Here is a 72,089-nt window from a genome sequence, read left to right as displayed (position 1 = left end):
TTTAAAATGAAAATAAATTCTACAATTTTTTTTGGACAGAGTTGAACCGAATTAGACAGTATAAAATGCACACAAATTCATATAAATTTACAAATTGATGCCTAGCCGAGCTAGCTCGCGAACTGACGAGCGAGCTAGGCCCCAGCTTGAACTCATTAATTCTTAATTGAACTAGTGACAAGCAAGCTAAACCCCAACTCGATCTAGTAACGAGTGAGTCGGCTGCGAGTCACGATCGAGCCACAAGCCACGAACTTTTTTTTACCAGCCCTACCTGGAGGGATTGATCAATATTATACAAATACAATTGGCATATAAACTTTACTATAAACCCGGTAAGTCTTTAGCATAGATAGGATGGAATGTCCGAATTTTTTTTTTCTGTTCCATCTAAGTTCCAAAACAATTTCACCATAATATATTTGTTTTCAATAGTTTGACAATATTATGTTTATTTCTCGAACTCATGTGCTCATAAGTAATTCTAAGTTTATTATTCAGACAAATTAATTTTTTTTTTAAATATCAAAATAAATAGACTGAACGCATGACAATTAATAAATGCTTTAAGAATAAACTGCAAATATATGCATTCTCAACTCAATCTGAATTCATATGAACACGTGTTCAGGCTGAATTGTGAAAGCATGTATTCGATCAGCTATTTTGGCATTTTTGTTTTTTGAATTAGTATTTTTAGTTGTATGATCACGTGTTCAATATAATATATGAACATATGCATTTATAAAATACACACAACATTGTGAAGCTTTTCAAAAGAAGAATATTAATGCTAAATATTTTGAATATAAGGATACACAAAAAAAAAAAAAAAAAAAATGCTATGCGATACAGATATAGTTGATAACCAACCACTTAGTTTTACACGCATTTAATGATGAAAGGAGTGCTGGTAAAAGCATAATAAATGATACGAGACCTTGTCGTTCCGTTCCGTTCCGGAACCAGCACAGAGACCGGATCGAGCGTTCAAATTTCAGAAACAGTGTCAGAATTCCATTCTTTCTTCTTCTTTTTTTGAGTTGAAACCGTAGGTGAATTATATTAGAAACTCTAAAACCATTACAATATCGTAGAATTGAAAAAGCTAAGAAAATAAAAGTGCTATCTAATCATTAATATTCTAAAAATAAACTTACAAAACAATAAAGCTCCGCTGCTACTCATTCCTTCACAAATGTGAAATGTTCAAAGCTGGAGGGTCTCTTGGTAACTTTCCACCATATTTCCTGACAACCGCTCCTTTTTATCAGAATATCTGATCTCTTCTCCAATTTCCACCCTTCAATTCCTTACACTAGGAAACGAATTAAAACTTAGCAATGTACCAAAAGTAAATTCAAGTGTTTCTAACTGCCGCTCTCTCCTTGTGAAAAAAGTGAAAGGCTGAGGGTTTTTTTGCAAAAATTACCACTCCCCTCGTCTGACGAGCTGCTACCGAAATACCAGTATGGTCCAATCGCCAATTTCTCTCAAATTTTGAAGCTGATTTCGTGCCCGTAACCCGCAGTGACCCTCTATTCGAAAGAAATTACCCTCCGTGCCCTTCTATTTGAAAGATTCGTTGCAGTCTGCCAGTTTATGTCTCCTTGTCCCCTGGGAAGGGGGTCCCACTGCTCAGTTTGTGCCTCCTTTGCAGTGTTAACAGGTAAAACTGGATTTCTTTTTCTTGTCATTTCTCCAGAATAAACACACAAATCCATTCAGGTACAAAAATCCACTACTTTTCTTACATATTCTTTAAATACGTTCCAGATCAATAAGATAAATCTTAATTCATGACTGTAAGTTCTTTTTACTATAAAATATTATAATAATTAGACAATTACTAGATTAAAATAAGTATTGATCAGTATCTAAAATTTCTTAATTAACTATTTAATAAATTATAATTAAAATTACGAACGAAGCATGCTCATTGCTCAACCATTTTAACCCCCACTATAGCTGAAAGAAGATCTATCAGTTCTTTCAATCTCTCTTGCTTTTCATCCTTCATCTACAAACAACAATAAATTAATTAATAAATGACTTATTTTTTTTATTATTTCTTTCTTCTTTTCTTTAATTTTTTTTTTCTTCTATGGTATTATGTTGATTGTTAAAAGAAAAGTAAATAAAAGATTAACAACAGACCTCCACACAGAACACAGCCTCTGAGTAATCAAACAGAGATACCATGGTTGTATTTATTACAGCTGCATTGAATGTATTCAATGCTTCAACTATTCTTGTAAATATACCAAACTTGTTCTCATAGACCATCGTTAGCTGCAACTTGCATGAACCCATAGATGCAAATGTCACCTGTGCCTATTGCATTAAAAATTAAATCAGACAATAATTTTTTTTCAGCAACTAAATTTATGTCTCTCATGGTTAATATAAGAAACAGATTAAAGTTAAAAGTCCAATATAATTATAAAACAATGTTATGTGAAAACAGTACCAGATTATAATGATTTTTCTAAATTAAAATTAAAGTTAGTGTCTGTAGTTACCTTAAAAGCAATGCTTTCGGGTTTGAGAAATTTCCCAGAGATTGAACTTGTGCTTCCTTTCTTCTCCAACTTTGGATCAGGCAGTTTTGAAAGCTCAGTATGTAAATCGCATACTTGCTTTTGGAGTTCCTGAATATGATCGATTGCATCTAGGAGTGTTGATTCCTTGCTCATCTAAAATACAAAAAAAAATTGCAACAATAAATATACCAAAATAGCATAATACAAAAAAAAAATACTTGCTTTAACAGGAATTTTAGGGACAAAAACAAAACAACATAGCAGCTGGTGCAAGAAATAGTGGAAATGCACAAGATGAGTGGAAGGATACATGGAAGAAACAACACAAACCATGGATGAAATAACTCTAGGCTAGAATAAAGCTATACAAAAAATAGCAATTATATATCTCATACTCATTCTGTTTTTTATTTTCTCTACTTTTTACTTTTCTTTTTTAATTCCCTGTAACAGCAGAACCCTTGAGGTCTCTGTCTGTTCAGTTTTTCTTTACATTTTTTGCACAAGGCTCTCAATCTGAGAACCTCACACCTATAATCGATATTGGTTAATATAAAGTGGGGCTTGACCCCTCTTGTTTCCTCAAAAAAAAAAAATTATATGATTATTAATTCTCATATAAACTGATGGTATTAATTTCTAGGAGTTGCTATCAATTTTTCTTTTAAGAAAAGCTGTTGGTATTAATATTTAATAATCAATTTGAAAATGAAAATGGTTTACCTTAGTAATTTTAGGTACCAGTGACCTAAGAATCAAGAGTTTGCTATTGAGCTTCCCTCTTCTCCTCCTTTCAGCATCTAAATTTTTTGATTTAAATCTGATTTCTCCCACATCGGCAGTCTCGCTGCACTGGTCTATGCTGCTCATGTCAAACGTTAACACCGTCTCCATAAACTCCATTTCATCATTGTCCAGCAGAATACAATCTCTCTGCTCCACTGCAGCCATTCGTTAAATAATTTTGGGAAATTTCGATTGCTATTATTTTGCAACTTATTTGAGGAACTTGTATGGATTGAGAGATTGTGTGTTAAAATGGAGAGTTATATGGATTGAGAAGAAGAGAATATCATGTGAAAAGCAGAAAAGACCGTACAAGCGGTTCTTTTTTTGTTCTCTGGTTCCCTCGCCACAAATTTGTTTTTCTTTAACTGTTTCTGTGCTAAGTTGCTGTCATACTGGTTTGTGTAGCAAGTTACTGTCATACTAATACGTTGTACTAATTTGGCATATTGATCTGTTCATATAACCCGCTATATATTTCGCTACAGAGGAATGGATACAGAGAAAAGAAAGAGAGATATTATTGTGTGCAAAGGATCTCATGGACAGTTAAAAGTCTGTTACTTGACTAAACTGTACCCTGGAGGCTGTACTTGATATTCCCTTGCCATCATTGAAAACTGGATATATCCATTTTGGGCCCAATTTAAAAGGCTCATGTTTGACAGGCCCATAATACACGCTTTTGTTTTTGCTAGTAAATACAATTTTACCAAAATAGATGTTCATTTGATCAGTTTGAGAAGATCATTCTTCCCTTGTAGTTTTTATTAAAAAAAAAAAGTTGCTCACAGCTCATGTTACCAATGTTTGATCAACACAAAATAGAATATTTTTCACTGTTGAAAATACAATTTACATTCTCAATTTTCTGAATTATTCTAATAACAGGTAATTCTTTTCCTAGTTTTAAAACAATTCAATATCTTGCTTATTCTGCAACTTTGGTTTAAACAATTCAATCTAATAAAAAAATTACACACGCAAATTCTCGTGAACATGATATTTTTTTTTCCTGAAATCTGTAAATAGCAATTTATTTTGGTTTCTCTATGTTTCAAAAATATATATAATTGATGTCCGTATGATTTAGGAGTGAATCTATTGTTTTTCTTTTGGAAAAAGAATTAATATGTTTTTTCTCATTCAACCGTTCAATTTTTTTCATGAAAAAACAAGTTCCTGGTTTTCCAAAAGGAAAACAACAAATTTCATTCCATGATTTAATGAACCCCAATTCACTAGAACATCATATACTATAGCATGAAAAAATATAGAACAAATTAGATATTACATGACTCAATTTCAGGACTATTTTCCCAATTTTTCTTCTTTGGAGGCTCACCAATCTGTGAAATTGAAAAACCAATGCAAAAGTTTGTAGTCATTATTCAAAATTTTACGTTTCAACATCTATACACCAACAATTATGATTGTTAGAGAGATAAAATAGTTTAAAAAGATCAATGTACAAATAAATTTTAGTGAAACTCGTTTGAATAAATACCACATATTTGTAATATAAAAAATAACAGAAGGGAGTAAAGCATACATCACTCATGTTTTATAATACTCCTTCACATGATTCGGTTTTGATTCGGTACTGTTGGATTAAATTAAAATAAATATGTGAAAATAACATTTTTGAAAATGGATTTTATCTTGATCTTCTATAAGATATGAACCGATGCTCTTTGAAAAAACGTAAAATCAGACCTAATTAATGTGTAAAATATGACTAAAAATAAGAACCACAGAAACATAACAGGGAAGTACCTGGAAGCATCCTTCCAGGTTGTACCGGGTCCGAATAACCACTCATGTTTGGATGCTAGTGGATCAGAGAGCGTAGACGAAACGGGTCATGTTCTGAATTCACGTGGTGATCAGTGGGGTTATGGTCCTAACTGTTTTGTACACAATTTTCTGTCAGTATGTACGTTTAACCTATAAATAAGTTTGTTGGACTCAAAAAAAGAAGAATGATTCATATATATTTTATGTTATTAGAGAGATTCTTGTCTGTTAGAAATTTAGCTTGTGTTTTTTTACAAATTAAATTTTAATTTTTTGTTTCAAAAGCATAAGTCCACATATTGAGAAACTTGAGACGTTTGACGTTTAGATTGAAAATTGGTAGAGAAATATGCTCAACAATCCGTATACACAACAAGAATAAGACACTTTTCGCGAGAATAAAAAAGTGATTTTTTGCAACGGACTACTCTTATTGTTCAGCTTTTTCTTTTTGCGACGGACGACCGTCATAAAAGCGTTTTTTCCCTCGCAAAAAGTGTCTACTTTGTTATAGTGATAGTTTATCCCTAGACGACGAGGAGAGGCGCATGCACATCGAATCAGTGGACTTGAAGGTTCAACAAATATAAAAGCAGCCGCTTAATTTGATTCAAAAGACTTACTTACCTTGATTCGAATCAACCAACCGGTAGCAACTACTGGGAATAACTTTGATTTCTAAAAGAAAAAGAAAAAAAAAAAAAAACCCTAGCGTAATTAACTATTATACCGTTCCGTCAAATTAAGACAGAAATGTAAACAGGTGATCGTTAATCTCATTTATCATTATCAATTCATGACTAATCAATTAAGTTAAAAAAAAAAACAATTCAATATGAGCTTTATGTTAGACGGTTGGATTTTAATAAATAATAAAAAAAAAGTTTAAAAAAATAATAAATTATAATTAGAAAATGCAAAGAAAAATTTAAAATACTCTAGCTAACAATAACTTAGAAAAATTATTATAAAATTGGAATAAAAAATATCCACATTATTTCTATAATGATATTTATTATTATAGTTATATCTAAACAATTTTTCTTAAAAAAATAAGGACTTTGACCAAATTCGATCTAACCTCTTCTCAGAATTTTTTTATTTTACAAAATTCGAATCTAAAATTTATTTATATGCATTAATTAAATTTCAAATCAATAATTTTTCAGATTGAATATGTTTAATTAGTGGATTACACTCAAATCCTGTATCCCCTTTGATCATTGGCACAGGTGTTTTGATCCCCGAATGAAAAAAGAGAAATATTTTATTTCATTCTACATACCAAAATTAATTATATATACTTATTATAAATCTCTTTATATTTAAATATACAATGTATTCACTACTTTTGTGAATGATTATATTAAAAAAAAATTAAACACTTAGTTAAATAAGTAAAAAATACAACTTTTAAATTGTTTCTCTCTACGACATAATGCAAAAAAAAAAAAAAAAAACGTTAATTATAACATTTTTTTTTTAAACATAAATAAATTAAAGACATTTATGATGCAAGCAAATATATAAGAGGAGCAATTATAAGTTTATAACTCATAGGCCCAGGGCCCTCTATGTTTCATCTAGTATTATTCAGCAATGCTTGAAAACCCTAAGTCCCTGCTTATGCATATATAACACATACAGCACCATATCATTTTCTCTTTTCCCAAAAATTTGTTAAGCATCATTAATTTGAAGAAATTTGAAGAATTAGTAATAAAAAAAAATCCAGATGCTAGTCCCTTGCAAGGGGCTCTTAATTAGGAGAGTCCAATAACAAAATAATTAACCTCCCTTTCTTTTCAAGCTCTTAATTCTCCTTTAAACATAATCAAAGTATTTTAACCAGCTATTTGTGTATAAAAAAAAATTATATAAACTATCGGGATTAATAATGATCCCTTGATAGTATCTTATTTGAATAATTTTGACAGTAAATTTTCAAATCATGATGTCAAAAGAAATCAAAAACAGAAAAAGGTCATAGATATACTATTTTGCTATTAATTTGGTTATGTACTAATTTGCGTACATATTTTTTAATTATTTAATATTTCATCAAATGCGTTAAATATGGACCATTGTAAATTTACATGTCATTTGATTCGGCCATTTTTATTAATATCCCTTAAAAAAAAATTAATTTTAAAAATAACCCTATGTGCCATTTTTTTTATTTCTGCCCTGACCGCCTGGGCTTCGGGCGGCCCAAAATATCAAATGAGGCGCCAGAGGGACGGGCGGCCCATATATTACATGAAGCGCCCCAGGGTGTGGCGGCCCGAGTGCTAGGTGTAGCGCCCCAGGGACGGGCGCCCCACTACCCACCATAATAAACCCGTGAACAGCCCTTTCATCCCCCTCTCTGCCTTCGTCCAAACCCGAAAAAAACTGAAAAAAAAAGAAGAAGAAGCTCTGCCTCCGCCCTAGATCTGCCGACCGTCCCGTCTTTGCCTCGCACCACGCTCGTCACTGCCTCGCGCCTCGATTCGCTTCTCTCTCGATCGAACAAGTGAGTTTTCTTTTTTTTGATTCGATTAGGGTTTAGGGTTTGGGTTAAATGTGATTCGGTTTGATTCGATTCGATGTTTAGGGTTAAATGTGAGTAATTAGTTGAATTGATTGAATTGGTCGAATTGGTCGAATTTCACGAATTGTGAGAATTGCGGGTTATTTATAAATGCTATTAAATTGTGGGAATTGTGGGATTATAAATTGTGGGAATTGCAGGATTAAATTGTGGAAAATGCTAGACATGCAATGACATGCTTGAATTGGATACTTGAATTAGATGGTTGAATTGCTTGATTGCTTGAATTGGATGCTTGAATTGCTTGAATTGGTTCAATTGCTCGAATTTAGGATTATGATTTATGGTAAAATTGCTTGAATGTGATATGGTTCAATTTAGGATTTATGGTTGTGAATTGCTTTATAAAATTTAGGGTTTATAGTTACATTTAATACTCACAACTATAAACCCTAAATTTTATAAAACAATTCACAACCATAAACCCTAAATTGAACCATATCACAATTCACAATTCACAATTGACAACCACATTTAACCGCCATTTAACCGCATTTAACCGCCAGTGGTCTGGGCGCCCCACTTTTATTATGGCCCGCCCCCCTCTCGGGCGCCCCATTAGCTTCTATGGGCCGCCTCTGTTAAGGGCGCTTCATTGGGAATTTGGGCCGCCTGTAAATCTGGCGGTCAGGGCAAAAATAAAATAAAAATACAAAATAGGATTATTTTTAAAATTTAATTTTTTGAAGGGGATATTAATAAAAATGGCCGCATTTGATTCAACGGCTTGCACTTTCATCATTTCTTGTATAAATAAATAATGTGTATAAAGTATAGGTTATATTTTAGTAGTCTGATTTCAAAATTATAAGTTATTTTTTATATATGTAATAGTTTTATTAATGTTATATTTTTAAGTTTCATAATTTTTCATCATTTCTTGTATAAATAAATAATGTGTATAAAGTATAGGTTATATTTTAGTAGTCTGATTTCAAAATTATAAGTTATTTTTTATATATGTAATAGTTTTATTAATGTTATATTTTAAGTTTCATAATTTTTGTTATTAATCATTTAAAAGGGTGAGGTATGAAAGACATTTGAATTTTATTGTATTATTTTATTCATTAATTATGATTACTCACACTATATTTATTTCCTTCCATGCATTTCGTTGCTTTAGAAATGGCACATCGGACCATGCAAGCCATATGAATAAAATGAAGTTTGTGTGATTAACTTTATCTCTATAATGCATTAATACTAAGAAGACACTTTTTTTTTCAATTTTCTTTGTCTAATACAAATTTGGATGGCGATTATAAGACAAGTTACACATTACAACTTAATTTTTTAATTTCAGATATTAGAAAAAACTAAATAATTATAAAGATAATTGTATTATTTCTTATAAGTGAAAAAATAAAAAAAAATTGTCAAAGTTATTAAACCACTGTTATAAAAAAAGTCAAACTCAATTGATTGGTTGCACCCTAAAAAAACAGGTCCATTACCAAATTATATTTGATTTCTTTTAACATATGTATACCAAGGCACTTAAACTGGGATTTAACTATGAATTCGAGAAAGGATATTTTTGACAATAAAACACTAAATTTTGTACGCACAATAGATGTCACTGATTCACTACTTATCCCAATAAAAGCTGAGAAATTAATATTTGAGATAGGTTTCATTGCAAAAAAATTTTCAGAAGATCTAAAAGAATAAGATAAATTAAGGCAAAAGATAGACAAGTTGGAGATGTTGAATGAGATGGCGCATATTTACATCAAATTTGGTATAAAGTCTTGCAATCTTCTAAATGAAAGAATTCAAAAACAAAGAATTCTTAGTCTTGATTATCTTGATGTGTATAAGAAAGAATGCAAAATTAATAATGTTCCAATAAATAGTTTATGTTATTAAATTAATTAACAACAGGGCGACTTGTATTAAAAAACACTGAACTCATATTATTTATAACTTAGTTCAAAATACTTTTATTTAATTTTCATATTTCATAAATTAATTTAAAATATTTAATTTCTTTTTTTTCACTTGTAAAGATATAAATAAAATTTATTGACAATCTGATTTTTATTTAATCTTCTCTCTATTGTCAAATTGACTCTATCTTTAAATATATTTGAAATTTTTTTTGCGTATTTCACCGTGGTTGTGGCTCAATCCCATTTCCAAAGCTTAGATTGAAACGAATTAATCATATAAAAAAAAAACTATCAAAATCAAGTACTGAATTTAATCTCATTTAATCACTAAAATAGAATTTGTAATACACATCAAAGACTAAAAGTTTTGAATTAGATTGTATTGAATATGTTTCTGCATGCGTTTATGATATTTAATGAAATACACAAATCAAAGTTAAAAGTTGATTTATATCGAATCCTGAAACAGTTGATATTCATTTTTGCATATATAGCAAAGAAATATAAGAAGATTGTTAATTGACAAAGAATTGTGATTAGTTTAAGATTATCATAAGTTATTATCATAACTTACCACGGTTACTTATCCTACACACGAAAAGTATTCATGGTTTCAAATAAGTATGGCAATCTATGCTAATTAAACAATGTTTTTTTTCTTTTTTTGCTGTTAATGTTTTAAATAAAAATTAAAAAGGCAGTATGAGATGAACATCATGCAAAAGTACTAATATAGTTAGCCCCATAATTCGCTATTTTAGTTATCTAATTTATATGTATAATTATAATTAAAAATGCAAATAAAAATATAATATACTAACTAAAAAATAATTTAGAAAAAAAAATAAAAATTGAAATTCACAATACCCACATTAATTCTATAATGTAATTAGTATAGTTAATTAGTTATATATAAACAATTTATTATTATAAAAAATAATGTACAACGATTGGATTGGCCTTTACTCAACCTTTTTTTTTTTAGAAAACCAGAATCACAAGAAAACTTTCGCACTAAGTAATATTTAATCCATGAGTAAGGCTATGGTGCTATATATGGGTTGCATAGAGGGTTACGATGCTACAGCTCGATATTCGAGTTTTCAAAATCCTAATGGTCAATCCAAACCGTTCATCTTGTTCTCCATATTAATATGTATTTGGAGACCAAATTTTACATTTTTTGGAAATTGTTTACTATTTTTTAGATAGGTTGAAAATCAAATATCTGAATGGTGCATAATTTTTTAGATCAAGTGATTTTCTATCTATCTAAAAAAATAGCAAAAATTTTTCAAAAAATGTAAAATTTGGTCTCCAAACACATATTAATATGGAGAACAAGATGAATGGTTCGGATCAACCATTAGAATTTTAAAAACTCAAATATTGAACCGTAGCACCATAGCCCTTTATGCAACCCATAGCACTGTAGGCTTACTCTTAATCCATACCTAATAAATTAAATTCAAAATCTATAAATTTATAATTCTTCAGATCGGTTCAATTAGGTGTCCATTTTTTTATATTAAAACCCGTTAGGCAGAAGTAGGTGTCAATTCATGAAGCAAGTACATTTATAGTTATGTTGCTAGAATTCGTATCCTCTGCGTTAAATCAAAAAAGAATATTTTGAGTTAATATATTTGGACCGTCCGATCAGCTTTAAGATTCGTACAGACTAGATCCACATTAATATTAAAGAGTTCCTGAATTGTAGACTATAACTAGATTAGCTCCGTTTAAAATTAGACGGCCAAGATGCGTTTTTGAGTTGATGCAAACGATGCGCACTCATATTGCTACTACTGGTGCTCATAGGCTACAGGTGAAGTATTCACTCCCAAGTCCCAACAGTTATACCCTGTAACAAAGCTATGCAATATAAAATGCGGGCATCGACCCAAATTTTCTTCAGAAAAAAAGACATCCCAAAACGGATAAAATTGTGGTGCTCTTATATAAAAAGTTATAAACTGGAGCAGCAACAAGGGCAGTAATTAAGGGTACTTTCTTTTTTCGTTTGGTCAAGTTGGTCATTCTGTGGTTTGATATTTGGTGTTTGCTTAGATACAGTTTGTGTACGTTTATTCAAATGGGCCCTAATAAAAATACATTTCTTTGTATTTTTCTTAAACATTAAACATTTGATTGAAGTATGATTTTTTGTTTGGTAAAAGAGAGTGTTTTGTGTGAATTATTTGGATACTTGGACACTATGTTGCATGCATATTCTTTCCATGCTTTGTCAAAATTCATGTAATAATTATTTAAAATTATTCCCTTCGTGTATTAATACAACAATACAGTTTCCAAATAACAGTATACAAAAATATAGCAATATACAATACAATGTTCATCCATCACATTAACAAATCCAACTAAACAATAATAGTTTAAGCCATGACTTAAAAGTAACAAACTCCAACCAAACAAAAATAACTTAAGTCATTTAATTTGAACTATGCAACTTAATCCTCCTTGACTTTAAGCAACAATCAAACAAGCTTTGATCGAGAGACGCATATAGAACTTCACAGCAATTTTCTTCGGAGAATTATCCTGAATTGTTCAGATTTTTTTCTGGAATATTTCGGTGCTGGAGTTGATTAGCAAAGGTTGATAAAAAACAATAATCAGTTTCGTTAATTTTCTGAATGAAATTTTCCTCGCAGAATCATTGCAAAGTGATCCATGATTAAGAGCTTATTTTCTTTGTACATTCATTACTTGCTGTTAGTTAGATCCGGCTGGAACATATTACATTGATCTCTTCTGTTATTACTTTTGACTTAGATTTTTGGGCCCAACATAAGGCCCAAAAGGTAAGGCCCAATTTCTTTCTTTTATCGCAGAAGTAAAGGCTTCCACTTTCTAAACCCGCATTTGAGGTTTTACAAGCTTCACTAATGGCGATTAGATGCCTTCTCCGATCAAACCTCAGGAGGTTTATTTCCTCTCCAACAAAATTCACAACAAATTCCCATAACGTAACTCAATTTTCTCCCCATTCCCTCTCCAATTTGAACTTGTTATGCGGATTTCACGATGGGAGGCCAAGGGGGCCTCTGTGGCGAGGCAAGAAAATGATTGGAAAGGAGGCGCTTTTTGTAATTATGGGATTGAAGAGGTTTAAAGGAGATAAAGAAAAGATGCAAGCTTTTGTTAAGAAGCATGTTATGAGACTTCTCAAATCAGACAAAATTGCTGTGCTCAATGAACTGGAGAGGCAGGAAGAGGTCGATTTGGCACTGAAGGTATTATCTTCTCTTTTAATCAAACTAGGGTTTGTTTAATTTAATTTTTGGTCCTAGTAAAATGCCTCTTTTGTGTTTAATTTAAACTTTGAACTTTGCATTGGTCTTTGATTAGTGAAAAGGGAGGGTTTTGTGTGAATATATATGTCAGCTTTTGTAAACCTTAATTTTGGTAAAATATAAAAAAAAAAAAAAAAATTACATGAGTTGTGAGGTTTGGTACATTATCATACCTGTACCAATATTACCATAGCACTACTGTTTAGAATTTATATAAGCTAAAGTAACACAAATTTTGAGTATTGATCCGGACCATCAGATCTGCTTTGACACGAAAATATGAATTAGCCTGAGGGATCCCACACATTCCACCTCGGGCTGGATTAGCCCGGATTATGATCAGGCGGTCCGGATCTAAACACAAAATTTGAGTTACTTCAGTAGATCCGGACTCCTACAGTTTATGTATATCACTATATTACACTGGAATCAATTAGTACCTTACTCAATCCATGACAGTTATCTCTGCTTAAGAGTATTAATTTATTTGAGTCTTTTTTTCATGTATTTTTAAGATATTTAAAATCATTCAAAAGGATGACTGGTACAAACCAGATGTGTTCCTGTACAAGGACCTGATTATTGCCTTGGCGAAATCGAAAAAAATGGAGGCAGTAATGGAAATATGGAATAGCATGCGAAACGATAACTTATTTCCCGATGGTCAGACTTACGGTGAAGTCATTCGCGGATTTTTAAGATATGGGTCTCCGGCTGATGCCATGAACATATATGAAGATATGAAACAATCACCCGACCCGCCTGAGGCATTACCATTCAGGATTTTACTGAAGGGGTTGTTACCGCACCCATTATTGCGAAATAGGGTTAAACAGGACTTTGAGGAGCTCTTCCCGCAGAAGCATATTTACGATCCACCCGAAGAAATTTTCGGTATGCATTAGAAATAGAAAAAAAAAAAAAATTCCCTTTGTTTGGGGGTCTCTGTGTTAAAAACATGTTTTGTATTAGTTGGTAATGTTCCATTAGAGCAATTTTATAATTTACTTATGATGAAGGTAGTACTTGAACTTTTTTTTTTTTTTTGGTACCTGGAAAAAACATTACCATTAGTTTGCCGACGATATTACTAGTTCTCATATTACACAACTGTAATAGTTGTTCTCTTTTATTATTACATGTCGAATAATCTTACTTCTGTTAAAAACTGTATCCGGCAATGTTAAATGTGAAGCATCATTTCATGATATTTACATCCAGCAAAATTAGGGTGTGTTATGCTCACCAATAGCAAAAATGTTGTTTGGATACACATTGTTATTTGGAATAGCCTCTATTCCAGAATAGTCCTCTATTCTAGTTATTCTCATTTCATTCAAACATACCCAAAGGGTTTGATGAACGTAACTTCAAAATCTATCATATTAATTTCAAACGAGATGGATTCAAACTGTTGAAACCGATATATTTTACAAGTGATGGGTGTAGAATTGTAAATGTAAAATTTTTAAAATTTTGAATTATTTATTCTAAAGCCAAGCGGTAAAAAATATGATTTATTTATTATAAAGCTAAAAATATAATTTTGTACATGCAAAAATAATAAAGTTTACGAGTTATTTTTATGCATTTATTTTTCATTCATTTTTTACTGCTTAACTTTTTCTTTTTGTGAGAAAGGAACGACGGTCCAGCCCTCCTTCCATTGACAGAAGATGCAGTTACATAAGAAATGCAAGTACAATGCTTAAAACAAAAACAATCTAACTCAAACATACTTTAGTAAATAAGAAATGCAAGTACAATGCTTAAAACAAAAACAATCTAACTCAAACATACTTGAGTAAATAAGAAAAGAAAACACAAAAGTTTACTGGTAAGAAACCAGTAAACTGAAAATATATATATAAAAAAAAAGGGTACACCAGTAGGGAGTATTTGTTGTTGTTGTTTTGTGCCGCTTCACCCTTGTGTTACTTTCCTCCCTTCTGTAATGCCACTGTTGTCAGACTTGTTTCAATAATTCTTGAGTTGAGCATTCCTTGTCTAGAAATATTTCGTGTACATCTTTCTCGCCACAAAACAAACTGTGTAATGAGCCAGATGGATATTTCATTGGCTGTACCTCTGCCTTGTAGCAACATCCTTGCTGATTCTGTACCAACCCTTAGCCGGTACTTTGTACTAAATGAATTTAAAAAAATTTAAATTTTGTATGTACATGCATTACTCGTGAAATAGATTGGTTTCAACGATTTGGATTCGTCTCATTTGAAGATAATCCAATAAATTTTATAGTTATACTCACCAAACTCTTTAGTGAGCACCACACACTCTATTTTTGCTCGATCTACAGACTACATCTGTACCATACTAGTTATAGGCAAGAAATTATTTACAAACAATTAACATTAAGTTTTATATCAGGAGATATTTTTGTTCTATTTACTGGATATTGATTACCTTGGTTGTACAGCAGCAACAACAACAACGAAAAAAAAAAAAGGATTGCCACATTTTACATGTTACATACTTCATTTCATAATTGAAACTAAATTGAACCGCATTTGAAATCCTAAACACACCAAATCAGACTGGCCATTTCGAGGAATCCACTGTGGTTAATTAGCATAACCCTTTAGGAAAGTTCTTTCTATCAAAAGATGCTTATCTTCTATACAAACAATTTTTTTTAATTTTATCATTTGTATGTGCTTAGATCTATTTGCAATAATATATCAAGATAAATTAAATATTATGCATCAAAATTTGATAGATTGCATTAACTGTGTATTGTATGCATGATAGGCCTAAATTATATACATATTCGATCTGATTTTTATCACGAAATAATATCAAATATCTTGTATTTTGAATATAAAGTGAATATAATACACCTAGAATCAAGTTACTGTGTTTGCTTGATTTTAACTTGCAGGAAATGAAGAAAAATGAAGAAAACCGAAGAAAAATGCTCAGTACCGACACACGGTTTGCGATATGGCCGCACTAAGTACTTAGATGGATTTCTGGACGCGCGCCAATTTTAAAAAGGTATAATAAGCTATTCGTCAAAATTCGTGCGGATGCACAGATATTGATGCGGACGCACGGATCTTGATGCAGCCGCACTCTGGTTGCAATGGAAAAGTCCGAGCCTCGTGCGGATCTCGATACAGCCGCAGTGCGGGTGGTGCAGACGCAGTGCGGATGGTACTGTAGCAGTGCGGACGCACTGTAGCAGAACGCATAACTGGAGGCTGAACTTAAAACGGCCATAACTTTTGACTCGTAACTCCGATTAAGGCTTGTGATCACTTTTTGGAAAGCTAGAGAGAAGATCTACAACATGAAAAATCAAATTTCTCCCAGTGCGGATGATATCACCCGCAGTGCGGCCCGGAGCACCTGCACTGGACCCGCAGAAAGCCAAAAATACACATTTTCAACATGGTTTCTATTTTTGGCGCAATCTGGACACGTTTTTACAGCTAAACTTGGACAATGCATCCTGGGGAAACAATCCAAATATAGCACCCACTAACTCCACTTCCTAGGCTCTTAATTGGGCATGATCCTTGGCTATAAAAGAGGGGGTTTATTCTCCATTCGGGGCATCTCTCACATCATCCCTTCCTCTTTCATTCTCTCTCTATATACACAATACTTAGCGATAAATTCTGAAGAAAAAGGAAAGCTTTCAAGTAAGGAGAAGAAGGGTTTCCTGAGCAAGAAGTCAGCAAGATAGAGGTTTTTGATTTGTCAAAGGGTGTAATTACTTCCTTTATTTCATTTCTTCTTACTTTGCCAATTTTTGTAATGGATCTCTCCATGAGGGAGTAGTTCTCTCTCTAGGGGTTTAGGTCAATGCATGAACTTGTTTAATTGTATCTTATTCGGTTATTTGTCTTTGTTATGATTGTTTTATGGGATTTTATGTTAATTTCTGTGATTTATCATTTGTGTTAATTACATAATTAGTACTTAAAATCACAGTAGTCCCGCTTTGGTATCTCTTTGTCAAATGATCCAAAGAAGTTAGGACGAGAGGAGAGTACCAAATTATGAATGCAAATACCCTAGGTTTAGATTAGGATTGTAACCAATTTGTAATCTAAGCCGGAACTACAGAAATTAAGGTTAGGAATTTGGTGAAGGACCTAACCGTGAAGGCAAACCCTAATTAGGACATCTCAAATCGAATCGGGTATTGGTATGAAGGACTTAATCATGAAGTATCAATATTTGAGGAGATGAGAGACTAACAAGAGCTCAATGGGTCTAGGTAACTAGGGTGGGGGACTTCATCGAGAATTTCGAGTTACCTAGGCATGTTATTAATTCACGAAAGTGACCCTTAATGACATATTAGGTTAGAAACCTCATCAAATCATACATGAACTTAAACAAATACCGAATAGATATAGTTAGCAAGGAAATGTAGACCAAAGACCCCTAGATCTCTAAATCTTGAAAACAAATCAATTCCTTTCTTTTTCATTCATTTACTCTTATTGTTTTAAAAACTCTCTATTCGGGTATTGAACCCAAATTTAGGAATTGTTAGAACAAACCCCCCCAATTTACTTTTATTGCACTTTACTTTATTTTATTTTCTGAAATTTATTACTAAAGTTTAAACTAAGTTTTTATCGTACTCCTTGTGTTTCGATACCTCAAATACTACTTTGATAGAATTGTGCACTTGCAATTTAACTCAAACGTGTGTTAAAGGTTTAAAAAGTACATCTTTGTACTGAAACTTTGTGCATACGCTTTTGCGCGCATCAATGCATTGATTAATATTTCAAAAAGTAATTGATAATCTCGAAATATATTACATATTAGAATAAGAACATATGTGCCATCATTTTTGAAAGATATATCAATTCACTTTCAAAACCAACTAATATACGTTCAAACGCTTATGGTTATATTAATCACCAAAACCAACCAATATACATTCTATTATATAATAAATGTGTGCACAAATTTATTTGGCGAAATCAAAATACACCAACTTAATTAATGCAAACAAGTATACATGTTGGAAAAAATTTATAGCACATTGTATAAGTTTATTCATGTTTATAATTAATTTTAAATAATTATTTAATACATTCACTCCAGTACTCTCAAATTCCCGCACCCCATTTAGAAAAATTATATACTATAGTTCTCACTAATTATTTTCTAAAAAGATATTATATGATTTCCCTTTTCGAGTCCTCGCACTCGAACCTGTGTCAACCTTCATAGATATAAATACTTGAAAGATAAGATATTAACACTTAAAAAATAAGATATTAATACTTTGATACGTAACTTATTATGATCATCCATTTTTCAGTCCCCCAATCGTTCCCGCGTCAACCTACCTCTCATGAAGTAGTTGTGACCCTGTATGACTGCATCAACCTTCTCCAATTGTCTCTGCGCTAATCTTTCTCTAACAAAAATAGTTGACCACATAGGTATAAATACTTGCAGCACTTAATATTAATACTTTCATACGTCATTCGGTGTAATATGTAATATATACTTGCATATATAAATATAAATATAAATATTTGCACGACGATGTATAAATACTTAAGTGACAACGAACCTAAAAGTACTTCATCGTGGATCTCATTTGAAAGAGTTAATTGCGTAGAAGACATTCATGGTTTTAGATTCACAAAATTCTTCACAGATCGTCAGAAATATGGATAAGAATGAACGGAGAAAAAAAATACCCACCTCTAAAAACGTATGGTCTCCCCATATAGTTTGAGTGGTCTCCACTAGGCATTTATGGTGCGGTTAGAGAGATTTGGTTAGAAGACAATTATTTACGTAAAAATTATTCACCTCATAAGTATAAATATTTTTGTGCATAAGTATAAATGTTTTCTTGCATAAGTATTAATGTTTCCTTGCATAAGTATTAATACTTTATGAAAAAATTTCAGTGCCGGAGTTTTGCGGTTTTCCAAATAGTTATCAACTTCCTTTAATTTTGTGCTGCATTTTTAATCTTAAAATAACCAAAATGATAGGTATGTAGCTAGAAATGTCTGCACAACTTAAATGTTACTAAAAATTTAAATGATCGATGCATTAGAAATATAACAAGTTTCCTAGCTACTTACTAAGATATATAGTACGAATGTGTTGTACTCCGTCTCCATGTATATATGAGATCTACTAGAGAATGCCAGACTGTTACAATTTCAAGTGTTAATTTATTTATGCTCAGGATCCGTAAGTGCATAAAAGTACATTTGACATTGAAATAAACACGAATATTACTTTGCTACTTGCAATAAATATTCGTGTAATTGCACGAGGGACGAAGTGCGTAAGACCAATTGCATCCGTGTGTCAGGAAGTTTCTAATAACAATTAATAATGATAGATCATGAAAGTGATTTGAACAAATCATGAATAATATATTTGTCAATTTACATGGTTACTGCTTAGCCAGCACATGCTAGTGCAACTAAAGAGAGAATCTTAATTAGTGTCTGTTAAACCAATGACAGCAATTAACCAAATTTTTTTTTTTTTTTTGAAAAAAAAGAAGAAAAACATAAAAGTACTAATTCACTTAGCTTTGTCTGTGGATCTCCTTACAAATAATTTTAGAATACTGTTGATAACCACTATAACATATTAAGATATCACATGATTACAATTATGAACATGTGATATGTTCCAGTAGTTGTACTTGATACGAGGGAAGAGAGAGAGAGATAACATTACATATCATTAAATTCTTCTAATTAACTTCTATCATAAGAAAGCCATGTTGGGAATCATAAAGGCCAAACAATTACGTCTTATCTAGAGATCAAACAATTACATCTCATCTAGGGATCAAATACTTACACCCCGGAAAAGAAGAAACAATCCCCACACCCTAAGACCGTCCTATGCCAAAGAGACCCAAAAACATAATCTTTAGTGCAGAATACAATACCTTATTCCATGTCGTTTGCCATGGAATATCAAATCCTGGGTTGGAGAAGCAACCGTCTCCGTGAGCGCGAGACAAGACTCTTGCAAGCTTTTCCTTTCACGCCCTTTTGGTTGGATCTTAGATTAGGTCTTCCAAAGCAACAAAATCGCCCTTGAGAAATCTTTTCCAAATTTCTAATGGATTTCTCCTCTCAGTTCTTTGATGGTGGAAGAAGGGAGAAGGCTCTCAAAATTCTATCTAAGAATAACCTCTTTTAAGAATTCTGAGTTGAGTTAGTTATCTTGTGCTTTGGGGACCCATTTATACATAGTTTTACACTTCTGGCGACACGAGTGCATCCGCACTCTAGTCCAGTGCGGGTGACCCACCCGCACTGGGTCGAAAGGAGCGTCCTGATAACCGCCTTACTTAGCCCCGAAAATAGCAGTGCGTCCGCACTCTGGTTCAGTGCAGGTGAGCCACCCGCACTGGGCTCAAAACAGAACTTCCAGAAAATTGACTAAGTCCTCAGTGCAGGTGAACCCCACCCGCACTGGAGCTCAGTGCGTCCGCAGTACGCTCGGACTTTTTCCTGCGTTGTTCTAAAGTTCCCAAAAATTGGCTAAGTACTGAGTGCGGGTGCACTCAGGTCCAGTGCGGGTGGGCTCACCCGCACTGGGCTCCCAAAAGCCTCCCAAAAATTGGCTACGTCCTGAGTGCGGGTGCACTCAGGTCCAGTGCGGGTGGGCTCACCAACACTGGGCTCCGAAAAGGCTCCCATAATTTGGCTAAGTTCTGAGTGCGGGTGCACTCAGATCCAGTGCGGGTGGGCCACCCGCACTAGATTCCAAAAAGGCAGTTTTCTTAATTGCAAATCTCAGAATCAATCCATCAATGATTTAATCTTTGTCAAAATTGTTCTACACACTTATGGACCACATCCTATTGAATACATAGATTGTCTAATATCTTAATTTCATATTAGATAACTTTAATTGTGACAATCATATATGACAGTAAACAATTCATAATTATATCACATATATGCTCAACGTTGGATTAAGATCCAACAAGCCACATATATATACTCAAAGATTAACTAATTAGTTCTATGAAGAAGATTAGTAGAAAATAAATATATCACAACTTGCATCAGGGCCAGCTACATTGAGGATAATAATATATCACAACTTGTAACCTGAGAGGAGATTCAGAAAAAAGGTAGCTAATTAGAGATCAGTAGATCAAATATCTGATGAACACATAAAAATATAATAACCTAAACTTTGCACAAGAATAGAATCATTTTCATTTCATAACCTAGTCGTTGTCTCTCTCTCTGTTTTTGTAGGGTAGGGTGCTCTCGAAACCAGAACATAGTCCGGCTACAAAATCCAAGAAAGACAAATAGGTGACACGTGTCGCTTTATTTTAGCCAAATCGGGTGTTAATCATTTCCCCGGTAACCACCTTCCCACCAGCTGTCTCTTTATGGGTTTCGGTTCTCAAGTTTGAACCAAATATATACCCAAACCCATTTACTTTAAATTATATTAAAAATTATGCACAAATTCTTTTGAAAATGAATAAAGACAAATTGAGCCTCAAATATTAAATGTGCATTCTTCTCCATTCTAACCATGTATATTAGAAAACTTATCAGAATCAATTATTTACCGCTCTAAAATACAAGTATGAATTCTTTGAGGTAACAAAATATTTGATTTTATATCTGATCCGTTCAATTAGAATATGAATTAATCTAGTTTGAAGTAGAATTCGTCACAGAGCTTCTTTAATATTCGTGCCAAAAGATTGAATAGTCTGGATCTATACTCAAAATTTATGTTACCTCTGTTGATTTGAATTCATAAAATACTGTTGCACGGGATATTAGCGAATAATTTATCTATTCTTAACGGGTTTGGATTTTGATTTCAACCCGAACAAATTGGGAACTTTAGAAAGTGTTTTATTGTCCCTCTACTAAAATTAATCATTTCAACCAACCAACAGGAATTAATTTTGACATAAACAATGCCAACCCATGATCCGCACCCAAATAAAAAACGAAATATTTTTTTCCTTTAAAAGACCATTAAAGCTTTCTCTCTCACACAAACTGTCAAACATCTAAAACCTCATTTCTCTCTCTAAAATCCTTCCTCTTTATTTCTGAAGCAAATAAATGGCTTGCTTCTTTCTTTGTGTTCTGATGGCATCTAGTTGTTTCATAAATTTTGCAATGTGTAGACCTCTAAGCTCTCCTTTCACAACCAATGACTTGCAAATGATGGTGCTTAAGCCTGGTTTTTTTGCATATGCACCCCTGAAGAGCATTTCATTGACAACCATGGAAAACAATTTTGCAAAATCACCCTCTGTTTCTGCCCATTCTCGACATAAACCCTTCGACAAAGCGTTTGCTGGAGGGAAGATAATTGTTTGTGGGCTCGCGCTTTCGATTTTTGTTGCGGTTTTTTTTTACATTCGGATTACACGGCGGAGAAGCTTAGAAGTAAAATCTTAGACTTACTTTTAAATTTTTATTATTTGTTCTTTTCTTTGTTGTTTAGTTTCTTGATATAGAGACTTGGTAGTTGTTATTTAGGAAATGTAATGCGAGCTCTGTTGTAAAAAAAAGATGTTGAACAAGTTGTTTTATCTTTTGCTTCTTCTTTTTTAGTTTGCAAATAATTTTATGAAAAGATTTTTCCTCTACATAACATTTATAAGTTCATTGAAAAGAAGTTGTCTGACTGAAATCAAATGATCTAAATTCAAGATTATTTTTGTGAGAAACTTTTGATCTAATTTGAACCATTTTTTATTTGACATATCCGCTACAATATTTTGACAGCAACGTTAGATTCTATTATTTTTACGAAAACCTAAATACTTAGGTGTGTTCGGTAGAGCGGCTTAGAGTACTGCAGCTTAACAATTTAAGCTGTGTTAAGGAATGACTATTCGGCACATGACTCTAGGGAAGTGTGTAGGTCGGAGTGGGAGAGAGGTGACAGAAAATATAAATAAATGAACAGAGGGTTTAAGCTGGGCGCTAAGGAGGCGCTGAGAAAGTGAATTCCTTAAGGAGAGAGGAAAGCCAGCTTAATTTTTTGTTCCAAGGAACCTAAAGCTGAAAGCCTTAAGCCCATCTAAGTCTCACCTGTTCGGCCCGCTTAAGGCCTTAAGGAAGACAAAGGAGGCTAAAGCCAGTCTGCCGAACACGTACTATGGTACTTAAATAAAGCTTATTAGTATGTGTATGACTATTGAGTCTTTGTTTCGTAGAGCAAATCGTATACAAAACCGTATATGGAAATGAAAAAAAAAAAAGTCAAAGCTCTTCGCACCAATGAATTAAAGTGAGATTTAATAAGCCTCAACTTGCAACTATTTTTTCCCCTAGAGGGGATGAGTAATAAAAGACTACATTGAGAATGCAAATAAAGTTTTGTGCATGGTTCACGCTTAATACATATATCGAGCGTGAATTATACGATCGAGCTTTTGGAACAATTAATGTACAAAGTTGTTCTTTCAAATGTGAGATTACGCGAATTTAAGTAATTAATGATCTTGTGCAAATTTCACACGTAACATATATAACATATTTTGTACATGGTTCATGCTTGATATATCAAACTTTTTTAAAATTTATAATACAAAATTATATATGATAATTTTTAACAATTCATTTGTTAATAATTACGACGAGATTGATTTATGTACTATTCTGTATAATTTTCTTTAATTAGTAATTTATCTATTGGAAATAATGATATCGATTGATATCTAGTCTCTTTTATTTTTGTTATATTATGTACATTTCGTGTTTATAGTAGTACATATACTTATTCGTTTTGGCTAGATTACTTAAATTATTAATTTATTTGGGGCGTAAGATCATAGATTGCTTTAATTATTAATTTGTACTAGATTACGATCTCTTTTTGGGCTTGAACCAAAAATGGGCTGGGCCTAATTAGTTATATTTAAGTATGAGCTACCGAATAAATAAATAAAAGATTGGCGATTCATGTACACTATTGATTTTTCTCTTAATTATTTTTCCTCTTTTTCTTTTCTTTTCATAATGTATGTCTGCAGTAATTTCCATAATTCGGTTGAATATAAATAAAAAAGGAGCATCAGGCATTAAAATTATTAACGAATTGAAATAATAGCCGTTTCTAATTGACCTTTTTTCTCATTTAATCTTTTCTTCTTGTTTAAAATCCAATTATACGAAAATTCAAACAAAGTCTGTTTCACTTCATGGAAATCACAGATTAAGCGTAAGCAACATGACTATAATTATTTGAATTTTTGTGGCCAAAATGCATGTATTTAAATCTAAAACCTTGAAATTATTGAACATTTTTTAAGTGTTTATTTACCATTATCATCTTGTATTGTTATAAATAAATTCTAAATATAAATTCAGAGTACAAGTTTAATACATAATAATTTTTCCTCTATTATAATACGTTTTAATTTCTTATTTATAAAAATGAAAACACAAAATAATTATTTAAAACGGGCAAAACCAACTAGAGATGCTTCCGATGGAATGCATCATGAATTCAAAATTGCACATGTTTCTGTTTTATTTTTCTTAAAGGTTCTAAAATTTATAATTTATCTATGATTGCTTGCTACTGATATAATAGTTTACAAAATAATTAAATTTATTAAAATTATATTTAATTATAAAATATATAATTACAATATAAGTAATTAATGATGAGAATGATTCAAATACATCCATTTTTTGTGCTTTTATCATTGTATTTACTTTTTAATTTTCTAATAATAAAAATTCTAAAATTTATATTTCAAAATAAATTCATTAGATGTGATGTGTATTTTCTACGCTACATGCACATAAAAAATTATCACTTTTTTATTTTTATTTTTATTTTTTATGAATCTAAGATAGAAAATCAACGTGATTGAAATGTCATAATATTTTATTTGTGCATAGAGAAAATAATGTAGATCATTTTTGAATTTTGATTGTTTTATTTTGATATTAAAATTTAAAATTTTAAGTTTTTTTAATTTTAAGCTAAAGCGTTATAAAAATAAAAAAGCATTTAAACCCTCCTAAAATAAATAAAATTATGTCATGATGGTTTGCTACTGATATAATAGTTTAGAAAATAATTAACTCTGTAGAATTATATTTAAAATTTTAATTATAAAATATAAAAATAAAATAAAATGTTTCCTTAATTTTAGTTGGTCATGGTGCAAAGGCGCGAAGCTTCACGCCACCTTTTCTGTTCTTTTTCTCAATCAAAACCAAAACCAAAACCCAACTTCAAATCACAAATCACCCTATCTTGTACACCAGAGCACAAAAACCTAGCACAAATCTCTAATTAATCGATCGAATTCCAACCTTGGAGAACTGTAGTAATGGCGACGGAGCAGGGTGCCATGGCGGTGTTGAGGGCATCGCATACCATGGCGGTGTTGAGGGCATCACGACCAACCTTTCGTAACGCGCACGACAAGGTCGCTTTTGCGGTGCATTCCTCCTTTCTAGCTGCTGGTTGATAAGCATAAATTATATACACATTTGATCTAGATTTTATCATAAAACAACCTCAAATATCTTGTATTTTTAATATAAAATGATTTAAATACACCTAGAATCAAGCTACTGCGGTTGTTTGGCTTTTCGTTGCAGGAAATGATGAAAAATGACGAAAATACCCCCCAGTGCGGATCAGAGCAGCCGCACTGAGTACTTAGCCGCATTTCCAACATCCAAGTGCTGCGCAGGAAAAAGTCTGAGCCTAGTGCGGATGAACTTCCATCCGCAGTGCGGATGAGCCCAGCCGCACCCAATACTTAGCCGATTTCAGGACCTTCAGAGAAGCAGAATCCACCCGCAGTGCGGGTCAGCCATCCGCACTGCCATCCGCATTCAACTAATTCGCAGAAATTAAATAAGGAAACTTAGAGTCAATGCGGATAAGACCACCCGCAGTGCGGATCGGCCATCTGCACTGGAGCCGCAGAAAAGCCAAATTTACATGATTTCAACACGGTTTCTATTTTTGGCGCACCAGGGACACGTTTTTACAGCCAAATGTGGACAATACAATCCTGGAAAACAATCCAAATATAACACCCACTAACTCCACTTCCTAGCCTCTTAATTGGGCATGATCCTTGGCTATAAAAGAGGGGGTTTATTCTCCATTCAAGGCATCTCTTCCCATCTCACACATTATCCCTTCCTCATTCATTCTCTCCACATACACAATACTTAGCGATAAATTCTGGAGAAAATGAAAGCTTTCAAGCAAGGAGAAGAAGGGTTTCCTGAGCAAGAAGTCGGCAAGATAGAGGTTTTTGATTTGTCAAAGGGTGTAATTACTTCCTTTATTTCATTTCTTCTTACTTTGCCAATTTTTGTAATGGATCTCTCCATGAGGGAGTAGTTCTCTCTCTAGGGGTTTAGGTCAATGCATGAACTTGTTTAATTGTATCTTATTCGGTTATTTGTCTTTGTTATGATTGTTTTATGGGATTTGATGTTAATTTTTGTGATTTATCATTTGTGTTAATTACATAATTAGTACTTGAAATCGCAGTAGTCCCGCTTTGGTATCTCTTTGTCAAAGGATCCAAAGAAGTTAGGACGAGAGGAGAGTACCAAATTATGAATGCAAATACCCTAGGTTTAGATTAGGATTGTAACCAATTTGTAATCTAAGCCGGAACTATAGAAATTAAGGTTAGGAATTTGGTGAAGAACCTAACCGTGAAGGCAAACCCTAATTATGACATCTCAAATCGAATCGGGTATTGGTATGAAGGACTTAATCGTTAAGTATCAATATTTGAGGAGAGGAGAGACTAACAAGAGCTTATGGTCTAAGTAGCTAGGGTGAAGGACCTAACCGTGAAGTCTGAATTACTTAGACACGTTATTAATTCACGAAAGTGACCCTTAATGACATATTAGGTTAGAAACCTCATCAAATCATACATGAACTTAAACAAATACCGAATAGATATAGTTAGCAAGGGAATGTAGACCAAAGACCCCTAGATCTCTAAATCTTGAAAACAAATCAATTCCTTTCTTTTTCATTCATTTACTTTTATTGTTTTAAACTCTCTATTCGGGTATTGAACCCAAATTTAGGAATTGTTAGAACAACCCCCCCCCCCCAATTTACTTTTATTGCACTTTACTTTCCTTTTATTTTCTGAAATTTATTAGTAAAGTTTATACTAAGTTTTTATCGTACTCCCTGTGGTTCGATACCTCAAATACTACTTTGATAGAATTGTGCACTTGCAATTTAACTCAAATGTGTGTTGAAGGTTTAAAAGGTACATCATTGTACTGAAACTTTGTGCATACGCTTTTGCGCGCATCACTGGTTTCTCTCTTCTCGCTGTGGGTCCCGCCACCAAAAAAAATTAATTTTAAAAATAACCCTACATTGAATTTTTTTTTTTAAATGCCCCAACCGCCAGGCCCACGGGCAGCTTAAAACACAAGCGGACCACCCGTCCCACGGGCGGGTCACAGCACTAGCAGACCACTTACTCTACATGTATATATATGTATATTATACATATAATATATGTATATGTATATGTTTATATGTGTATATGTGTATGTGTATGTGTATGTGTATGTGTATGTGTATGTGTATGTGTATGTGTATGTGTATGTGTATGTGTATGTGTATGTGTATGTGTATGTTATAGATATATTATAAAAACCAGAATAAAGGCCAAGTCATTCATTAGTGTTATATTTAGACTTGTGATATAAAATAAAAAAAATCAAATCAAAGTTCACAAAAAAAAAAAATCAAAGTTCACCAAAAAAAAAATCAAAGTTATAAAGATTTACGACATCACTTCGTAAATATATCAAATATTTTATTTTTTTTGGCATACACTCTAAATAAGAAAAAAAAAATTTCACAAAATTATTTAAATCAAAATACTAAGATCTCTAAAAAAAAAATAGTGAACAGTGAACCGCCCGTCCCACAGGCGGTCTGCTAGTGCTGTGACCCGCCCGTGGGACGGGCGGTCCGCTTGTGTTTTGGGTCGTCCGTGGGCCTGGCGGTTGGGGCATTTTTAAAAAAATATTCAATGTAGGGTTATTTTTAAAATTAAGTTTTTTTTAAAGGATATTAATAAAAATAGCCGGATATATTTTAACCGTGCTCTTTTAACAATTCATTTGTTAATAATTACGAGGAGATTGATTTATGTACTGTTCTGTATAATTTTCTTTGATTAGTAATTTATATATTGGAAATAATGATATCAATTGATATATAGTCTCTTTTATATTATGTAGATATAGTAGTATACTTGTTTGTTTGGGCTAGATTGCTTAATTATTAATTTATTTGGGGCGTAAGATCATAGATTGCTTTAATTATTAATTTATTTGGACTAGATTACAATCTCTTTTTGGGCTTGAACAAAAAATGGGCTGGGCCTAATTAGTTATATTTAAGTATGAGCTGCCGAATAGAGAAATACAAGGTTGGAGATTCATTGGCCTTCTTTTATTAATACCCTAAAAAAAAGAAAAAATTTAAAAATGCCCCGACCGCCTGGGTCTGGGGCGGCCCAAAAATTGTAGTATCCCGTTTTGGATTCGAAAGAACCAAAATTGACTGTGATCAATAGGATAGTACCAAATTATGAATGCAAATACCCTAGGTTTAGATTAAGATTGTAACCAATTTAATCTAAGCCGGAACTATAGAAATTAAGGTTAGGAACTTGGTGAATGACCTAACCGTGAAGCCAAACCCTAATTAGGACATCTCAATTCGAATCGGGTATTGGTATGATGGACTTAATTGTGATGTACCAATATTTGAGGAGAGGAGAGACTAACAAGAGCTTAATAGGTCTAGGTAACTAGGGTGGGGGACATAATCGAGAAGTTCGAGTTACCTAGGCACGTTATTAATTTACGAAAGTAACCCTTAATAACATATTAGGTTAGAAACCTCGTCAAATCATACATGAATTCAAACAAATACCGAATTAATAGAGTTAGAAAGGGATTGTAGACCAAAGACCCCTAGATCTCTAAATCTTGAAAGCAAATCAATTCATTTCTTTTACTTTTATTTACTTTAATTGTTTTTAATTCCTCTCTTTAGGGTATTGAACCCAAACTTAGGATTAATTAGAACAAAACTCCCCAATTTACTTTTATTTCACTTTACTTTCCTTTTATTTTCTGAAATTTATTATTTAAAGTTTAAGCATAGTAATTAAACATACTCCCTGTGAATCGATACCCGAGAATATACTACACGATAGGATTGTATACTTGCAATATGAACCGAAAGTGTATTTAGGGTTAAAAGGTACATCTCATTGTACTGAAGCTTTTTACCATACCCTTTGAACGTATCAACACATATACATATATACAAATTTTTTTTATAAACTCATTTATTTATAATATATGTATATATGTATATATTATAAATATATACATATACATATATTATATATATATAATATACATATATATACATGTAGAGTAAGGCTACGCTACTTCGTGAATTAAACGGGGCGTTTTAATTCGCGCTCATATCTCTAGTTTTGAAGTCCAAATAGCCGATCCAAACCATTAGATGTTTAATCTATATTAAAATGTACTTGGAGACCAAATTTTACATTTTTTTGAATTTTTTTACAATTTATTAAGATGGTTTGAAAATCGCTGTTTTTTAATGCCTACCGTCGAACAAAAAAACTTAAACTGGATTTTTGAGGCACTAAACGACGTTTTTTTGAAATTTTGATGCAACGATGCCTGGTGTACCACCGAGGCAAAATGGATCTGTCTCGTCCTCCCCTTTCCGAAAAGTACTCATACGCGTAAATCCGAGTTTTCTAGCCAAAGTTATGGCTGTTTAAAGTTTTTCCGAAAATTAAACTTTAGAAATTCATAACTAACTGTAGAAAAATCCAAATAAGTTGAAATTTATATCAATTCTGTGTATTTTTGAATGCTCTACATGCTGGTGTAATAAATTTTACAGTTTAGTCCTTGTATCAATCTATACTTACTGATTTACCAGCAAAAGTCAAATTTGATGTTTTTAGTGCATTGCACTATACCAGTGGCCTTTGCCTAGTGCTTGGTTGCTGAGTTTGGACTTGGTACCTTATCAGGGTCAGTCTAGAATATTTTGTGCATGGACAGAGATCTAATTTGAGGTTTGAACATATTTTAGTAGCTCTAAACTACTGTTTTAGTACCATAAATAAAGAGAAGAAGATCAACAAGCTGTCAGAGCTTGAAATTTTGTAATTAAGGATAAGTCTTTAATTAGTGTTATCTTTAGACTTGTGATATCCAACTAACAAAACAAATTAAAGTTATAAAAAGTTACGACATCTCACTCATAAATATATCAAATGTCTTATTTTTTGGCATACACTCTAAATATGAAAACTTTTTTTCACAAAATTATTTAAATAAAAAATATTAAGATCTCTCTTAAAAAAATAAAAAATAATAAATAATAAAATAAGAGGAGCGCCCCTGGCAGGGGCAGTCTGGTTGGGGTGAAAAATAAAATAAATAAATAAATAAGAGGACCACCCCTGCCAGGGGCAGTCTGGTTGGGGTGTGGCCCACCCCAGGCCCAGGCGGTCCGCTTGATTTTTGGGCCGCCCCAAGCCTAGGCGGTCGGGACATTTAAAAAAAAAAACCGCATGCATAGATATTTTTAAATTTTTTTTTAGGGTATTAATAAAAATGGCCGGAGATTCATGTACACTATCCCGATTTTTTTATTTATATCCAAAAATTAAATTAAATTTCAAAAACTAACCGAACCGGCTGTCAAATTTTAAATCTACCCAAACCGGTTAACCGTTAACCGGACCAAATTTCCGGTTAACGGTTAACCGGACCCTTTGAAATGGTTCGGTTAACCGTTAACCGGACCCAAACCATGGGTCCGGTTAACGGTTAACCGGATTCGTTGGTTCGCTGAACCGTTAACCGAACCCAATTTTTTTTTTTTTTTTTTTTTTTACTTTTTTTACTTTTTTTTAAAACATAAAATTTTAAATTTTTTTATTTTTCTATTGAAAATATACATGAAAATTCGTATTTAGATTTATCAAATTTACACCAAAAATTTTTGTAAATCAAATATGAAATTTAAAATTATAGAAAAATACACATACACATACACATACACATACACATATACATATACATATACATAAATAATATACGGTTACCAATTTTTTTTTTTTTTTTACTTTTTTTTAAAACAGAAAATTTTAAATTTTTTTATTTTTCTATTGAAAATATACATGAAAATTCGTATTTAGATTTATCAAATTTACACCAAAAATTTTTGTAAATCAAATATGAAATTTTAAATTATAGAAAAATACACATACACATACACATATACAGATACATATACATAAATAATATACGGTCACCAATTTTTTTTTTTTTTTTTTTACTTTTTTTAAAAAAAAATTTAAAAGAGAAAATTTTAATAAATCTAAATACGAATTTTCATGTATATTTTCAATAGAAAAATAAAAAATATTAAAATTTTCTGTTTTAAAAAAAAGTAAAAAAAAAAAGAAATTGGTAACCGTATATTATTTATGTATATGTGTATGTATATGTGTATGTGTATGTGTATGTGTATGTGTATGTGTATGTGTATGTGTATGTGTATGTGTATGTGTATGTGTATGTGTATGTGTATGTGTATGTGTATGTGTATGTGTATGTGTATGTGTATGTGTATTTTTCTATAATTTTAAATTTCATATTTGATTTACAAAAATTTTTGGTGTAAATTTGATAAATCTAAATACGAATTTTCATGTATATTTTCAATAGAAAAATAAAAAAATTTAAAATTTTCTGTTTTAAAAAAAAGTAAAAAAAAAAAAAAAAAAAATTGGTAACCGTATATTATTTATGTATATGTATATGTGTATGTGTATGTGTATGTGTATGTGTATGTGTATGTGTATGTGTATGTGTATGTGTATGTGTATGTGTATGTGTATGTGTATGTGTATGTGTATGTGTATGTATATGTGTATTTTTCTATAATTTTAAATTTCATATTTGATTTACAAAAAATTTTGGTGTAAATTTGATAAATCTAAATACGAATTTTCATGTATATTTTCAATAGAAAAATAAAAAAATTTAAAATTTTCTGTTTTAAAAAAAAGTAAAAAAAAAAAAAAAAAATTGGTAACCGTATATTATTTATGTATATGTATATGTGTATGTGTATGTGTATGTGTATGTGTATGTGTATGTGTATTTTTCTATAATTTTAAATTTCATATTTGATTTACAAAAATTTTTGGTGTAAATTTGATAAATCTAAATACGAATTTTCATGTATATTTTCAATAGAAAAAAAAATTTTAAAATTTTCTGTTTTAAAAAAAAGTAAAAAAAAAAAAAAATTGGTAACCGTATATTATTTATGTATATGTATATGTATATGTGTATGTGTATGTGTATTTTTCTATAATTTTAAATTTCATATTTGATTTACAAAAAAATTTGGTGTAAATTTGATAAATCTAAATACGAATTTTCATGTATATTTTCAATAGAAAAATAAAAAAAATTTAAAATTTTCTGTTTTAAAAAAAAGTAAAAAAAAAAAAAAAAAAAAAAAAAAAAAAATTGGGTTCGGTTAACGGTTCAGCGAACCAACGAATCCGGTTAACCGTTAACCGGAAATTTGGTCCGGTTAACGGTTAACCGGTTTGGGTAGATTTAAAATTTGACAGCCGGTTCGGTTAGTTTTTGAAATTTAATTTAATTTTTGGATATAAATAAAAAAATCGGTACACTATCTGTTGATTTTTCTCTTATTTCAATTTTTGTGGCAAAAATACATGTATTTAAATCTGAAACCTTGAAATTATTGAACATTTTTTAAGTGTTTATTTACCATTATCATCTTGTATTGTTATGAATAATTCTAAATATATGTTCAGAGTGAAAGTTCACTACATAATAATTTTTCCTCTATTATAATACGTTTTAGTTTCTTATTTATAAAAATGAAAACACAAAATAATTATTTTAAACGGCCAAAACCAACTAGAGATGCTTCCGATGGAATGCATCATAAATTCAAAATTGCACATGTTTCTGTTTTATTTTTTCTTAAAGGTTCTAAAATTTATAAAATTTATCGATGATTGCTTGCTACTGATATAATAGTTTACAAAATAATTAAAATTATTAAGGTTCAAATACATCCATTTTTTGTACTTCTATCATTGTCTTCACTTTTCAATTTTCTAATAATGAAAAATTCTAAAATTTATATTTCAAAATAAATCTATTAGATGTGATATGTATTTTTATTCTACATGCACATAAAACATTATTATTTTTCAATTTTTGTTTTTTTATAAATCAATAAGATAAAATATCAACGTCTAGAATTTTATTTTTACAAGCTCTTGATATTAATTAAAACATGATTGAAATATCATGATTTTTTTACGTGCGTGTAGAAAAAATAATGTAGATCATTTTTAGTTTTTTTTATCTTGACATTAAAATTTAAAATTTTAAGTTATTTTAGTTTTAAAACTAAAACCATTATAAACATAAAAAATGAAAGGTATTTGAACCCTTCTAAAATATATAAAATTATATTATGATGGTTTGCTAGTTGCTACTGTTATAAATATATAATAGTATAAAAAATAATTAAATCTATGGAATGATATTTTTAAATTTTAATTATAAAATATAAAAATAAAATAAAAAGTTTCCTTAATTTTAGTCGGTCATGGTGCAAAGGCGCGAAGCTTCACGCGACCTTTTCTGTTCTTTTCCTCAATCAAAACCAAAACCCACCTTCAAATCACAAATCAGCCTATCTTGTACACCAGCGCACAAAACCCTAGCACAAATCTCTAATTAATCGATCGAATTCCAACCTTGGAGGACTGAAGTAGTAATGGCGACGGAGCAGGGTGCCATGGCGGTGTTGAGGGCATCGCGCCCAACCTTTCGTAACGCGCACGACAAGGTCGTTTTTGCGGTGCATTCCTCCTTTCTAGCTGCTGGTTTCTCTCTTCTCGCTGTGGGTCCCGCCACCAATTCCGATGACCTCTCTTCATGTAAGCTGTCTTATCCAACTCGTTTATATTGTCCTTAAATTTTGTATCTTTCGTTCTGGGACCTCTGCTACACTTTGTTTTTCGCAATTTCGTTAAATTGAGGTTAAATTCTAGTCGAAGAATTGCATTTAAATTGTAGTCGAAGAATGAGAGGATTTTGATTTATTTTTTTTAAATTGTGTACAGTTGTGGAAGAAGTAGGTATAGATGGGTGGAACGAGATGGAGGACAGATATGGATTTTTGTATTTTAAAGAGGAGAAAGGTAGAAAAATGCGCGTACTGGTAAAGGCACTGGTAATTGGTGATAAGCTTCCTATTGATGTTGTTGATCTTGGGGAGCAAAAGGAGCTCTTGCACCTTGAAATCAAGTAAGGATTTGTTTTTTAAATTTCCAATTATTATTTCTTTTCTATTATGTTTGTAGATTTCCATTTGGTTCCACTATTCAATAAAAATCCATAACAAAATCATATCTCTGTATATATAGTTAGAGTAGGGTTCAAATGCCTTGTTTCTTTTGTGCCTCAAATCTCAATCATGCCTAACATCCTTATCTCCACCTTCACAGTCCAAACAGTCGATCTGAACTGCTCAACATGATCTCCATATTAAAATGTGCTTGGAGACCAAATTTTTATATTTTTAATATGGGGATCATGTTGAGCGGTTCAGATCGATGGTTTGGACTTTAAATGTTGAAAAAGTAGATTTGAATCCATAGCACGGACTGATCCGTGCTTTGCAAAGTACCATAGCCTCACTCTATATTGTTATTAACTATATAACCAATTATTATTGCAAATTGTATTCCCTTTCACATACCCTCCAGCCGCCTTTCAACGCACATAAAATGCACAAGCTGAGAGAATGATAGTACCTGTCGAATTTTTTGAAAAGATTCAGAAATAAAAAGTAGTCCGCTCCCCTATTGCAGTGTGAATGATCATGTGGTAGAAGGCGAGGCTCAGCTAAAGAACTATGGAGAGATGTACAAAAATTTCAAAGGGCTTGTTGACTATGTCAACTCTGCAATTCTGGATAAATTGGTGGGTGCAAACCCTAGTGGTTCGGGTAATCAGGGTATGAGGGATGTGAATGCTTCATCTTCGGAGAGGTAATATATATTTTCTTATAATAAGAAACATATCATCATAAAATACAAAAATATCCTTGTTATACCTTCCAAATGTACCAAGAGTATGTTTTTCTCTCTTTACCTGGAAGGAAGAAGCGAGGTAATCGTGGGGTTATTTTGGGTTTTTTTATTCATTTGGAAGCAGAGTGGGAAGATGTTTTTCACAACATATACCGTGGCTTAGGGGTAGGAGAGATATTACTTACGTTTTGCACGAGCATATGTTAATATTAGTTATCTTTTGAGGTACGCAACAGGTGCTTTGTCTTTCATTTGTCAACAATGGTGATCATCATTTGTTACCCCACTGTTGATATGCATGCCGTCTGGTTTGTCTTAGTACTGGATCGTAAATTTGTAATTATCAGCTGTGGATTCGCATAATTGAACTTTAGAGTTAGATTCTAGTTCAATTGGCTTGTGTGATTTTAGTTTGGTACTTAAGAGTACCAACTTGTTGAACCCATTATATAAACTCTCAGATATTGTTTTCTTGCATTTGTTTATGTATTTAAAACTTGATTTATCTTTTGATGTTGTAGCCATGGAAGGCCAGGCGGCAGTTTGTATCCTGAAGGGTATGCATTCTTTATTGTATTTTTGTTGTGTGGTCCAAAGGAGGAACCTGTAAAAACAATTTCTTGCACTTGTCCCTATACAAGTTAGTAAAAGCAAAAGGATGAATAAAAACGAGAAGTTAAGAAAAAAAGAACATTTTAACTGCAGGCGCAGTTTCTAATTTTTCTCATGTTTTATATTGCACTTGCATTATCTCGACAATATAAGTTAGTAAAAGCAAGATATAACTTTACTTTATGAAGTTCTCACTAAGTTTGAGCTTTTCTTTCATAGGGACTTGATAGTGTTATTCCTTGCACTCAATATAAGTACTAGTTAGAGCCGATAACAAAAAACACTATAATGCAGTGATATAGATTTCTTGTTCCAATTTAATGGAAAAATTGGATGACGGGGTACTCTTAGTGAATGTGTAGTATTTCGTTCTTTTCAAAGAGTGATGAAGTTGAGACATTGATTGGTTAGAATAAGGAAGGTTTTGCCACTTTTGAGTATTAGGAAGTTCCGTTTTTGCATTTGTTTATCGTTTATCTATTTAATATTTTGAGACTTGACTATCAGTAACAAGCAATTACCAAAGGGTGCACCACCAAAATCTGGTTGGGCTTTGGCATCTTTTGGTACTGATCTGTTTAAGACACTGCTAACAGAAATTTAAACTGTGTTACATCATTTGGATCCTCTTTTTTTCTTTTTTTTTTTTTTTTTTTTTTGAGTGTAGTTATGATCAGCCAGGAGGCGGTGGTTTCCCCCCTACATATGAAGGGTATTCATCTTTTTCGTACTTCATGCTATTTTTACATTGGCTGGTGTTTTTAAGGGGATTGATGTCTGGCTTTTTTAATTTATTTGCCTCTTTTTTAAAGCAAGTAGAGCAATTTTTTTTTTTTTGACATTCGTTTTTGTTGCTCAAATGGTATTTGTAGTATTTTTGTTTTATTTTCCGAAAGATAAATTGTGAGCTTCATTAATTAAGAAAAGGTTTAAAACAAATCCAAAGCCCATAAGTGTCCTTAACTAATTAGTTAGCATTTGCCAATTATGCCAAGTATTTAATCTAGTCCAAGTGAAGGCAAAATATTTCTTTCAAACCCCAAATAGACAAATTAAAATTAAAGAAACAATCGAGGTGACACCGAAGTTGACCGCTACTTTTTTCTAACTGGGAAAAACAAATAATTGTCAAAATTAATCAAATGAAGAAAGAGAAAATGCGAGAAATTAGCATGCATCAGTTATGTGTATTATGCAAAATGTTGTCAATTATTCTAAAGTTAATTTATTGATTTTTTTTTATATAATTTTTGTTTGTCTAGTGTGGTATATCCTCCAATTGTACCTCCATCGGGCTACAGTGATATATTCCCTGGACCTGGAGCTGGTTTCTACCCTGGCAGGTTTTCCATTTAAGCCCTCTGCTTCTCTTTCATTTCATAGTTTCAGTGATTAGATCTACAATTACCAAAGCATTCCTTGAAATGATTGTAAATAATTAATTGAGTTTACTCTCTGCAGAGGTACCGGGGGTGAAGGTAGCATGCTGATAGGTAATTATTCTTGAACAGTGTTATCATTGATTCTTGATTTGCTTTATGAAGCTGTGAAGTGTGAGTTGAACCTAATAAAAATGTTGTGAACTGAACCAAAACTTTGGTGAGGTACATATCGGGGCATGCTTATGATATAGATATTTGACCACTGCTAGGCTTATTTGTGAGTTGTGTAATTTGTTTCCATCTGTGAAAACTGAACACAATGCTGCTATAAATCTAATATAGCTTTACTAAAGAAGGTTCTGTATTTGGAAAATGAATTTGTATAAACCTCATGTCAATTGGGATCAATGTTTTTAATTACTCAATATTAATGTAACAGGGCCTAATGATCCACGCTTTTTTCCTTCGGGCGGTCGGCCTGGTGTTCCTGGCGTTCCTGGTATTCCCGGTGGCATGCCGTAAGTATTTTTCTTCTCACTTAAGTTTTAGAACAAGAAGATACCGGATCATACACCCATTTGAAATTGTCATTTATTTATCCTCGTCTTCTCTGAACCAAAAGATCTCTAAAAACTATAGTTTAGGTATACAAGTTGCCCAACTTGGAAGCATATTAATGGGATCATTTATGTTATTAAATAAACAGGGGCATTGTGCCAGGGTCGCGATACGATCCAATTGGCCCTCCTGATGTACCTGGTTTTGATCCTTCACGTTTCAGGTGTGTTTTTCTTTTTCTTTATACTTTTTTTATATATAATTTTTGAAATTTATAACACCTTCATATGAAAGCAACATTGTAGTCAGTCTCATTATTCCGCTTGCTTAAAGAAAGCTTGTGAATAATTTAGTGTATGATGTGATGGTGCCGATTCCATACAGCAATTACTTAATACTGTTGTTTTTATACCTATCACTTCAGCTGTGTAAAAAAATTGGTATATAATTTATTTTGAGAGGTACTTTGAAAATGACTGTTTACAGCACGAGTAAAATCTAAGTATGTCAAGAGTGGTAGGTTTTTGATAAGACATACTAGTATGGGTGTATATTGGATCTGGTTTATTTAGTTTTCTACCAAACCGAAAAAGTTTGAACTAAATGGTTTGGTTTTTCGGCTTAAATGGATCAGTTCGGTTGTATTTTTGAATTACTTCGTTTTAGATTTTTCAAAACCGAAAAGACCAAACCAACCAAACTCTATATGGTTAAAATCCATGTTTATATATAATGTATGTAATATCAACAAAACTTGTATTTTTGGTTTGGAAAATTTTAGAACATCTACATATTTTGTAAGGAATTCAACAATGTATGTAATGTCAACAACTTATAATTCATATTATTTCTATAATTATTAAATGTATTTTGTATTGAATTTTGACCTTTTAAAATTTAATATCTCTTATTTCGGTTCAACCAAACAACCCGAAAGGTACTTTGGTTATTTTGGTTCGGTTGTTATTCGGTTGACAAGTCTAATTCGGCTGGTTCAGTTATATTTTTGAAAACTGAATAAAATTTTGGTTTTGACTATTTTAATTCAGTTTTAACCAAACCAACCCAATAAACGCCCGTACATGTTAGTAGACTAATTTGCAAAGCAATCCCGAGAGAGAGAGAGAAAATGAATTCTGATGATATAGTTAAATTTTGCATAACAGGAGGCCTCGACATCCCGGGGGGAGCACGCACCCAGACTTGGAATTTTTCCAACAAGGCCCTGATCTCATCTAATTAAATAAATAGTTGTCCATATAGTGCTTATGTCTATGTTCTATCTTCTTTCTTCGGGAGTCAGGAGTTTTTTATCTTTGAAATAAATTATAAAATGTTTTTGAATACTGGAAATGAGGAGAGTTTTAGTAGTTACTGATGTTTGCCCTTGGTTTAGTTTATGTCATGTTAATGTAATGCAAGTATGGCTATCAAACTTTTAGTGTAAGCTTTAGCTTGTAAGGTGTTTAGTTAATTGTTGTTTATTTCGCTTTTTGAGTTTTAACTTGTATTTATGGATTCATGTCGTACATAGTATATATGAATCTAGATACTACAATATCTCTGTTGATTTGGAACGATGTCTGGTTCTTTAGGTCTGAAAATTTATTAATATTTATAGCACATTATCTATGACTTTTGGTATATAGTAATAGTATTGCGAAATGGACGTACAAAGAATAAAATGCTTGCTTCTTAGACTATCTACCTGAAGACAATAAAAAAATAAGAATCCAATAGAGAACAAAAAGGGAAGCAACGATCGGCAATAAATGAGACGTCAACAAACCAAAACAAAACCAAAGAAACAAAGAGAGAACAATAGCACATGTGAGAGCATCCCCATCTCTACATGTGATTTCTTGTCCCTTTTCTATTCAGCCCATTTCTTTGCACAGCTGGCGTGATATATACACACCTTATTTTCGATTTTTTACTCTATGTAACCCATCCCCAGGTAGCAAGGTTAAAACCGATTTTTTATTTATATTAAAAAATATATATAAATTTAAAAAACTAACCAAATCTCACGTTAATTTCGAAAACTATCCAAACCGGAAAAAAAATTTCCGGTTTCAACACCAATTTTCGGAAAAAAATTTTCCGGTAAATGGATATTGAAACCGGAATAATTTTTTCCGGTTTTAGGATTTTTTTTTTTTAGGAAATTTTTTTTTTCGGATTCTTTTTTGTTCATTTTTCATTTTTTATAATCTATTTATTTTTTGTATTGAAGTATTACAAATATTTAATATATTTTTTTAAAAATAGATGGAATACTATATAATTTGATTTATTCGAAAGACTGCTACAAATAATCCGGATCAACATTTTTTATGCCGGGTTTGAAAATAATTTGAAAATACCGATCGTTGAATGCCTGCCGTTGAACGAAAACTTAAACTGAATTTTTGAGGCACTAAACGACGTTTTTTTGAAATTCTGATGTCTCATTTTTGAAATTCTCATATGCGCTTCAGCCATGCTTCTATGTTCTTACTTCTATTTTCAAAGTGCAAACATGTGATCTGAACTGTTCAATATGATTTCTATATTAAAATGTGCTTGAAAATAAAATTTTATATTTTTTTGAAAATTTACTAAATTAGATAGGTACAAAATCACTATTAAGGATTGTATACCTATTTAAAAATAGTAAATAAATTTCAAAAATATAAAATAATGGGGCATTTTAATCCTATTCTTTATTCTAATAACTTTTGATGATCAATTCAAAACCATTTAAGTTTGATATTCCATTTCTTAAATGAGAAGGACTCCAATGCCTTGTGTCTTTCATGTCTCATCGTATCTCATATTCTATATCTTTATTTTCAAATTTTAAATTGTCAACCCGAACTACTTAACATGATATTTGTATTAAAATATGCTTGCATAACAATATATATTTTATTTTTTGAAAATTTTTTACTATTTTTTTAGATAGGTACAAAATCAATATTTTTGGATGGCCCAGAAGCACTGATGTTGTAACTATGTTAAAAAATAGTAAAAAAATAAATAAATATAAAATGTGGTATTCAAGCAAATGTTTATATAAAATGTTGAGCAGTTTGAATCAACAATTTGAACTTTGAAAACAGAGATATAAAATGTGAGACATAATGAGGTATGAAATGCATGAGACATTCGAACCTTTTTTCTTCTTAAATATATATACAATTTGAATATAATGTAATAATTAAATCGCTAAATCCTACATTAGAAAAGTTTGAACCGTTCAAAATTATTTTGTTATTTGCTCGGATTGATTTATTATTATGTTCTATACAGCTATACTGTTTCTTATTAGAGATAATATAATAATACCTAAACTGCATTTTCCTCTTCTTTTATTCGCATTGTCTCTCTAACCATTTTATTTTATATACTATGACTTGCGATAATAATTAGTGGTTTATATTTAGCCACTATTCAGATTTTATATTTTTAAATAATATAAACTGTTATGACACGGTTTTTATAGTTTTATTACGGCTATAAATTTTATTATACGCCTTACCAAGTTCTTTTTCTGTAATATCATAATTCATAAGTCTCTGACATGTGACGCACGTATATATTTATTTTCCTTTGCAAGCAACTATACAATTGTTAATTTTTTTTTTCATAAGATATATTTGCCAGGTATCAATTTACTATACACAATATCAAGGCCTATCTATCATGCATGATAGATTGTTAAAACAAGTACGACATTACACAAGTATTGGATTTCATTCTTTGGCAAAAAAAAAATGTGAACCATAATATTTTTTGAGATAAAAATGAGTCAAAGCGTTTCAACTATGTAATTTATCATAGAAAAATGGTTCAGCAGTGTAATTAACAATGGAAATAAATTTCATTTTATAGATCATGCCGTAATTTTAATCAATCTAGCAGCATAAAAGGTAAGAGAATTTTGGACAGACTTATAATTCATCAGTGTGAATTGGTGAAGGGTAAAAGGTAAAAGAAAACCACGTGAAGAAAACTAATACATAAACTACTGGTGGCTGTAAAAAAATTCATAGTTCGTGATTCGATTGACTTCAATTTGATTCCGAAAAAATTGCAATTAATTTGTTCCATTGAAATTCGTTCTGAAACAAATCAAACCAGTTCGGTTAGAATTTTATTCAAACTCAAACTCAAACTGGAGTAAGTTTATTTTGGTTCGATTCGTTTGTAGCCCTGTGTGTGCGCGCGCCTGCCTTTTTTTTTTTTTTTTCTTATATTTAATTTTCTTTTGATTTTCTTTGAACAGCAGCAATTAAATTTTTCTAAATTTGATAATTTTTCCATAGCTCTTGTATTATTTTTATTTTTTTTAAAAGAAGAGGTCTAAGTCTTTCAACTTAAATATTTACTACAGATATTTCAATCGAGTTTTGAATTTATAACTTCAATGCAGACCGCATATTTTTTTATTGTTTTTGTCATTATTGTTGTTTTTTATTATTATTTTGTTTCGAAAACACGGCTCTTGTGTTGTTGTTTAGTTGAATAAAAACGACATAATATTTTTTTTTGAAGGTCAAAAACGACATAATATTATTTATTTCTTTAGTTCATTCATTTAAAATTATAAAAATATGCTCATTTGACAAAGATGGTTACCCCTTGTTATTCAGACCCTTTCAGGATTGAATTAATTTATATTATTTTTTCTTGAATTTGGTGCCAACCGAATTATCTTGGGAAGAATGCATCGGATTGGGAATCTAGGATATTTTGACCTTTTTTATTAGCACAGGAATCAAATTTTAACCGATGCAAATATTTAGAAGCAAGAAAGAGAATTTTTTAATTCTAGAAATTATTATTAAATAATATAAGAAAACATAAATAGGAGTAGAACTTGGGTGTTCTTAAGTTCACCAAGTTTTTTTGGTGAACTCAAGTCTAAAATCCATTAAATCGGCTTTAAATGATGAATTCGAACCGTTAAAACCCGTCTATCTTAAGAGTGATGCGTCTACATGTAAAAATTTTAAATATTCAAATTAATTTAGTATGAAGTCAATCGGTCAAAATTAGAAGGTTAATAAATTAATTTTAATGCATTCATTTTTTGAATTTTTTTTTACCGCTTGACTTTATACGAAATTAATTTGAATGTTTAAAATTTTCACATGTAGATGTATCACTCGTAAAGTAGACGGGTTTTAACGGTTCGAATTTGTCATTTAAAACTTATTTGATGGATTTTATATTTGAATTCACCAAAAAATTTGATAAACTTAAGAACACCCTAGTTCTACTCCATAAATAGTACCTTGAATTTTTGACAGCTTACATACTTCTAGAAAAAAAAAATTCAGATCCAAATTTTTTTCTAATGGCCACAAAAAAATCACATTTACAATCCAAAATAAACTTTGGATCTGGAAAAAAAAAAATGGACTCCAAAGTTTGAATACAAAATTTTGTTTTTTCGGATCCATCTAAGCCATCAAAAAAGTCCAGCAGTCTTTATGTTTTCCTATATTACTTAATAATTTATATAATAAAAAAACCTTGAGATAGAGAGAGAGAGAAAGAGATGCAAAACTAAACTATTCCATATATCTAACAAACATTCAAATCCACATCAACTCCGGTCAAACCACCCACTGAAACAAAAATTTCAAGATTACAACAACAAGAGTTGAGAAAAAGTATCAACACACAAAACTAGTCCAGGGGTACTTCTATAATTTAGTTTTGCAAATTTGGACTATTTTGCAATTACAGCCGTTTTATTATATTTTTATCTCTCCTCTTGAGGGCCTCCTCTTCTACCAAAATTACCTGAAAAAAATTAGAAAACATCATATTAGATCAAATAAGCAGCAATAGAAGTATGATACAAACTTATTGGGAGATGATCTTATAAGCATTTAATTTTTATAGAACATATTTTTGAAAATTCCTCAATCTGAGAACAACTGAAATCCTTTTTTTCTTTTAGAAGTAGAGAAATGTGATATTAGTATATTGTGGGGTGCTACAAGTAAAATATTCCATTACGGTTTCCTTTTTTGGTTTTGAAAGAAAGAATGCGAGTAATAAAATGACCATAAACAGAGCAAACAACACCACTAGTGCTATTAAAAGGCATTAAATGCCTCCATTTCAGCTGAAACCCAAAACCCTAAAAATAGTTTAATTCTCAGCCTTCTCAGCTTTCTAACTTCCAATCAAATGCCTTCAGCGCCGCAAAAGAATAATTTATCCCAAAAAATAGTATCAGAACACTTAATTTTATACCAAAAAATAGGATCATGGAACAATTTCATGCTTTCCTGACCACATGAAACCATTTGTGTTTTTTTTTTTATTTCTAAACCCATTTAAATCTGCATTGACAATTTGACATGCATGATCATAGTCCGAAATTTCAAATTTTACAAGGATATCAGGAGAATTCCAAAGTTTGTCAGGGTAGAAATGAAAATTAAGCCCCTAAAGATATGAACTCGCTAAATTCCCCAACTGTCCTCATTAATGCTAAATAAACACACAAAAAAGACAGAAAGAGATATTACATGAAAATCTCATTTTTTTTTTTTTTCTATCTTCCCAAATGATATTTCAAATTAATTAAACTTAAATCTTGTGAAATTTCCGAATTGTATTTTTTATTTTTTAAATTCTAACATTGTTAACATATAGAGCTAAAATTCTCATGACAGAGAAGAGCATCTGATATGATATGACATCAAGTGGCAATGAAAAAATAAATAATAACAAGTTGACATTACCTCAAATAGAGGTAAACCAAGTACCAAATTTTAGTTCGTACATACCCATAAAAATAGTAATATTCTATACTAAGAACAAAAATTAAAACCCCAATAAAACATGCAACTAAAACGGGCAGATAAAAATAAAAAGATGGAAACTTTATTCAAAATTTGAAACCTCTCTCACCTTGAATGAGAGCATCTGGACCATGACAATCCGGTGGATCCTCGAAAAGCGACCGTGACAACCGTTTGTGCGCCAACCCGATATCGAACAAGATCACGCCAGATCCGTTCTCTTCGATTATTCCCTTAACGGGTAGCCACACAAAGAGTTCCTCTTGCTCCAAACCCTGTACCCCATTCAATTGCCCAAAACTGAGGTTCCCAGCTATGTAATTGTCAAAGTAGGCGAGACTGGTATCGGCATAGCGGGCATAGCAGGGTTGGGTCAGGTTAACGGTTAGAAGACCTGTTTCGGTGTCCAAAGAGTAAGAGGAGATGTAGGTGGATTTGGGAACGAGACCACCTGGTAACCCGTTCTCCCGAAGAATGGCATGGATTGTTGGGTTGTCGGATGTGGCTGAGGAGGTGGCGGAGGTCACCACCGCCAGTAAGAGTAAGAGGAGAGGGAGAGAGAGAATTATCAATTTTTGCATCTTGTTTTAATTTTTTTTTGTTTATTGTGGTTTTTGGTGGGTAGAGAGGAGGGGGGTTTTAAGAGAGAGAGAGAAATGAGAGAGGCAGGGGCCAATGAGATGGAATGAGGTAAGAGGAGAGAGGATTTGAACTGGCAGAGGAGAGAGAGAGAGAGATGAGTTTGTGTGGGGGCTGTCTTGGAATGACGAAAATGTCCTCTATTAATTTGTTTATATTAAGGTGTTTTTTTCCGATTTTAGGACGAGTAATTTTGGTTTTAGTTAAAACTGAATAATGTAAAATTTTATTATTTTGGGTTTTTATCATTTTAAACCTATTTGGTATGGTAAAAAAATAGTTAGGCCATTAATAGTTAATGAATGATATTTTGTAGTTATCATAAAAATTGACGACAACGTGGAAAGATGATGATGTCGAAGCGTTTGAAAATTTTGTTATTAATTGATGGTACTACATTTGGAAGTTTTTTCAGCTGGACATGTGTATGGCCAATTCAGATTAAGAGCGTTTCAAATGAAATAACGGTTGATCTCTACTACGGTCACTTCAAATGAATATGAAAAGTCTGTTTGAATTAAGCTTGTTTGTTAGAGCAGTTAACTGAAGCGTTTTACATTTTCTACTTTTGGTTTTATATTTTTTTAGCGATGGTATTTGTAATGAAACAACTCTATTTAATAACATCATAGTTGTTCATAAAAACTATTTACTTAGAAGCTCGTAGTACATACACGTGTGCCAATTTAGTTTGAGTACGTTTGACACTATTTAATATGTAATTGCCGCTTTCTTAGTTTTTGTATTTCCCTCTATATAATAAGGCACGCTACTTTTATCAGTAATCCGCTAATAGAGCAATTCGATCTCGACAAAAATAACGGAAATTAAATATGCTTTATATGCAATGAGATTTTATTCAATACGTTATGTTTTTCTTTGTAATTTCTCTCCTGAGCAAGAGTATACGTTATGTATATGCATTAAAGCGAATATATTTTCTTTTAAAATATAATGATCAATTAAAAGAATTGTACTGTTGAAATTCGATCCATACTTATGCATATTATATGAATTGAAAATGATGAAATTAGATCCAAATTTTACTGTTTTATCAAATAAGTTAAAATTTACAATAGTCCCATATTAAACAATCTTGATAGGATGTCAAATTTATCAAGTGACAATCTACCTGAAATTTGATACAAATTCAATATATATAGACTACAAATGTATATAGTTACTTTCTATTTTTTTTTACTTAACTTGAGAAAGCATTGTCATGATTGTCAAATTAAGATGTTGTTTATGAATCACCATCCTTTAAATAATAAGAGTATAAATAAACCCTAGCACTCCAATATGATTTTTCTCTTATATTTTCTTAATATAATATTTCGTTATCCAAATAATTTCTATGAAATTACATAGCCGTTTTATATTTATACTCATTTAATTTTAAACTTCTTAATGTTGAAATGACATATTAAAATTTGAAACTATCCAATCAATATAGGTCAAAATGAAATCAACAATTCTGATTGCATAGAGAGGAAAAGGGTATTTTCGTCATTTTGTGAGTAAGAAATAAGGATCCCATTAGATAGCTACAAAAATTAATAATGAAATAGGGGCAGTTTGGACTTGTGCTTAGCCTTCTATTTTGGATTCAATGGCGTCTCATGTGGAAAGCTGTCAGTAGTAAACTAGTAGCCCCCAAAAGCCAGAGTGTCCGGTTCAAGCCCACGGTTTTTTTTTTCTTTCTTTTCTTTTTTGTTGGGTTTAATTAACTCTCCATTTTCTTTTAACCAGACAAAAAATAAATCTTTGTAAATACTCTATTATTAGTTGGGCTTTGTTAATAGATTTTGCAGCTTCCAAGAGAAAAAAGAGATTTAAAATATTAATTGTAACTTTTTTTCATTATTTCATATATTATAATCCGATTTTAGTTATATCGTCAGTTGAAATCATTATAGTCAGGTTATAAAAGCCAGATTGTCCGGTCCAAGCCGACAGTTTTTTTTTTTTGGTTTAATTCTTCTCCAATTTCTTTAAACCAGACAACAATTATATCTTTGTTGATACTTTGATATTCTTTAATTGGAGCTTTGTAAATAAATTTCATAGCTTTCAAAAGAAAGAAAAAAAAATGAAATTTAAAATATTAAAAAAAAATCACATTATTTCATATATTATTTGTTATGATGAAATGAGGAGTAGGGGTGTAAATTGTTGGATGTGTTTTATTGAGGTCGTCAATTCGATTTATTATAATCGGAGTAGACAATTTTCTATTCACGAGTAACTAATTAAGATTTTGCTGCAGGTCACTAAACTTTGTCATTTATCGCGAATTGGTAACTCAAGTTTGATTTGTCCTTTTCTAGTCACTCAATTTTGTCATTTGTTCAAATCAAGTCACTCTATACTTTTCCGTCCAAAATCTTAACAGAATATTATCATTTCATCTAAAATATTAACAGAATATACTCATTTCATCCATAATACTAACAGAATGAGTATATTCCGTACAAAATACTAACGGAGTGAGAATATTTTGTTAGCATTTTGGACGGAAAAGTATAAAAAGACTTGATTGGAACAAATAACAAAATTGAGTAACTAAAAAATGACAAAGTGACCTCTAGTGAAATTTAACCAAAAAAATATAACATATCGGCGATTTTGAATTTCATATACTATTTTTAGTTGGCAATTTTGCGTATTCAATGTCTTCCATTTAAAAAAAAAAGTAACAATAAATTATAATTTTAAAGAAGTGAAAATAAAATATAACATATCCCAACTAAAAATAACTTAAGAGAAAATTATAACTTAAAAATAAAATAAAGCAACAAGTAATATTATTTCTCTAAAATGATATTACTTTTAAAGTTACCATAAATAAATGTTCTTAAGAAAAATATTGTAAAGTATTAAAATTTGGTTTTTACTCAACCTTTTGATACAAAATCTGGATCCAAAATTTATTAGTTGGATTAATCAAAATATAATACATACTTAACCAATTAAATTTCATAATTTTTCAAATTAAATTGATCATGTTGATGGGATACATTAGTTGTCTTTTATGCATGCTAAGTGAATAAAGGGATGAATCCAGTACTATTAACTGGAGAAAAGAGTCACCTTGAGTTACGGAGTCAAATGAAATTAAAAATAATCAGTTTTTTGTTTAATTGGCTACAAATAGAAGCAACAGTTTCTGTTGTGAGCACTGAGCAGAGCTCCAAGTGATGTACGCCGCTTCTCTCCGATCATCTCCAGTACTCAAGAACTGGACACCTCCTTTACGTTGAGAGCCGCCTGATCTTATTTGGGAACATGGCATGCATGGTTAGTGTGCTCAAGTGACCAATTGACTTGGCTCAGTTTGATAGATTAATTTAATCAATATATTAAATATAATTGTAATTTTCTGATACCAATTTGAATAACCAGATTGTTTTTCAACAAGCCCAATAATTTGTTTTAAAAAAAATATATATATATATATAGGTTGTGGCTAATTTGCTGCCGGCGGTGCTGCCACTGTTTTTTCTATTTTTTGATGTTCAAACGACAAATCTAAACCGTTAGATGTTTAATCTATATTATAATCTACTTGGAGACCAAATTTTACATTTTTTGGAATTTTTTTACTATATATTAAGCTGGTTTGAAAACCGCTGATTTCAATGCTGCAGAAATTTACTGAAATCAGCGGTTTTCAAACCAGCTTAATATATAGTAAAAAAATTCAAAAAAATATAAAATTTGGTCTCCAAGTATATTATAATATAGATTAAACATCTAACGGTTTGGATTTGTTGTTTGGACATCACACGGCTAAATATAGCCCCGGCAGCACCTCTGCCGAAATGCTGCCAGCAGCAATTTAGACAGACCCTATATATATATATATATATATATTTTTTTTTTTTAGTATTTTTTAAAATTGGATAATAAAAACCGGATTTATTCTTTACTTAGTATAAAAATAAAACAAAAACCTCACCAATAGTTTTCAAATTTAGATTGAGGACCACTACAATAACTATCGAACTAAATTTATTATAAGCATTAATTAAATTTCTAAAAATTGAAAGGCCTGAATTTGGCGATACCATATTGCCATAATTCAGTACCTAACACAGTGACTTGGTACTTGAGAAAAGAATGTGTAATAATTAATAAAAGTGGTCCATAATTAATGCAATTTTATAGTACTTTTTTGTAACTTATATTGCTTTAGAGTACATGGGAGTTGTTTAGAGTAGAAAGCAAGGGCACTTTTAGCAAGAAAGATAGCTTTTCATATCTCTGTTTGCTCTAATGCTTGCCTTGAAACATGAAAATTGTTTGAGGAAATCATTTTGGAGTGGGGAGCGGTTAGATGGCAATGATCAAATTCGTTGTAGTTGTTTGATCCGTATTAATATTTATGCGTATTTAATCCGTATAAATTTTAAAATTGTATGTACGAACCATGATACGGATTGGACGATTTCAATCAAACATCGAACTGAATTTGATATGATTCCTAGCGAACCACCTCCGATTCGATCCAATAATTTTATGTGTATTTTGAAATTGAAATAGATAAATAATTATTCCAACACCTTAAATTTCCCTAGAGGTGTCGCCTATATATCACCAACATAATAATAAATTGATTAGTTATAATTTTAAATTATGAATGCTTTGGTGTGGATTGGAGACTTGGAGAATATTCTATAAGATGCTGTTTGGGTTTTTTTTTCTGAAAAATATTATCAAATCGTCGGTTGTTAATATTTAATATATTAATTTATATCATTAAATATCATTGTTTATAGTTTAATGGAAACAAAAATATTTTTATGTCATTGCATATTTGCTTTACAAGATTCAAAAGGTCATATATCACATTTGATGCAATTTTTTCTGATTTGTACACTTAGGCAGGTTTAATTTTAAAACGTTCAATCAGTGATCAAATGATTCCCAAACTAAATTATATAGATGCATTCTTTATCTAAGTGATAAAAAAAATTCATAATTTGTAGGTTTGAATTTTGATATTCTTGTTATTATTTGTTAATAAGTTTGGCTGTAATATATTACTCCATATAATTCAAAATCTATTGTTCCTCTTGAAAAAGTGTAAAGTCATCATTGTCTATAAATGTATGTTTCAATTTTGAAGTATTAATATATTAGCATAAATTTGTTTTATATTTGGTTGACAGCTCTAGGCATTAAAAGGAGAGGATGCTCTCCTTGGACCCATCTGTTGAATATCAACATTATTTTAATTTAATTATTTGTGGATCTAGTAGCTAGGCATTAGGTTAGCACAGCTCTGCTAATGATACACTTAGGCACCAAGCCACCAATCATTGACCCTTTTGTTTTTCTTAATCCCTTTGTTAGGGGGATGATTGGTGTCCCCAGCTTACTGCACAACAAAGCTTATATGCTACTTGTGGGTATGAGGCACATAATATTTATAAATAAATAAAGAGTGAGGCTTGGTACTATGTACAGTGTACATCGGTTCTTACATCGGGTATGTATTTTTGTATAATCGGATTGTTGTCTATTTTGAAAGAAAATTTTACTTATTCGTGGACAATTTATAATATGAATTGGTTAATTCACATCTGTTCGCAAACTGCTAGTGGTACAAGTAAATTTTTTGCCCGTCTTGATAAAAATCTTGACTACATCTCTGTTTATATCTTCTTCAGAGTACAAATAATCGATTTGAACCACTCAACATCATCTCCATTTGAAAATGTGCTTAGCGGTCAAATTTTTCATTTTTTAAACAACTTTTTCCTATTTTATTAGAGAGGTAGAAAATCACTACTATCACTATCAGAAGATCAAAACAGTTTTCCATCTAAAAAGGTAGCAAAAAAAAATGTAAAATTTAACATTTAAGGTAGATTTTTATATGGAGATTATTTTTAACAATTAAAATTTAATAATTAAAGAGTATGACTAATATAATATCAGTATCAGTCTATATAACATCAACTTCAAAAACCTATCAAATTGAGTTCAAATGGTGAATCCAAATTGTTCAAACCGATCTACTTCATTAGTTGTGTGTTTATATGTAAAATTTATAAGTTTTTGAGTTTATTTGGTATCAAGTCAAGCGGTCAAATGTGTGAGTTTTAAGTTAATTTCAATACATTCATTTTTCAATTTTTTTGCCACTTGATTTGATACTAAAATAACTTGAAAATATAAAAAGTTGGCATGTAAACGCATCACTCATAAAGTAAATTAGTTTGAACGGTTTGGATTCACCATTTGAACTCAATTTAATAAGTTTTAGAGTTGATATTATATAGACTAAAATGACACTGATGTTACAATATATATATAAATATATAGAGTAGAACTAGGGTGCTCTTAAGCTCACCAAAGTTTTGGTGAGCTTAACTCTAAAACTCATCAAATCGATTTCAAACGACGAATCCGAACCGTTGAAACCCGCCTACCTTATGTGTGATGCATCTACTTGTGTAATTTTTAAACATTCGAATTAATTTAGTATAAAGTCAAGCGGTCAAAAACGTCCAAAAAATGAATGCACTAAAATTAATTTATTAACCTTCTAATTTTGACCGCTTGACTTTATACTAAATTAATTCGAATGTTTAAAAATTTCACAATGTAGATGCATCACACGTAAGGTAAGCGGGTTTCAACGGTTTGGATTCGTCGTTTGAAATCGATTTGATGAGTTTTAGAGTTAAGCTCACCAAAACTTTGGTGAGCTTAAGAGCACCCACCCTAGTTCTAATCTAAATATATAATATCCTTCTCTAAGCAGTTTATTGCTTGATTGAGGTGTACTGTAGACAATCATACGGTTACACGTTGTCTGCATTACTGCATAGCAATGGTACGTACGGTCTACACGGAGTTTGCTGTCTTCTTATGTAGCGTCCATTAGATTGACAAATCTAGATTCCATTTTTCTAGACTAGGCTAATACCAGCTAGGATATTGGCTCTACACATAATGGAGCGGGTTCGGACTTCGGATTAATATTTAACCCGATTGGATGTTGAAATATAATATTACAAACATCTTGGTTAAAATACTCTCAATACGACACAAATTCTAATTGAAATATCATATTTGATGCAGATATATATTTAACCATTCATATATAAATTCATTTGTGAAATGTGTTAATCCTTAATGAATCGAATTTGGTTCATATGTTTGAATCCAACCCTTTTAATCTTCTAAATTTAAAACATCACAAATTTACCAATATATTGGTTTTTCTATTATAAATCATTTTAAATTTATAAAGTATCCGTTTTACTCTTTATTAAAAAAAATAAAAAGTATGTAATGTGTAAAATAAATGTTTTTTTTTCTAATTGATCGATTTAGAGGACAAATAGTTTATTTTTCAACTTCTGACGTATATATAAAGTGGCATTTAGACATATTGTGTTTACATCACAGGTAAGAAATAAATCATTTATACTATTAAGAGGGAGGAATACATAACTTTGAAGTTAGTAAACTTGAAATTCTCCCTAAAATTATGTCTATTTGACAAATTAGGCTATAATTAATTTGGTGCATGAATAAGTTATGCCTTGCCGTGTACTCATGCTAATGAAGATTTTGAAAGAGAAACTGATAATAGCAACGGCAATCATACGAGTCAAGTTGCATAAACAACTATGTCAACTAATTAATATGCACAGACCCCCGAAATTTTATTAAATATCCAAAAACTAATTCAAATTTCACAAAATACACCCTTTTCTGGAAATTTCCATAAATAATCAATCCACTTAATTATTCAACAGAAATACAGCCCAAACCCGTTGAATAATTCAGCGAAAATGGATTTTTTTTTATTTTCGTTGAATTATTCAACGAAAATAGAATTTCCCAAATTTTTTATTTTAATTAAATAGAAGACGTTCTTATTTTTTTTCTATTATAATTTTAGTTATTTTTTATATATTTTTTTTTTAGAAAATAGAGGGAGTACTATATAATTGAATTTACTAGAAAGACTAAGATAAATAATCCGGACCAATATTTTATATTTTGCGGTTGTGAAAAAAATTAAAATAATTCTCGGTGTGTTATTGAAAAAAAGATGTTTTGGATCTAAGTTATTGATCCCGGTTTGAAAATCACTTCTAGGTAAATAAAAAAAATTATCGTAGTTCTTCTAGTAAATTCAAATTCTAAGGTACTCCATATATTTTTCTAGAATCTATTTTATATTATTAATATTTTTTTTCTAAAAATTACTTCTAGGGAAATAAATGGAGTACCTTAGAATTTGAATGTACTAGAAGGATCACGATATTTTTTTTATTAACTCATAAGTGATTTTTGAACCATGATTAATAACTCAGATTCAAAACATTTTTTTTTCTAGTAACACTATAAGAAATATTTTAATTTTTTCTGCAGCCGCAAAAAGTTCTACCTGAAAAATGTTGATACGGGTTATTTATCGTAGTCTTGTAGTAAATTCAATTATATAGTACTCCATCTATTTTCTAATAAATATAAAAATATTTCTAATATTTCAATAAAAAATAAGAAAAATCTTCTATTTAATTAAAATTAAAAAAAAATCAGAAAATCCTATTTCCATTGAACAGTTACACGAAAATAGGAAACCCATTTCCGCTGAATTTCCATTGAATAATTCAGCGGATTTGTTATTTCTCTAAATTTTTAGAAAATGGGTGTAGTTTGTGAATTTGAATTATCTTTTAGATATTAATAAAAATTTCGTCACAGACCATATACAGGAATTTTCCTGTTATATATATATATATAATCAATATATTGGCGGAACCCTGGAACAAGTAAATTTAAATGGCAACACACATTGTTGCAGGAAATTAAATCATCTCCAGAGTTGAACACAATATACAGCACGAATCAGACGGTCACTTTCACTTGTGCTATCTAAATAAACAAATATATATATATATATATAGAGAGAGAGAGAGAGTTGGGCTAAAATGAGCCATGGCTCATAGCGCATTGGTGAGCCATAGCTCATTTTAGCCATTTTGAAAATTCAAACAACCGATCCGAACCATTCATCTTGTTTTCCAAATCAAAATGTGCTTGGAGACCAAATTTTACATTTTTTGAATTTTTTTTCACTATTTATTAAGCATTTTTTAAAATTGCTGATCCGATGGTCCAGAAAATTTTACTGTTTTTTACTGTTCACAGCAAAACAGTAATTTTCAAAAATACTTAATAAATGGTAAAAAATTTCTAAAAAAATGTAAAATTTGGTCTCCAAGCACATTTCAATATGGAGATCACATCTAATTGTTCGGATCGGTCGTTTGGACTTTCAAAATGAAAATACGGCGTGGAGTACAAATGCTTGGTCAGCCATGGCTCACCCAATATATATATATATTTCCAGATAAATTGAAAGGTAATCAAACTTTTTTTAATTTTGAGATAAAGATGAGGGTTAAATTATATAACTTCAAATAGTCATGAGAGGTTTTACATGCATTGACCAGGATCAAGTCTTTACCGTTATTGATTTTCATTTCTTATTAAAAATATTTTTTTTAAGTAAGAATTTGATATTAAGTTATTCAATTATCTAATATCTATAAATTATTTTGTATCTGAATTTCAAACATACATTCTTCGTCACTAAATTAAAGACTATTAATAATAAGGCAATCATATGGGTCAAGTTGCATGAACAACTATATATATGTCCACCAATAATTTAGCACAGACCATATTCAGGAATTTCGCTGTTATATATAATCTCTATATATTGGTGGGACCTTGGAACAAGTAAATTCAAATGGCAACACATGTCATAGTAACAGGAAATTAAAATCCTCTGCAAATTTGCACAAAAATACACAGCACAAATCATACGGATACTTCCTCTTGTAATATCTCTAATAAACAAAATAATACTTGTTGTCTATCCCTTTTTTTTTTAAATGTGTAATTAATAAAAATATTTTCATCTTTTAATAGTTGACATCTGACAAGTCCATTCCTATGTTCTGAACTAATGCATTATAACAATATCCAATCAAACACATACTTCAAGTCCTAGTGAATTTCATACTTTTGAGTAAAAATAAAAATATAATTTGATAGATTGAATAATATGGATACATGTAGTTAAAATTATCGTGAACGCAGGCATTCGGAAAATAATTTTTCAAATAATTAAAAATAAAAATATTACCGTCGTACATTAAAAACAACATAAACTAATACAAATGACTGTAACCTTGTCCAGCACAGTACAACATAATTGAAAGATAATTGTGAATTTTTTTTTTTTGGCATGACTGAGTAACAACTTTAGCACTAATACAACATTAATTCGATAGGTAATCTTTTCAACTTAAAAAAGTGTTTTTTGGACCATTAAAGATGAGATGAAATATCTTAATTTAATATTCACAAAGAATTTTCTAATTGATTTCAAATTCTTAAATCTTAATATATTATTATTGCTTTAGTCATTAAACCAAAGTTCCTTCAACAAAGTCATGTAATTTGAAATGTTCAATCCATTGAAAATAGAAAGATATTGTCGGCAATAACATCAATCATATTTTTAAATTAATCTTGGATTTATCTTTTAGATATTACACGTAGACATTTTGATAACTATGGTGACAAGTCTTTTAAACCGCGTTGTAATCTTTGAAAATTATGCATGCTAATGTACAATGAAATAGGAAGTGGATGGAAAATAAATGGTGATATATAATAATAATTGTACATGTTTAGGATAACACCTCAATTTTAAAGCTTGTTAGAATAGTAGATATAATAATTGAAATTGACATGAAAACAATGACAAAACAAAAGGAAATTAATTTTGGTTTCTGTTTCTAATTAATACATGATAACACCTCACTTTCTACGAAGAAATTTTGTCATCTAATATCCTTCCCTCTCATATATGTGTTTCTGAAAATAATACATCGAGACTCCAAGACAAATCTATCGTTATCTAATTTCCTCTTAAATTACCAATAAAGTTTAATTATCATGATCAATATTCCAATAGGATCATGACAAAAGTACCGTTGGTATGTGATATATTCATTGGACAGATGTCGCTATGTCTTTTGACATTTGACGGTATCATTTCAAGATAAGACAAATTTTATTTATTCGATGCGGAATACTAGTTGTTTTCAATACTCCAATTGAATTGCATCATAATTATTGCAAAAAAAGTTAAAAAAAAATATTATAATCATGCTATTATATTGCTATAGTGCTGAAAATGACTGCTAGTGTCATAATTTTTGAAGTTCAAAAACACTATAGCTAACTATTAGAAGTTTTAGAACACTCTAATTGATTGTTAGGAATACATAAAATGCAATTATATAACCGGAGAACGGATCTTATATCATGTCTAATAGCTATATATATAATGGCCCATTAAGGTTCTTTATTGGGCCGGGTGTTATTTGAATGTGTAACTCTAATCTTGGGCTGAAATGAAAACCAGGCTTATATTTGTTTATCATATGTAGAAGTAGAACCCAGTTTTTTCCATTTTTGTCCTTGAACTTATTTTCTATCTACTAGTAAAAAGAGGGTTTGTGATGTGAACACAGTGCAATTGCCACAGTGAATCTGTTGAATGTTGGATAAATTTTGAAGAGTAGAACCAGGGTGTTCTTAAGCTCACCAAGTGTTTGGTGAGCTTAACTCCAAAATCTATTAGATTGGCTTTAAATAAATTTTTTTTTTTTGCTAAAAATTCATAATTTGAAAACAAAATTTAATAAAAATATTTTTCAATGATCAAAAGCAGGGCAAAAATTTATTCGAATGATTGATTGCTGTTGGAATATGGTGAACTATCAAGATTGTTGATTTTTAATGTTTACCCATGTATTCAAACATAAATTTTCATTGCACATAAAATGATGGAGACTAGAGTTAATTTTAACTCAAAAAATATTGAATTAGTTTCAAATAAATAATGCAAACTATTAAAATCGATCTACTTCATATATCCATTATAAAAGTTTCACCAGCAAGTCTCATTTCATAGCACCTCTTCAACATAGCTGCGACAGTGCGTTTATTACAAAATTTATTAAATTATGAATAAATTTAGTATAAAGCATTTTTTTGAAAGTCTAATTTAGTATATAATCAAGTGATAAAAATGATGAAAATTGAATGTATTAAAGTTAATTTATAGATATTATTTTTTTAATTGCTTAACTTTATATTAAATTAATTCAAAAGTTTATAAATTTGACATGTAAGCACATTACTTGTAAAGTAAACTATTTAAATTTTTCGTTTGAAATTAATATAGTTATACTATATTTGTATATTTCCATATTTAAACGGGTACAGATGCAAAAATCCATTTTATCCTTGGGCAGGAAGAGGAAAGAAAGGCCACAAAGGCGCCAAAAAATCTCTGCAAAGAATCCGCTCAGTACTACTACTACACTTATCCTCTCCTTCACTATCACTATCTCAAATTCTAACAATGGCGCTCCTCTCACCTTCTCCTCCTCCTCTCTTCCCCTCCACCTCCACCACCGCCTCCTCCTCCTCTTCCTCCCGTTTCATCTCCTCTCCTTTCACTCCCTGGAAGTTACAACCCCTCCATCCCATTCCATCCCTCTCTCCTCTCTACTCCGCCTCCAGCATTACTACAGTCCCCGCCACTGCCTCATCCTCCCCTTCCCTATCTTCAACTGTAATCGAAGGGTACGATTTCTCCCCTCTTCTCACCTACCTCTCCTCCCACCCCCCTCCCCTTCAGTCTCCCTCCCCTTCTCCTTCACCATCCCCTTCCAAATTAAACCCGGCTGAGCTCCACCTGGTGAACAATTACCGCTCTGTCCCTGCTCACGTCTGGCTCTCTTTATTTAACTCTCTCCTCTCTTCCGATTCTACCCTCCCCCTCGCTTGCCTTCTCGTACCTTTCCTTTCCCGCCATAACCTCTCCTTCCCTTTAGACCTTTTCTCCTCCGCTCTCATCCATTCTCTCTCTGAATCCAAAACCGACCTTCCTACTACTCTTCTACTCTCTCTTTCAAAACCCCATTCCCTCACTTCCCCTCCCTCTCCCCTCCTCCTCAACTCACTTGTCTCCTCCTCTTCTGTTTCCTCCCGACCAGCTCTCTCTCTCCATTTCCTGTCTTTACTACTCTCTCATTCATACCTCCCTGACCAGGCATCTTTCTCTCAACTCCTCTCCTCTCTGATTTCTTCTCTCTCGCCTCATGACCACCCGGTTCTTTCTCTCCTTCTAAGCCGGTTATGTTCTCTCTCTCTACAGCCTGATGCACCTCTGCTTTCTCTCCTAATCACTGCATTTTCTCTCTGCTCTGATCCTGACACATCACTTAATCTCTTATCTCTTACACAATCACTTGGTCTCACACCCCGCCTCTCTTGCATTGTCACTCTCCTTTCCACCCTCTCCAGTGCCGGTCGAGTGATGGAAGCTGAGTCCCTATTTCTCGAATTCTTCCCCCCGGACGGACCATTACGCCCCAGGGTCCATGCCTACAATGCCCTCCTAAAAGGGTATGTAAAAATTCGGTCTCTTAAAAATGCAGAGCAGGTGCTTGATGAAATGTCTCATTGCGGAGTCAAAGCAAATGATGCCACATACGGTTTGTTGATTGACGCATATACCGAGGCGGGTCGGTGGGAGAGTGCTAGAATCCTATTGGAGGAAATGGAGGCATGTGGGGCCCGTCCTGGAGCTTATGTATTTAGTAGAATTCTGGTCCGATTTAGAGATAAAGGAGAGTGGCAAAAATCCTTTGCGGTTTTGAGAGAAATGCGAAAGAATGGTATTAAACCAGACCGCCACTTTTATAATGTCATGATTGATGCCTTTGGAAAACATAACGTGTTGAAGCATGCTGTTGATACTTTTAAGAAGATGGAGGAGGATGGGATCAAGCCTGATGTCGTTACTTGGAACACATTTATCAACGCACACAGAAGGTATGGACCACCTTTCAGTGGAGCAAGATAGATTTATCCATTTTCAAGTTAAATAATTAATAAGAGTATCTGGACAGTGGCCTAATCTTTGATCAAAATAATACTGCTGCACATTATATGCAGTATGAGTACCAGAAAGGCAGAAACTATCTTGTCTGGAAACAACACAATAAATGAACAGGTAAATACAGGTTTTTCGCCATATACTGAAAATATATACAGTATGGTGGGTGCAGTAAGGAAATCTCAGACTATACTCCATATATTTTAAGGTCTGGAATTGGTTCCAACTCCAGCCTGTTAAATACAGGACCCATGTAACACTGGCCGCACAATAATAATGGCACTGATTCATTTTCTCTCAAGCTAATCAGCTAATTCCAAATTACTATGATATCATTCATTTAATAACAATATGACACACAAACACACAACACCCACACACTACTAACAAAACTTATTGGTATGAATATATCAGGGCTGGGCAGTTTGTTCGGGTGATGGAACTGTTTGAAGAAATGCAAAAGGCAGGTGTTGAGCCTGATACAACCACATACAATATAGTAATAAAATCACTTGGTGAGGAGGGTCGTCTGGAGGAGATGGATAAAAAGCTTGCTGAGATGAAGGAAGCTGGATTATTACCTAATATAGTCACATATACAACACTTGTCGATGCGTATGGCAAGGCAGGGTATTATGGGCATGCTGTTGGGTGCCTCGAAGCGATGAAGTCTGACGGCTTGAGGCCAACCAGGAGCATGTATAATGCACTAATTAATGCATACGCACAAAGGGTATGTAGCTGTTAAATTAATATGCTTTTTCTTCCAACTTTTTTTTTTTTCCCTAAAATTGCTGAGACAAATTTTCTTTTCCAAAGTTGACACTAACACTTAATATTTATGAGATGTACCTGCAATACCACATGTTTCTCATGTTTGCAATTCACGTGTTTCTCATGTTTGCAATCAACTCAACTGGGTACTTTGTGACTCATTTGTGCAAACTTGAAACTAGCACCTACATTTCTAGGTTTTATTTATTTCAATTTAGAAAAAAAAAATGTAACAGCAATGCAGGGATTTGCCTTTTTGTTTATTATACTAAGAATTTTTGGGTTTAATTGCAAACTGACAATTATGGATTGTTTTTTTTTAAATAAAGTAAGCAATTGGGTGTTATTTACACAAGAGACCTAAAGTACATGCATGTAGCTAATTGCTTTTATGTTTTTTCTGTTAGAAAATCACAAGTTAATCCGCTATTTTGGTTTTGTTAGGGTTTATCTGATCAAGCAGTTGAGGTGTTTAAAATGATGAAGGCAGATGGAATCAGCCCTAGTGTTATTGCACTGAATTCTTTAATTAACGCATTTGGTGAGGATCAAAGAGATATAGAGGCCTTCTCTGTTCTACAATCCATGAAGGATAACGTAAGTTGTTCCTGTATCATAATAGTTTGTACTTCTGCATATTTACTGTATTGGATATCTAAATTTGCAGATGCACTACTCCTAAAGTTACTATTTACTTGTATTTCCGTGGTAAAAATGCTTTTTCTTATTCCAAATAAGGGTACTTCATCTACGTGCGGTAAATTAGTTATACATAGGTCAAAGGCATGTTTACCAACTAATTGGTCTTGACATTTGTTTATTCGATTATAGGCTGTGAAGCCAGATGTGGTGACATACACAACCCTAATGAAAGCTTTGATTCGTGTAGAGAAATATGATAAGGTATTGATTTCGTTATTTGTTCCAATTATACCCTTTTTACTCTGTTTGTTGGTTGATTTTTTTTTTATTTTTGTCTTTTTGAATAGGTACCATCTGTTTTTGAAGAAATGATTTCATATGGTTGTCGACCAGATAAGAAAGCAAGAGAAATGCTTCGATCAGCATTAAAGTATTTGCGCCAGCTTCGCCGTCCCTAGGGTTTCATGATTTTACTAGAGCCCCATTCTTATAATGCAACACAATTCTGATGCAATCACTGATGTATTGAATAGGTTCGCTATTTATGATTCTTTATTGGTATCTTAGCTAAGAAAGGCATCTCACCACTTACGGTTGTAAAAAATGTCATGCCGTGTCCCATGCTGTGACCATTCGTGTGATGTGACCATCCTTTGGAAATTTGGCAAGTCAAAGAATGGCACGCAGTCACATGTGACCATGACTGTTAGATCTTCATCTAATGATGAATTTTGTATAAACCAATTTAAATTACGAAAAAAATAGTTAACTTTCATGTTTGGAGACGATGCTTGTGGTCAAGGCATGACTAACGTGCCGTGACCATTCACGTGCGCCATGACTGTCTTCCCAATTTAGTCATGATAACGCACAACACGTATATACATCCCTATCACCACTTAGTGATATTGTAGTTCTGGCACATGCCTCTTGAATCCAGACCCTGTACAAAGGACCTTGCAATTACTTTGACCGGTAATTGTGTCATCACTAGTTTAATACCTCTTTTTATTGTACCTATATATTCTTGCAGGAGCGTGGAAAAGATAGAAATTATTTGGATCATTCAACAAGGATAAGAATTCACATTGCATCAACAGGTACTTTGGCACATGAAAATCATTATGTGGATTAATTTGCCTTTTTGACACATGTTTGATGTAAATGGATTTGTATACACCAATGGCTTTTGGCCTTGTCAATAGAACACATTTTTTTACTAATCACATGACAATTTTTTACTTGGGCAATAGTATTATTTAGGTTTGAACTCAATTGCATGATATTATATGGGAATTCTGTGGGTCTTGTTTGTTACAATGGAAATAAAAATAAGAGGGGGAAAAAAACTACAGTTTGTATATATGTATATGAGGATATCAAAAGAGGATGCATTATGCATATACTACAACCAAACAGAAAGAATTTGGATCCGCCCAAGTACCTGAAGGTGCAATTAGTAAATCTGGACCGTTCTTTTATCCTGGCATGAATCTCAAAACACACCCTTATAGTTTCCATAGGCCCTGGATTGAGTTTGGCCTGGCTGGAATTAATCTGGGCTGTCCATTTATATATATTGCACCTCAGGTACCTAGGGGGATACAGACTCAAACAGAAGTGGGCTTTGTTTGATCAATCTGCAATAGCAGTACATAATATACAGATTTGATCATTACAAATATAATTTCATCAAAAGGACGTACTAGAAAACAAAGGCAACAATACACATATTATTACCCCTCGGGGTTCTATAACTGTAATGCTTGTATCACATACTGTGCAACTAGAAGTCGACTCCATGTTACTAAAAGCCTTGTTGCCAAAATAAGCAGGCTGTCTTGGTTGCGGTAAAATCATGTTCAGGCTGTTTAACATCAATATAGCTTCTGACATGTGGGGTCTATCCTCTGGGTAGTCCTGCACACAAAGAAGCCCTACCTGGATGCATCTTATGATCTGTGACTTGTTCCTTGAGTTCATGGCAATGGAGGTATCTACCAGCTTCAGTGCCTTGCCATCATTCCATAATGTCCATGCCTGACAACATTGGTTCATATTTTTGAAAATCATAAAAAAAAAATACCAGTCTTTAAAATGAAAGAGATAGAAGTATAGATTCTTACATAACTAAGGAGGTTTAATGAGGGCTATATGCCGAATATCTCACAGATTTTCTTTCCGCTAATAATCTCGAGGACTAAAACACCGAAGCTGAAGACATTGGACTTAACTGAAAAAACACCATACATGGCATACTCTGGAGACATATCCGCTGCATAACGCCATTGCATACATTTTTTTTAAAAATCCATGGTACATTTCAAGATAGAGTTTCGTATAGTTTCGAATTGCAATTTAGGTCTTTCATTCCTTGATCAGTAATATATAACAAGTAGGAAGGTAAAACTGCGCTTACTATGTACCAACGACTCTGTTGGTCACTATATTATTTTCGTGTCTACCAAATATTCTTGCAATGCCAAAATCAGAGATTTTAGGGTTCATGTTCTCATCAAGTAATACATTGCTGGCTTTTAAATCTCTATGAATAATTTGCAATCTTGAGTCTTGGTGGAGGTAAACAATGCCCCGAGCAATTCCCATTGTTATCTCAAACCGCTTCCGCCAATCGAACTGAGAAGATTTTGCTTCGTCTGTTCAAATTTATCAACTAAGGAATCACATCTATTTCTAATAGATTAAACAGAAAAAAAGAAAAAAAAATGAATTGAGATTGATATGGTCAAACTCATTTTAAGCTTAAAAACGGAATTTCTGTTACTTTGCTATGAACCCGATTTCAGTAATTTTCTGGCATATATCAGTACTTGTAATGGCTGATATCTGTTATATAATGGCGCAGTACTAAAATTTGTAAAATTGGAAGGGAGGAGATTAAAGTAAAATGTTGCCTTTTTTTTTTTCTTTTCTTTTCTTTTCATACCTGAGGAGAAAATATATTTTACCTTATTATTTTGTTTTTTTCATATTTTATACCAATTGGAAAGTACCTGATACATACAGCATCCATGAAAAGTAACAAAATAATTTGACGGTATGGAGTGCACTGTCATTTGCATTTGGAACTTTCAAATATACATATGTCCTACTGATATTACCATTCTTAAAGTAGGATACTACCTGTTTGTATAAACTTTGCATGTATAAAATAGAAATGCTGCTATCATGTGTAAAAGTGGCATATAACCACCAGCAAATACATTTTTCTGGAAGAGTATTTGAAAAAAAAAACTTACCAAAGAGAACAGTATCCAAGCTTGTGTTTTCCATGTATTCATAAATTAGCATCCGTTCTTCTCCTTCAATACAGCACCCCAACAAGCGCACCAAATTAGAGTGTTGAAGTTCAGTGATTAACATGACTTCATTTTTGAATTCACTAAGACCTTGTGTAGATGAATAAGAAAGCCTTTTTACAGCCACTTTCTCTCCTCCTTCCAGTTCACCCTGTTTTTATAAAGATAATATCATAATTTCTTAGGAAATATTTAATGACCTGACTATAATAGAAAAGAAACATTTGCCAGTACCGATCAGTCTGGTACAAGTGAATTGTCACTGGTACCATCATGCTCATATTTAGGTTGCTTTCGCCTTATCTACTGGTCCTTGAAAAAGGCTACATATAAGGTTTGCCTTTTTGTCCTGACTTCATAAAATATTTCAAACCCGAACTTTTGAAACATTATAAATTAAAAAAAGTTCATGAAAAGATCACAAATTTAATTTGGATACTGTGCCGAAGCCACCTTCACCAAGCTTGTTTGATAGAGCAAAGTTTTGGTAGCTGCTAATATAACACTTGCATCAAATATGGGGAGATTCATCATACTTCCTTTTGAAGATCCTTCTTCTAGAATTTCCTTCGACATTGCAAATGGCTGTGCTGATTCTTGAGAGATTTGACTGTGGCTTTCTGAATATGCCAAGTTTGCTTCACACACACACACACACACACACAAAGTCAGTTTCAATATACGAATATTACACACAAAGGAAAATCATAACACAAACTTTCTCAAGTAATACTGATCTATTTTTGTTAATTTTATTTTACTTGGGTGTCTTTGTGCTTAGTTTTGTTCATTATAATTTGGTTATATTGAGAAATTCAACAGAGGCCCCTATATATTTGCATCTTAGTATGTAGCAGTACTTGACCCTATATGCCTTGTTGCAAGTAAATACAGATTTACTATTGAAATTTCAATGCTTGTAAAAGCATACCATTTTGATTTATAAACTTTTTTCGTATAAGATACGCAACAGATGCTAGGATTAGCAACCCCAAGGTAACACACACTGCAATTACGGTTATCTTCTTAGCCATTGTGCTTGTTGCCGTGTCGGAAAAAAAAAATTTAATTAGGAAAATAAAATTTTAAAATTGTTGTACCAGAAAAATAGCATGTTTTTGTTGTACCAGATAAATGACATATTTTTGTTATTTGAATAAAGTGACGAAAATGGTTCTGAGAAAAGGTAAGATAATATTTTAGATATTTTTTAATATGGGCCCTTTTTGTGGGTAAATTCACAAAATTGCCCTACTTAATGGGCTTAATAATAAAAAGGGGGTGGGTGGGAAGAGGATTCTAACCTGGTACATCCAAACCCTAAACCCGATAGTATAATGTCCAACCGCCATTGTCGAGATTTCTCATGTCAGTCAAATTGCGCATCCACATTGCACACCCACCTTTACCATTCATTTGAATAGGCCATACATGAGCGATTCATCAAAGACATTTTCTTGCACTTTTTTCAATCCAATTGTACTGTCTACCGTCACATTTGTTGACCTATATATGAAAAAACTTAATTTCATGTATCAATTAAGTAGATTTTATGATGGGCTGCTTGTATTCAATTTTAAGTAGATTTCATGTATCAATTTAGTTACATATCCTTTGTAACTTCAAAAATGATCAATGAAATAAGGGCTAGACCCTTTTTCTTTTTCAAAAAAATAAATTCTATGGAAGCATTAATAACCAAACTTTTTATTTTTATTTTTTGGAGAAGCCATCAAGGCCAGTACCGGTTCATTGCATGAATCAAAATCATTTCATTTTCATTGAACAGTCTAATAATATAATGCTTGCAGATGCATGGATGGAACTAGAATTTTTAATACGAGGGGGGCAGACCGGCAGTGAGTATTACATAAGAACAAGTCAATTAAATATTTTTAGATAAGTATAAATTCTTAATATTATAAAAATATTTTCATAAAAAATTTAAAGTTACTAAAGCTAAAATTTGTTATTTCTTTGGTAGTTTGTTTTGAGAGGAATCAATCGGCAAACAAACTTATTATATATAGCTCTAACAAACTATGCTTTAAAAAATATTAAAATTTTGAAAGGACAAGGGAGCCCCAGCCACTCTGTCCGTCTGGACCCAGGTTTTGACAACTGATTTGGTATAACAGTATAAGTGCTCTTAAAGTCTTAATTACAAATTGGATAGTGAAAGTGTGATACTGATCGCCTGAGGGACCCCAAATTGAGTCCGTATCTATCCGATTTTTTTATTTGTAGCGTTAAAATAAATTTCTTAAAAGTAGCATGTATTTTGGAAACACTAAACCTTGTCACTCAGGGTTCACTTTAGGATTATTTTTTCCTTTTTTTATAATTTTAAAAATTATGTATTATTTGAGGTCGTAATTCAAAAAATTACGTACTAATATTTGTTGTTGTTAGTCCTTCAAATCAAAGGTTTAAATAACGTTTATCGCGTTATAGCGGAATGATTAAGAAAACGGCGCTATGCCCATATAGCACTGATAACGCTATAGCTTTTATGGTATGAAAACGCTATAACAGCACTATAGCGTACTATTTAGAACCTTGCTTCAAATTGATCTCCAATATGCAATCAAAACAAACTACCAAAGAAATAAAAAAAATTCAACTCAAGTTTAGAGATCTCAAAGGAATATTTTTGGATTTGAAAACGACAGTTACAGGTTTAATAATATAAGTCATTTCTTTGTGAGCTTTCCTGAATGAAGTCATATTAAAAAAAAAATCAGAATTTCCTATAAAAAATTATCTCTTTAAAGTTTTAATTCTCATTTATAATTTTTGCTGGATTTTTCGACCTGCAATTTTTTTTTTTATCAAAATAAATAAGTTGTCAACAAATTAATATATGATCTAAAACAACAAAAACTAATTTATTTCTATTTTTATTTTTTATTGGTCATATTACTTCACAATATTTTATTTATTTTAGAATATTACTTGATATTTTATTTTGAATGACTAATAACGATTTGGGAGTAGCCTTTTTTTTTTTTGAATAAAAGTAGTCAGAAACTACTTAATGCATTTGCCATTTGGGAGTAGCCTTAGAACATCCATTTGTTGATCAATAAGACAAGAGAAGGTAAGAGGAGGATGGGCCGAGCCTGTCTCAATTGGGCCTTGTCAGAGTTGAAAATAACGAAGGGGAATTAAACTGTTGAAAAATTAGTGAGAAAACTACAAAAAATTTCATTTGATATATTTGTTGAATTCTTAATTTTTTATTCACTAGTGTATTATATTTAAATTACATCCATTTAAATTTTCTCGAGGGTTAAACTAATAATAATAATAATAATTAATTGTTGTTATCTTTAAGGAATGACAGTTTTAACAATTTCGTGAGTTCCGCACAATAATGATGAAATACGCTTAACATCGATGATATCATAAATATGAATAATACAATTTTAATTGAATTTGTTTTAGTAAATATTTTTACCATCTGAATTTCTTGATTCTTACCCAAAATAAATAATGACAGGTGGGCCAGACCAGTCAGATTAATAACTGGAACTAAAATCATTGATGCTATTAAACTTTCTGTAATCAATTTCTTTAATTGCTAGTAATTAGAATGAAACTGAGCAATTATTTATAGAGGCTATAAATTGCTGAGACACTGAACTCACTGTTGTTCTTGAAATCACTGAGGCTATAATATGTGCTGAATATGTGCTGGGATTTAAAATGCCAATAACTGACCTGACTTGCTGGTACCAGCAAAATAAACAACCTGTATGGCCAGGCTCTAGTATGTGCCATACTGGTATGACTGATAATGGTTTTCACGATGTATTCAGGTTGCCTGTCTGGCACTTGATAATATCACTTAGCAGGAGAGCCAGCTAGGGGCGGATCTTAATACAAGTCAAAGGGTGCTTAGTCACCCTTGTGGATTATTTTTTTTTAATTATGTATATTGAAATTTTTCCTCAAAAAAAAATGTATATTGAAATTTAATTGAATTTTATTTTCTATAATTTTTTTTTTATATAGTTCAACCACTACTAAATGTGTGCTTGTAGACTAATGGTTAGAATTTTATTTTGTGGTCTTATAAACTTGGGTTCAAATCTCAGCTTTCACACATTATGCATTTTACGTTTCAATCTCAGCTGTACAGAAATGATAAGATGGTGGAAGCTGGTTTGATAACTTACACAAAAAATACTGTAGTAGAAACTTAAAATTCTTGTCATACAATCATTTAATCTCTACTACAATGCATTTGCCTTGTGCAAAGATGAAACTAATTAGATTCGAGAAATACTATTTCTTTACAGACAGAGCAAAATTTATAGGTTATATATCAGCGCGGCTCTACAATTGTAATAGTTGTATCATGTACAGTACAACTTGACGATGATTCCACGTAACCCGGAACTTCCATGTGAGCCACAATGCTATTGATGAAATAACCGGGCTGTTTTGGTGGCGGTAAAAGTGCATGGGGGCTGTTTAGCATTAATATAACTTCTGACATGTGGGGCCTATCAGCTGGCCTATCTTGCACACATAGAAGCCCTACATGGATGCATCTCATGATCTCTGAGTTATTGTTTGAATTCACAAAAATGGAGGTATCTAACAGCTCCAAGGCCTTGCCATCTTTCCATAAATTCCAAGCCTGAAAATATTGGTACTTATTGAATTTGAAGATAATAAGAAAAATTGCTTTATTGAATTTGTTATATTCTGACGTACTCAATTCTCCTCTATTTATAAACTACTCCTTGTTACCGTTATTGTGTTTCTATTAATCTTTCTAATATAACTCTAACGGTTTTTTTACAAAAATCTTCTTTATTCTCCATGGTACCTTTTTTTTCAAATTATCATAAAATGCTAATTTAAGAAAAAAAATTTGGAAAAAAAAAAAAACTTACATAACTGAGGAGGTTTAACGTGGATTCGGTACCAAATATGCCACGGCTTTTCTTTCCGCTAACAATCTCGAGGACTAAAACACCATAACTGAAAACGTCGGACTTCACTGAAAAAATACCATCCATTGCATACTCCGGAGACATATATCCACTGCATTGTAGCCATTTTATAACACAAAATTCTGAAATTAACCCCAAAATTTTCAAGCTTTATAAATTAAGAACATTTATTTTAATTTATCTACAGATAAGATGTATATAACAAGTAAGAAATTATCATTGCATTTACTATGTACCAACAACCCTGTTTGTTTGCCATTTCTTATCGTCTGCACAAAATATTCTGGCAAGACCAAAATCGGAGATTTTAGGATTCATATTTTTGTCCAGTAATACATTGCTGGCTTTCAAATCTCTATGAATAATTTTCAATCTGGAGTCTTGGTGGAGATAAAGAACCCCCCGGGCAATCCCCTTTATTATTTCAAACCGCTTCTGCCAGTCCAATTGAAAAGAATTTGCTTTATCTGTATTATCGAATTAAGGAATAAATTCAAATCCTAATCAATAAAAATAAGAAAAAATTGAGAATGAAACTGTCAAGACATTATCAAGTATGTTTATCTTCACTACTATGTTATTAGAATTTACAATGTTTCTGATAGTGCCATCTGTAAATCAACTTTGTGCAATTTCTACTGGTAAAGAACTTACCAAAGAGAATAGTATCCAAGCTTCTATTTTCCATGTATTCATAAATTAGCATCAGCTCTTCTCCTTCAATGCAGCACCCCAACAAACAAACCAAATTAATGTGTTGAAGCTCGGCAATCAAGAGGACTTCATTTTTTAATTCATCAAGCCCTTGTGTCGAGAAATTTGCTAGCCTTTTAACCGCTATTCTCTCCCCTCTTTCCAGTTCCCCCTGTTTTATAGAATATAACCATTTAAGGACATATTTAAGCGCTCTATTAAATAAATAGATGGTTTGTACAAAGACAAAAATGTGATTTGGCAATGCTAATCCAGTTTGTTACATTCTTCATGATTGGGAGTAGAGGTACAAACCATGACGGTAAGTAATGGTACTGGTAGCATCTTACCAAAATTTTAAACAGCATTTGCAGTAGCGTAATGCTAAATTTATGATTTACTTTATAGGAAAAAAGTTCACGTATACCCCTCAAAAACCACAAAATTACCTATTCCTCCCTTTTAATATTCATAATATCATATTTACCATATACTCATTTTATTTCCTTTTCTATTAAAATTAATAAAGTACCTATTTTACCCTTTATTAAAAAGTTAAAAAATATGTAGCCTTTTTAAGAAAAATGTTAGTCTTCTAATTGGTCGGGTTTCTAAGGGCAAATGGTTCATTTATCTTATTTTGATCCATACACAATGACATTTAGATATACACTTGTGTATGCGTCAAAAGTACATAAATGAACCATTTACTAATGATATAACTTGTTGAAAGAAACAATAGGACTGCAAAATTACTTTGTACACTGTACCAAAGCCGCCTTCACCGAGTTTATTTGAAGGAGCAAAGTTGTTAGTAGCCGCCAATATAACACTTGCATCAAATATTGGGAGACTCGAAACCTTTCCTCTACTAGAGCTTTCTTCGAGAACTTTAGCACCAGCTGTTGCAAATGGCCGTTCCAATTCTTCTGATCTCTGTCTCAGTCTTTGTGAATGTGAAGAATTCTCTAAATAATATAAAACTTATAGTTAGTTATGACAAAGAAATAGTAATACGAGAACAAGTGAGGCTATGGTACTATGTATAGCGCGGATTGGTCTGTACTATGGATCCAAATTTTCATAATTTGTATTTTTCAGTATGATCTTCATATGAAAATGTAATTGCAGACTAAATTTTGCATTTTTCTAAGTTATATTACTCTTTTTTAGATAGGTAGAAAATCACTTGATCTAAAAGTTCTAGACCCTTTGAAAGTAGTGATTTTCTACCTATCTAAAAAACTAGTAGAAAAATTGTAAAAATATGTAAAATTTGATCTACAAGTACATTTTCATATAGAGATCACGTTGAACGGTTTAGATAACTGTTTAGACTTCAAAAAAGGAGATATTGATACATAGTACGGATCACTATGCATAGTACCGTAGCCTCACTTGCATGAGTACTACTCGAAAAATACTAATACAAGGATAACTATAATATGGGCAACAGTGAGTAATTAATCTAATTTATTTATTCAAGTTCAACGTACTACTGAAAATTCAAAAATGGAGAATCATACCATGATTTTTTATCACCATTTTCTGAACAATGTACGCAGCACATGCCAGCATTAGCAAACCCATGATCACACATACTACAATTAGAGTTGTATCAAAAATATTCTTCTTTGGAGTTGCAGTGCTTGTAGCTGTATCAGTAATAAGCAAAGCACAGTGAGTGCTGTACCAGAAAAAATAAAACTTCTTTTATTCGGTCCTTATTTTTGCCCCGAGAAAATAATAGCAGCATCATATTTCGATAATCTATACTGATAAGTCTAATAACTATATATCAGTATGGTTCTCAGTATATGATATTTTCAAGACAATTTTTGATATATTCTTTATTTCTTTTGACAAAAAAGGCACAACTTTGCCCAATATCTGCTAAAAGGGTAAAAAATTGTAGAAAAAAAGAAAAAGAAAGGTGGGTAGGAGGGATGCTTACCAGGTAATTCAGAACCTGCAACCCGATAATAGAGAGTCCAACCGCCACCATTAAAATTTCTCATATCAACCAAATCACCCCTCCACATAGCACACCCACTGCCCCCATTCGACATGTTTGAATTTGAGTATGCAGTACATGAGCAATTCATTAAACACATTTTTCTGCATTCGGTCAATCCAATTGTACTATATACCGTCACATTTGTCGAGTCGGGCAACTTCACATCATTAGCGGTTATGAACCCATCACCAGTACAATTCAACCCGACCCGTCTAATGCACCCGGCTGTTGTGTCATGTAGATTCCAGTTTTTCATGGATTTGGGTTCAAACCCGGTCAAGCAAGTACAGTCCGGTGAATTTGTAGAATCCGTACTACACATGCCATTCGGTCCACATTGTGCATACATGTCACATTGATCCCGAGGAAGTGACCAATATAGCGTCCAACCCGACCCGACTGACACATATCGTTGAAGTAAAGACTGGTTCAGCACAAGTCTTGACATGAAGGCGGTCTCATTAATGTGAAATGTA

General features: G+C 31.8%; 6 protein-coding genes and 1 long non-coding RNA gene across 12 annotated transcripts in view; 3 read left to right on the top strand and 4 right to left on the bottom strand.

Moving 5' to 3' along the window:
- Positions 1-1,684: 1,684 nt before the first annotated feature.
- On the bottom strand, positions 1,685-3,423 carry LOC144552906 (transcription factor UDT1-like). The gene is made up of 4 exons (XM_078300934.1): positions 3,267-3,423; positions 2,523-2,696; positions 2,158-2,334; positions 1,685-2,020 (listed from the first exon to the last, which is right to left on the bottom strand). The coding sequence occupies exons 1-4, from the start codon at positions 3,411-3,413 to the stop codon at positions 1,937-1,939; spliced, it is 582 nt and encodes a 193-aa protein (XP_078157060.1). The 5' UTR covers positions 3,414-3,423; the 3' UTR covers positions 1,685-1,936.
- Positions 3,424-12,484: 9,061 nt separating this feature from the next.
- On the top strand, positions 12,485-14,063 carry LOC144552606 (protein THYLAKOID ASSEMBLY 8-like, chloroplastic). 2 transcript variants are annotated; one of them, XM_078300595.1, is made up of 2 exons: positions 12,485-12,871; positions 13,447-14,063. In XM_078300595.1, the coding sequence occupies exons 1-2, from the start codon at positions 12,524-12,526 to the stop codon at positions 13,834-13,836; spliced, it is 738 nt and encodes a 245-aa protein (XP_078156721.1). In that variant the 5' UTR covers positions 12,485-12,523; the 3' UTR covers positions 13,837-14,063. The 2 variants fall into 2 exon arrangements, with proteins under 2 accessions (XP_078156721.1, XP_078156722.1); XM_078300596.1 differs by having other exon boundaries at positions 12,488-12,871; positions 13,468-14,063.
- Positions 14,064-33,714: 19,651 nt separating this feature from the next.
- Positions 33,715-39,217, top strand: LOC144552901 (proteasome inhibitor-like protein). Of its 3 annotated transcripts, XM_078300930.1 has the most exons (10): positions 33,717-34,019; positions 34,206-34,389; positions 34,956-35,135; positions 35,699-35,734; positions 36,457-36,501; positions 37,052-37,132; positions 37,251-37,282; positions 37,611-37,689; positions 37,878-37,952; positions 38,896-39,217. In XM_078300930.1, the coding sequence occupies exons 1-10, from the start codon at positions 33,857-33,859 to the stop codon at positions 38,966-38,968; spliced, it is 948 nt and encodes a 315-aa protein (XP_078157056.1). In that variant the 5' UTR covers positions 33,717-33,856; the 3' UTR covers positions 38,969-39,217. The 3 variants fall into 3 exon arrangements, with proteins under 3 accessions (XP_078157057.1, XP_078157056.1, XP_078157058.1); XM_078300931.1 differs by lacking the exon at positions 35,699-35,734 and having other exon boundaries at positions 33,715-34,019; XM_078300932.1 differs by lacking the exon at positions 37,611-37,689.
- A 4,100-nt stretch (positions 39,218-43,317) lies between these two features.
- Positions 43,318-45,237, bottom strand: LOC144552900 (serine protease, putative (Protein of unknown function, DUF538)). Its single transcript, XM_078300929.1, has 2 exons — positions 44,648-45,237; positions 43,318-43,525 (listed from the first exon to the last, which is right to left on the bottom strand). The coding sequence occupies exons 1-2, from the start codon at positions 45,117-45,119 to the stop codon at positions 43,485-43,487; spliced, it is 513 nt and encodes a 170-aa protein (XP_078157055.1). The 5' UTR covers positions 45,120-45,237; the 3' UTR covers positions 43,318-43,484.
- Positions 45,238-57,586: 12,349 nt separating this feature from the next.
- On the top strand, positions 57,587-62,774 carry LOC144552898 (Pentatricopeptide repeat (PPR-like) superfamily protein). 2 transcript variants are annotated; one of them, XM_078300928.1, is made up of 7 exons: positions 57,587-59,136; positions 59,615-59,933; positions 60,419-60,571; positions 60,806-60,877; positions 60,964-61,149; positions 61,650-61,716; positions 62,452-62,774. In XM_078300928.1, exons 1-5 carry the CDS (start codon positions 57,659-57,661, stop codon positions 61,072-61,074), a joined length of 2,133 nt encoding a protein of 710 aa, XP_078157054.1. In that variant the 5' UTR covers positions 57,587-57,658; the 3' UTR covers positions 61,075-61,149; positions 61,650-61,716; positions 62,452-62,774. The 2 variants fall into 2 exon arrangements, with proteins under 2 accessions (XP_078157054.1, XP_078157053.1); XM_078300927.1 differs by lacking the exon at positions 62,452-62,774 and having other exon boundaries at positions 61,650-61,948.
- Positions 62,518-63,998, bottom strand: LOC144552899 (uncharacterized). Its single transcript, XR_013511262.1, has 3 exons — positions 63,877-63,998; positions 62,743-63,273; positions 62,518-62,656 (listed from the first exon to the last, which is right to left on the bottom strand). It is a non-coding gene; the product is annotated as an uncharacterized LOC144552899 (long non-coding RNA).
- A 4,106-nt stretch (positions 63,999-68,104) lies between these two features.
- LOC144552896 (receptor-like serine/threonine-protein kinase SD1-8) overlaps positions 68,105-72,089 on the bottom strand; it is a 5,061-nt gene continuing 1,076 nt past the window's right edge. Inside the window, exons 1-7 of one of the 2 annotated variants that reach the window (XM_078300923.1) lie at positions 71,551-72,089; positions 71,123-71,251; positions 70,353-70,564; positions 69,558-69,768; positions 69,133-69,370; positions 68,844-68,994; positions 68,105-68,584 (exon numbers count right to left, since the gene is read on the bottom strand). The exon at positions 71,551-72,089 is cut by the window's right edge and continues 1,076 nt beyond it. In XM_078300923.1, the coding sequence (XP_078157049.1) occupies positions 68,267-68,584; positions 68,844-68,994; positions 69,133-69,370; positions 69,558-69,768; positions 70,353-70,564; positions 71,123-71,251; positions 71,551-72,089 (1,798 nt within the window). In that variant the 3' untranslated portion in view covers positions 68,105-68,266. Of the gene's footprint in view, positions 68,585-68,843; positions 68,995-69,132; positions 69,371-69,557; positions 69,769-70,352; positions 70,565-71,122; positions 71,252-71,550 lie in introns of those variants that run through there. The other variant, XM_078300924.1, reaches the window with a different exon arrangement.

The sequence above is a fragment of the Carex rostrata genome, chromosome 4, assembly GCF_964058835.1.
Source record: "Carex rostrata chromosome 4, lpCarRost1.2, whole genome shotgun sequence".
Classification (NCBI taxonomy): domain Eukaryota; kingdom Viridiplantae; phylum Streptophyta; class Magnoliopsida; order Poales; family Cyperaceae; genus Carex; species Carex rostrata.
This window is presented reverse-complemented; position numbering and strand designations above follow the sequence as displayed.

Bases quoted from the DNA above. Each gene is read 5' to 3' on its own strand.
- LOC144552906 (XM_078300934.1), bottom strand. From the start codon at position 3,413: ATGAGCAGCATAGACCAGTGCAGCGAGACTGCCGATGTGGGAGAAATC. The intron at 2,697-3,266 runs GTAAACCATTTT...TTTGTATTTTAG, and splicing joins TGGTACCTAAAATTACTAAG to ATGAGCAAGGAATCAACACT. The intron at 2,021-2,157 runs GTCTGTTGTTAA...TGTTGTTTGTAG, and splicing joins AGGCTGTGTTCTGTGTGGAG to ATGAAGGATGAAAAGCAAGA.
- LOC144552606 (XM_078300595.1), top strand. From the start codon at position 12,524: ATGGCGATTAGATGCCTTCTCCGATCAAACCTCAGGAGGTTTATTTCC. The intron at 12,872-13,446 runs GTATTATCTTCT...TGTATTTTTAAG, and splicing joins AGGTCGATTTGGCACTGAAG to ATATTTAAAATCATTCAAAA.
- LOC144552901 (XM_078300930.1), top strand. From the start codon at position 33,857: ATGGCGACGGAGCAGGGTGCCATGGCGGTGTTGAGGGCATCGCGCCCA. The intron at 35,735-36,456 runs GTATGCATTCTT...TTTTGAGTGTAG, and splicing joins GGCAGTTTGTATCCTGAAGG to TTATGATCAGCCAGGAGGCG. The intron at 37,953-38,895 runs GTGTGTTTTTCT...TTTGCATAACAG, and splicing joins TTTGATCCTTCACGTTTCAG to GAGGCCTCGACATCCCGGGG.
- LOC144552900 (XM_078300929.1), bottom strand. From the start codon at position 45,119: ATGCAAAAATTGATAATTCTCTCTCTCCCTCTCCTCTTACTCTTACTG. The intron at 43,526-44,647 runs GTGAGAGAGGTT...AATTTTTTTCAG, and splicing joins TCCAGATGCTCTCATTCAAG to GTAATTTTGGTAGAAGAGGA.
- LOC144552898 (XM_078300928.1), top strand. From the start codon at position 57,659: ATGGCGCTCCTCTCACCTTCTCCTCCTCCTCTCTTCCCCTCCACCTCC. The intron at 59,137-59,614 runs GTATGGACCACC...TGAATATATCAG, and splicing joins TTTATCAACGCACACAGAAG to GGCTGGGCAGTTTGTTCGGG. The intron at 59,934-60,418 runs GTATGTAGCTGT...TGGTTTTGTTAG, and splicing joins TTAATGCATACGCACAAAGG to GGTTTATCTGATCAAGCAGT.